Below are 72,089 nucleotides of genomic sequence, written 5' to 3'. Positions count from 1 at the left end.
AAACCACTGACAAGACGAGGCATCTTATCAACAGTAAGTTCAGTGTATGATCCCCTCGGACTTGTATCCCACTAATTCTCGGAGGCAGACATATACTGCACGAACTATGCAAAGACGGTGCCGACTGGGATGATCCGATACCAGAAAAAAACCATGATTAAGTGGGAAAAATGTAGAAGAGACATACTTCTTCTGTCAAGTTTGAAGATACCAAGATGTTTAAAGCCTAAAAACTTCGGTAAATTGAAGAAAGCAGAACTACGCCATTTCTCCGATGCCAGCCATTATGGTTACCGCCGATGTAGTTACCTGCGACTCATCGATGACAAAGACAGAGTTTCAAGTTCTCTCGTCATGGGAAAATCCATAGTGGTTCCAACCAGACCATTGACAATTCCACGATTGGAGCTCACAGCCGTTGTAATCTCAGCCAGAGTTGGCGCCTTTCTGAGAGATATGAAGATGTCAGCCACACGTACTACACTGATAGTAATACGGTATTGGGCTACATCAACAACGAAGCAAAGCGTTTCGAGTTCAACTGATTCGAAAACATTCGTCCCCAGACCGATGGAGACACGTCGATACCAAGACAAATCCAGCAGACTTGGCTTCGAGAGATATGACTGCAGACGAGCTACTTACAATTACTCTACGGTGGAAAGGACCGGCTTTCCTGACTGATAACGATCTGCCGCAGAACCCAAGAAATACCTGAACTCAATACTAATGATCCTGAAGTGAAGAAAGAAGCAACTGTCCTCGCTTCACAAACAAATGAAGACTATGCCGATGTACTGACAAGGTTAGAGTACTTTTCCAGTTGGCATAGAGCCAAGAGAGCGATAGCAGCGTGTATGCAGTTCAGAGAGAAACTACAAAGCGCAGTGTAAAGAAACCAAAGAAATGTGACGATAAAGAGACCCTGAAGAAAATGATTGAAAGCGACTATATACTAGTCGACGTTGAAGCAATGCGCAAGGCAGAGCAATTCATCAGAAATTGCTGCAAAAGAAAGCTTTCTCCAAGAGATCCTGACTCTCCCACCGAAGAGAAAGGAAAGGGACGAAGCAAAGAATCTTTGATCTCCTGTGAAGAAGAGAGCCCCCTCTATCGCCTTGATCCACATCTCGACAAGGATGGGATTGTTCGAGTTGGTGGTAGAATTCGACGAGCAAATCTTCCACGACAAATAGCTCACCCTGTGTTGCTGCCCAAATAAGAACACATCACGAAGTTAGTGATTGCTCATTACCATGAAGAAGATAGGCCATCAAGGATGCGGTATGACAATGGATGAGATACGTTCGTCGGGGTATTGGATAAATGCGTCCACGGCCGCTGTAAGCTCCCACATATGGAAATGTGTAAGATGCAGAAAGCTGCGGAGAACTATCCAATTACAGCGAATGTCAGAGTTACCAAAGGATAGGCTAGAACCAGCCCTACCATTCACATACAGCGCAGTGGACAACTTTGGTCCATTCTACATGAAAGAAAAACGTAGGGAAGAGAAAAGATATGGCGTGTTATTCACCTGCCTGAATTCACGCGCCATCCACATTGAAACGGCCAACACATTGAGCACCGATTCATTTCTCAATGTGTACCGTCGTTTTGTTTGTCGTCGAGGTCCATTCCGACAGTTGCGATCGTACCAAGGAACGAACTTTGTTGGTGCCAAAGGAGAATTAACAGCCGCACTAGCAGAGTTGATAAAGATAAGATCCGACAAGAGTTACTGAAGAATAATTGACGATTGGATAAAGTTTGAGTTGAACATTCCCTACTCTAGTCATATGGGAGGAGTGTCAGAAAGAATGATAAGATCAGTGAGGAACGCCCTGACAAGTCTAATGGTAAAGCACGCTTATCGACTTGACGATGAGTTACTGAGAACCCTCCTCGTAGAAGCAGAAGCAATAGTTAACAGTCCCCCACTGACCTACAAACAAGTGAGTTCAGCCAACTCATTGGAACTCCTATCTCCAAGTCAATTATTGACACTGAGGCCTAAGGTGGTTTTACCTCCCTCAGGCAACTTCGAGAGAGCGAATATGTATTGTCATCGTCATTGGAGACGTGTGCAGTATCTTGCCGACGAATTTTGGAGAAGATGGAAAACAGAATTCCTATCAACCCAGCAACAATGAAAGAAGTGGGTTGCTACCACACCAAATCTCAAGAAGGATGATATTGTCTTGGTGGTTGATGAGAAAACACCCCGATGCCAGTGGCCAATAGCATGTGTTCTGGAAACCTTTCCGGGAGAAGACGGTCTTGTGAGAAAAGTTCGACAATAAAGATACAAGAGACCAATCCACAAACTTGTGCTACTTATGAAGCGAGGCAGCCCCGTCGAGGACCCTTGATTTGATTTGATTTCATTTGAATTTATCTGAATCTATTACTCGATAGTATAGTGAAACTTTGATAGATGTAGTAAAAATAAATTGAAACACCTTGCCTTTTGCTTTTCCTTATTAGTTTGGGACCTTTTTGATAAGTTTAGGTAAATTGCTTCCAATTTAGGGGAGCCATATAACGAATGACAATGAAGAGTGCATTGATATGAACTGAATTGAAGTAGTTTGCATTAGAGCGCCCTCTACATAAACCTTGAAACACAAGATCATTATCATGTTCTCTTGAGACAATAGAATGAGTGCCCGCCTAAACGATAGACAGGCCTCAATATCGATGGTACATTGATGCCAAAATAACCCATGAATTCACCCTCTGACCCAGGAATAGAGGTGCATATTGAAATAGTAATTGATTATAGTATTGACTGATTTATAGTTGAGTATGTAGTTGTAGAACTTTCCGAGTTTTCTTGACTTTATAAGTTGTAGAGAGTTTCTTATATAGATTATGTTAATTTTGTCCTACAGTTTTTACGTTAACAATATGTCGATGAATAAACCTGAATATTTGTAATCTGAAGAACTGTGTTGAGCAAATATATACACGTAACAAATTGTTTTATGGCTGGTGCCACATGTGGGGCAGGATCTGTTTACTCTTTTCGAAACAGCTGACATCACTTCTTGGCCTTTTGGCAAATGGTCCATATTTCTTTCTTTCATTAATTTGACTTTGTTGTGTGTACCGGTGCTTTACTGTCTATTCTGTGCTGTTTTGTGTCTATTATTATAACTAGTGTACGAATTTTGACCCAGTGTTATGGATTACGGACGGGTGTGATTGTGATTTTTAAAAAATACAAACGTATATATTATGTGTTTTTGATGCGTGCAGCGTGCGTTGTATATCGATGGGTTTTGGCAATAGATTTATGTTGTAATGAAAAATGTGATGTTCTAAAAAATGTCTTATTTTCCGTCGCTTTCAGATTCACCGGAGAGTGATCCAGAATATGGATAATGGACTTCAAGCAAATTACATTGAAACATATGGTGACAGGCTAGACATAATTGAACAAACGCATTTATTTAAGAATGTCAATGCCATTTGCAATCAATATTTAACTGTTGTATCCTACATGGAGTTTTTTTTTGCAGGAGAAAAGTGGTTCTGTTGCAGTGGCAGACATTGCTTGACGGACAAAAATGAACCAAAGTAGTGCAGAAACAGGGCAGATCGCAGACACATCAGGCAAAAACGTTGAACTTAATGAAACGTCTGGCCACGAGCAAAAAGTTTTCCATGCACGTAACCCTGACAAACTGATTGTCCTTTTGCTAAGTGATGTTTTTTGGAAGATAGCCACAGCTTTGTTCAGTGGAATATTACTTCTAAGGGCACTTGGCATGGAGCTGGATTCACCTGTGGTGCCTTGTTCCAAAAACGCTGCATCTGGAAATGAGACAGAGAGTCAGCTATAGTGTTTAACTTCCTAGAGATGTGTTTGGCGTGAAACATGAAGTGATGTGTGGCTGCATGGATTTAAAGATGATGGGTGATTTGGAGCGTCCTTTGTTGATGATGTGGACTGTAGCTGATTTGTCGCAGTGGAACAGTATGCGTTTGTGAGCCCAAAGATGGCCCCCTAGGAGCGCAGCAATGACAATCAGATACAGTTCTTGGAAGGCTATAGAGAGTGCGGGGTCAGAGTCCAAACCTAAGTAACTTGCGTTGTTCCAGCATTCTTGAAACCAATGACCGGTGAAGTAGCCGCCGTGACCGATACCGCTTGCGTCTGTATAAAGTTCCGTGTCTGATGCCGCCGTTGTACTTGTGTCTAGGAACATGGAAATGCCATTAAAGCTCATAAGAAAATGATGCCACATTGTGAGATCTATCCTGCTTTCTGATGAAATAGTGATGTGATGGTCGAGTTTATGTGTGGCCTTAGACAATTCAATTAGTCTAGAAATGAAAGATCTTCCTGGAACTACGACACGACATTCAAGGTGAGATGACCGAGTAGACTGAGAAGTTGCCGTCTAGTGCAACATTTTCGTTTTAGAAAAGAAGCGACGAGATCGAGTATTCTGGTAAGTTTCTATTATGGCAGGCGTGCTTGCATCTTTGTGGTGTCTAATTTGATGCCGAGATACTCTAGGCAGGGTGTGGGCCTAACGGATTCGTGCAGTGCAATTGGGATGGCAAGACAATGGAATACCAAGGTCAAGTGGGCTATAGTGCGATCGGCGTAAAATGTTGGAGGGTCAACGCTGAGGAAGTTGTCAAAGGGATGGAATACGGTATTGATGTCATATTTTGTGCTTTCAAAGAGATGGTGGTTGAAAGTAGGTCGATATTATTTGGGCTGGAATGAGAGCCAAATGGGAGACGTACGAAGAAGTAAAAACGGCCTTGCCGCTAGATACCATATAGATGCCATAACGATGGATGGATAGGGATCAATTTGAAGTCATCCACAATGTCAGCTTTGCAGAGCCAGGAACCTTTCCAAGTCTGAGAATATAAACAATGGCGTCATCAAGTTTAACATATGATAGCCTGAATTCCTCCTTGTCAGTAAGTTCATTTATGCTTAAAGTGACCGAGTCATTACAAGGCAAGGACAGATTGACGATGAGATGGTACTTTTCTTTACAGAATGTTTCTTCTCGGCTAGACCCGCCTGTGTTGAAACCGCCTGAAATTAGAGTGTTGATAAAGTTCCGATCTGGTTGAGAGGCCAAATGATCGGTCATGCAGGCGTGCGATGTTACTTGGAGTAGAGGCCTTCAATGGCAGTCAGTTCGCTGTGGGGTTTTTTGCAAGAGCTCTTTCCGTGGGCTTTGCTATGTTATCTGAGAAACATTGATGGCAGTATTGCGCGTATGTACAATTCGCCTTGCGTTGATACGAATCTTACTCTGCACGAAGACTCGGGAATGCTGCACACATGACGTTTTTTGATAGAGAAGGCTAGGATGAATTCCTGGGCTAAGCAAGTGGGCCACTTGTGAATCGTATAGCGGTTTTAACGATAGTGCTTCGTCGCCGATCACAATATGACTTTAGTTGTCGCTTGAACCATAGCTGGGGACGAGTAAACAGGAAAGATTCACATCCTTACCTACCAGGACATCACGACGAATGGTTGTTGACACCCGTTCGATATGTGGTAGACTGTGTGAAGGCATTCCGAGGGTGCGTAGGAAAGTTGTTTGATTATGATGAGGAGGAGGTGACATTGTTAGGACGTAGGACGCCGCCATCTTGGTTTTTGTTGTTTACGTTCTGGAGTGGAACTTCAGGAAGTGACATCAGAGGAATCATAGGTTACTCTGTCGCCGCTGGTTGAAGGTGCTGTTGTAGGATATTGGTTATCATGTTGACAGAGTCTTGCAGCTTGGTAAACCAAAGGGTATCGCAAGCTATATTCGTCTAGAGGTTATGAATATGACCTATAAATTGCCCTCAAATCCCCTTCATTAATTTCTTCTGCCGATCACCATCGTAGGAGCGCATCGCATTGACCAAATAACTCGTTAGCAGCTCATAAGGTAGTAGACAGATCCGTCTACTACCTTATGAGCTGCTAACGAGTTATTTGGTAAGGGCAATGAGTTGGTGATCGACATAATAAAATAATGACGGCGATTAAGCAGCCCAATTAAAAGATATGGACTGTTTTCTATGAAGTACACAGAGATAGCTAGGGTAAAGTAATAGGCACACACTAGTCACAGATAAGGTTTGTATAATGACCGGGATCAAGTGGCAAGCCTTGTGTACGGCTGAACAAAGGGTTTTGAAGCAGACTGAGCGTTCGAATGCTGAGATTTCTTGGCTGTCTTTGGACGTCTTTTGGCTGGCATGGTTGCTCGATTGAAGGAATCGCAAGCAGTGTAAATGGACGTAGGGTAATTGACCGAGCTTGTGTGACATGGACCCAGCAGCTGAATGAATGAATGAATGAATGAATGAATGAATGAATGAATGAATGAATGAATGAAAGCGATGAGACAAAGGCTTAATGAGGCAAGTGCCATGTGCAAAAGTGACGAATTGGCCAGGAAGGCAGATTGATAAAGGTCACAGCTAGGGGAACAAAGGTGAAGATGTAGGGTAGACAGATTGGCTAGGTTTAATCACAAAACACATCTGTGATAAAACACAGATTCCACTTGCTGAACCACTACGTACAGACTACGCAGTGCAAGTTGCAAACTTGGCAAACTCAGCAATGTTGCTGAAGCTGTTTGTGTCTATACAAGTGCAGACGTCCTAAAAACTATTGCAAACATTTTCATGTTTATGGCTATGCCATATCATGCTGCCAGACTGGCCATAGTCTTGTAACAATGTAGATCAAGGCAAAGCTACAATGCAAAGAGGCAATTTCAGTAGACGATTTGAGTAAATAACGAAGATTAAGACACATGATTACGAGAATGGAAAGTCGTATTTACGAGAATCAAAAACTCGTAATTACGAAACGATACGATACGATGAGAAATTTATATAGCACCTAGTATCCATCAAAATGTTCACTGGCGCTTTGCACAGTGTCACACAGGTACGCTCTCTCAAAAAAGTAGGTCTTAAGTCTGGATTTGAAAACTTCAGTGTTTGATGCAGAACAAATATGACCAGGCAACACATTCAACAACGTAGCAGCATATGAAAATGAACGATCACCAGAAGACTTGAGTCGTGTCCATGGAATTTTGAGAGAATTTCCAACCCCTGAATGGAGAGATCTGGAAGGATTACTGCGCTCGATGAGTGCAATCAGGTTTCAGGTGCAGAACCATTCATAGCTATATAGATGAGGAGTAAAATCTATATATGACTGGTAGCCAGTCGAATTTCATCAGAATAGGAGGTATGTGTTCTTGTTTCTTCACGTGCAATTATAACGTGTAACAGGGTTTTGCACTCGCCATAATAATGTGATGTTGGATGCCGGAAATCGACATAGAAATGCATTGGTATGACAAAGCTTTGAGGAAAGAGTTGCATTGACAAATTTTAGACAGGTCTGTTGGGAAAGATATTTACGGATATTCTTACAGAGATGGATGATATGAGGTCGAAACTCATGTTTGCTGTCACACGAAATACCAAGCACATTCAACAGGAAATATGCTACTGTCTCCAACACTAATCGACTTAAAGGGATTTTTGACATGGCTAAATCGAGATCTTATATGGACGATTTCAGTTTTGTCATTATTCAGTTGTAACTTGTTAGAATTCACCCTCTCTTGATGTCTAACACGCAGTCCTCAATCTTTGATACAGCCGTCGATTTTTCTCTTTTAGTGAATGTCAGATAGAGTTGGTTATCATCAGCATATTGATGAACTTTAACTGACGATGTCGTATAAGCTGACCCATGGGTGTTATGTATAGTGTAAAAGTTAGAGGCCAAAGTACACAATCTTGGGGTACACCAAATCGTAATGAGCGTGCAGATGAGTCAGACAGAGAAACATTTCTTTTTGGTATCCAGTCAAGAAGACTTTCAGAAGCTGTGCTCACTGGATGTTCTTGGAATCAAAGACACAGATATAAAGGAAAGTGAGGCAATTCACGAAGAGTTCACGAAACAGTTGAATAGAGCAGAGAGTGGATACAATAAAACAAAACTACCAAGGAAGGAAGATCAAATGTTCCACTTCATACAAATAGGAACTTGTGCACAGCTCGACTATACAGCACAGCAAAGAGACTAGAGAAAATCGAGAGATTAGACGAATATGATGAAATCATGAGAGGACAAATCAATATGGGAGTTATTGAGCCTGGACCAACACATCAAACAGGGGAGATATTACATCATGCCCCACATCAAGCTGTCATCCGAGATAAAGCAGGAACAACAAAGACGAGAATAGTGCCTGACAGTTCAGCGAGAGCCAACGTAAGAAACCCTTCCATATATTTTTGGTGTTACACTGTTGAATCACATTGAGGACTATGAACAGGAATATCCAACAACAGTACATACCTTGTTGGAGGATACGTATGTCGATAATTTTCAAGTAGTTTGGGGCATTGAGTCCAAGAAGATAATTTAGCGGCTTTAAAGGCGGGGTCTACCAAAACACTGTCACAGGGTTGTTTTAGTCTACATAAGTGGCATAGCAACATCAATTCACTAAATGCAGAGAACAACAAGAAGGAAGAGGAGACTTACACAATAAGGTTTGTTGACAACGCATCTGGAAACGCGAAAAAGGATTTTAGGTATTCCATGGACCAAAGGGAAGAACATATTGATAATCAGCTTTGAATTATGTCGGAAGAGCAGTAAACGAAAAGGAAGATATAAGCTGATATCAACAGGATATTGAATGTACTAAGCTGGAGTTCTGCAGTTACAATCGCATCGAAATTGATCTTTAGCGAAGTGTGCCTCCTTCAGCTACGGAAATTCCAGACAAAATTCAACGGAAATGGCAGGTGTGGGTACACAGCTTGCAGCATGCACCGACCATAACTATATCACACTGTGTGTTCACTGGCAACCCAACATATTATGAGAGGCATGGCTTTGCGGATGCAAGCAAGGCTGCTGTTTGTGCTGCAATATACATAATATGCATACCTCAAATCAACACAAGTCAAACTGAATCTACTCACTCCCTCCAAAATGTATGAGCAAATGAAGGCCCTAGCTGGTTGGAGTTGATTGCTGTACATACCCTCGCCAAACTACAGAATAATGTCAGCGAAGTTTAGGCCTATTTCCGTATCTTGCCTCTCTACAGTTGGGTATACAGCACCACTGTTTTATATTTCCTGTCTAACTATGGAGAATGGTCAACATTTGTGCGCAGTCGGGTCGAGAAGATTGGCGAGCTGACAGGGTCCAAGTTGAGATATGTACCGATAGCAGAAAATCCCAGTATCACCAACAACCTTGGAACTAGAGGGTCATCACCGAGTCAACTCAGGACAATATGGTTGAAAGGGCCAAGCTGGCTCTCAAGTGAAAGGAGCAGATCGGTCCAACCGGAGATTTCAGAGTTAGAAGGAGCTAAGTCAGAGAAACAGTCAACGAAGAAAAGATAAGTTATGTTTCTACTGGGATATGCAACTCAGAGTAGTGTGAAAACCTGGTCACAAGAGCTTCCTGAGATGTTGTGACAGAGTTCTAGGTTACAACCCTATCTTCATCCTGGTTGCAACTAAAATGAGTAAGGTTATAGAGAAATACTGGATCCTTTAGCTAACGACCCATTGTCAAATCTATATGACATGAATGCAGCTACTTTGGAAAGAATCGTGCTAAAAACCCTTAAATACGAGATTTTAATTCTTGTAATAACGAGAAGTAAAATCTTTTAATTTTGAAACTGAAAAAAATATTGTAATTACGAGACTTTAAATTTATTTTTCCTACAAAAAAGGCACGAATGCGCTTCCGGATAAATGACTCTAAACATGATTACAAATCAACAAAACTCTCCTGTTTTAATTATTTCGCGAGGTAGAAGTCGTAAATAATACAATAAGTACTTAGCGTACATGGAACACGTCGTCCCTACCATAATCAAGTGATAATAAGGTTCATACGACGACCTATAGAACTCTTTCATTATAATGACGTGACAACATATAACCAATGTCAGCAGCTCGTAAAAAGTAAAAATGAACTGAATAAGTTGTTTCAATCAAACATCAACTATATAAGGTTTACAATCTACTAACATATCTTCAGGTTTTGACGCATGTCCTTTTTGCAGTATGGTCATGAAATATGCCAATATCTGTGTAAATTACCTTTTCATACTATACTTGCCTTCTACGCAATAGTAATTGCTTATGGTTAGTAATATTTTTATCCGCCAGCGACAGAAAACAAGTTTCATGAAATTAAAACGACAATATTCAGCCTACAAAACATTATGATAAATAATACACATTCTCACCTCTCGCTTCGTAAAGCATATACATATCTAAAACAAAACACCATTTGTGAAAATTAATATTTTTGCAAGTATGTTATGGTGCTACACAAATCATAACAATGCATGTAGGCTCTCTAAAGTTAACTCATAGAATGTAGATTATAACACGTTCAAACTACTTTCTAACCAACAGAACGGTACACAGCAACATTCCAACACGCCTACTTGCATATGCATATACGATGTACAGTAATTTATCAAAAACCTCAAACAACATGAACATGAATTCATACAGATTATCAATTGCATTTTTATCAGGTTATATCAGGTAATTATAAACAAGAAATTAAAGGAAAAGGTAAAAAGAATACTGACGGTGTACACGCAAAAGGACATACAAGTATTCGCACATGCATGAATGAACAGATAGATAGATAGATAGTCTAGATAGATAGATAGATAGATAGATAGATAGATAGATAGATAGATAGATAGATAGATAGATAGATAGATAGATAGATAGATAGATAGATAGATAGATAGATAGATAGATAGATAGATAGATAGATAGATAGACAGACAGACAGATAGATAGATAGATAGATAGATAGATAGATAGATAGATAGATAGATAGATAGATAGATAGATAGATAGATAGATAGATAGACAGATAGATAGATAGATAGACAGATGGATGGATGGATAGATGGATGGATGGATGGATTGATGCTCGCATACACACATACATGCATACACCCGCAGGCGAGATGATCGTACACTCATGCATACATGCATTGCAATTTCACGGAACAATTTTATAGTGGGAACAGGAAAGATGCAATGTAATTATTTTTTACGCCTTTTCCCGAAGAGTTAAACTCGTTTAATCAATGCGAGGCAACAAACATATGAGAAGCAACTAAGTTAGCTTTCTTCTAATAATTTCAGGAAATAATTTTTAAAGCTCACATGACGAGCAACCATCGGTCAGAACCCTCCGTGGCGTCATACTAAAATGATTAATAGTCAAGTGAGCTAATGTTCAAAACATGCCAGACTGACAGCACATTTGCGAGAATATCGGTTTATCCTACCAAAATATTTGCTTGAAATATATTCTAATATAAAATATTTCCTAAGTACTTGATCAATTACTTTATAATCTTAAGTTACCATTTCGCTTTTGCATATAGCTTTACAAGCTCTACGATCTATATATTGTTGCAGTGCACGGATTAATTGAAAGACAAGATAACCATGAAGATAAACAAAACACCATGAATTTATGAGTTTGTAAGTATTTTATAGTGCCACACAAATGATAACAATGAATTTAGGCTCTCTAAAACTGACTCATGGAATGTAGATTATAACTCATACCGACGTACACTTATACTGCCCAAAACGTCTTAATAACACACGCACGTTCTCATACTGACGTACATCCGACGATCAATTACATTTACTTCAGCTAATATCAGTTATTAATAAATTTAAAGCTCTGTTTTGTATGGCTCTCATTCAAATGGCAATAACTTTGTATTAAATTTTATATACCTATGGAAATTGACAATTAAACTAGAAAGTAAGAGAAAAGGTCAATAAAACTCTAAAGGTGTACATGCAAAAGGACTTGCATGCATTCTAACATCCATGCTTGTATGGATTCAATTTTATTACAAAACACCAACAATTAACATGTTTGCAAATATGTTACGGTGCTAAAAATGATAACATTGCATGTATGCGCCCTAAAGTTAAATCACATAATGTAGATTATGATACATTCATATTATCTTCTTACCAACAGAATAGTAAACGGCAACGTTATTCTGGTAGGCCTACCGACATATGCATATACCGACGTACAATAATTTCTCACAACAACAACACCAACAACAACGTAAACACGAAAACTTTTTCATACTCACGTATAATATATACCGACGTCCAAGAATTTCTCAAAACAAATTAAAAAACACGGACACGTGTTCATACTTACGTACAACCGACAATCAATAAATTTACATCAGCTTATATCAGTAAATAATAAGTGCATAGCTCTTTGTTGCAATTCATATGGCAAAAATAACAAGTAATGTTTAAATGTCCGCAGAAAAATGGAAATTGAACTAGAAAGTAAAAGGAAAAGTTAATGGTATTACTGAAGGTGTGCACCAAAAAGGTAATACAACAATTCGTACATGGATGACTGGATAGATAGATAGATAGATAGATAGATAGATAGATAGATAGATAGATAGATAGTTAGATAGGTAGGTAGGTAGGTAGGTAGATAGATAGATAGATAGATAGATAGATAGATAGATAGATAGATAGATTGATTGATAAATAGATAGATAGATAGATAGATAGATAGATATCCACAGGCAGGCATTCATGTACACATGCATACATGAAGTGCAATTCCACTAAGCATTACCAGCAACAATATAATTGATAGATAGCCTCCGCGGCCTCATACTAATGTGATTGATAGTCCGAAGAGCTTATATTCCTAATTAGCCAGATTGACAGCATTTTTCGAGAATATAGGTCTATTCTTCCAAAATAAGTGCTTAAAATATATTTCAATATAAAGCATTTCTTAAGCACTTAATCAAGTGACTTTGCTCCTCTGCTCGTTCAACACAAGAAGACCAAAAACAGAATTACAATGCCATTGAAAAATGCTTCAAAAGTTTCAACTTATGCACATAAAGCTACATACGTTAAGCGCTGATTATGTCAGATGTAAGGGACCTTGTGGCATGGTGTCCAATCCGTGCCAAAATTACTACTTGCTACTTTATTTTTCTGAATTTCGTTTCGATCTTACAACTAAACATCTGTTAAGAATTCAACTTTTCAACTCAAAATTATATTCTGAATTCAATTTTACAACTCAACATTATATTCTGAATCCAATACGAAATGTTGAAAATTGCAATTCTTGACGTCATTGAAAATTTTAAACGTGATTGATACGCCACAGTACAGCAGTAAAGTTTTAAAATTAAATATAAATAGTAATACACAGAGTCAAGAGAAATTGTGAATTGTAAAATTGAACAGAATGAATGAAACGCTGGGCAGACAACGGCCGATAGAGGTCACTGTAACAAAAAAATTTCAATGAACATAAAGAATAGTAATTTTCATCATTCTATATAAAAACTCCAATTTTCAATGAACGTGTAGAATTGCAATTTTCAACATTCCGTATTTAATTCAGAATGGAATGTTGATTTGTTAAATTGAATTCAGTATAAGGATATTGAGTTTTAAAGTTGAATTCAGAATAGTTCAATTCTAGATAGATAGATAGATAGATAGATGGACGCCTGCAGGCATGCATGCACACACAAACGTGCATACATGCATTTAATTGGATTTAATTTTATAAAAGATTTCAGTTGTGTGTTTTAAAAACAATTAGACGTGTAGTCATGTCACCATAACTGTTTTGATTATAAACATATGGCGTCCCTTTTGCGCCTTTAGCTTATCATGATTACAAAGTTAGTATCAATGTTCTAGCGAATATGCTATTTCACGAAACAATTTCTTTGGTGGGAACAGGAGAAGCGCAACGGAATAAATTTACTTCATTTTCCCAGACAGACGAACCTCTGCATGTATTTTTTTACTCGTTTACTCGTTGCGAGATCTCTGAACATGCTAAAGAAAGCAAGTGAGCTTTCCTCTAATAACTTTCTTTAAGACGGTACATGGAAGACTTGACATTACTAGCGACTATCGGTCAGAACCCCTTTATTGGGCCATACTTATGACTATGATTGAAAGTCTAGTGAGCTAATTTTCAAAATAAGCCAGATAAACAGCATTTTTACAAAACATTGGCTTAAACTATATTCACATTTAAGCATTTATAAAGTGACTGATTTACCTTCAGGTTTGTATGCAGATACACGTGCTGAGAATCCAATATCTTCTATCGACCTATCGGATGTAAACTGTATCCATGCATTCGGTGACCCAGAGAAGGACCTCGGTAATTCATCACCAGAATGCCTATCGATAACTGTTGTCCCCGTCTCTGGTCCAAGTCCACGTCCGGCCGACATGAATTCTTTGCCTGCTTCAGCTGTGAAACTAATGAAGGCGACTCTAACAATGACGTCATAAGGCGCCGACAAAGTCAAGAAATAATTCAGACTGCTGCAATACTGATTCGGAAAATTTGGAGTGGTCACCATATATGAGTCACCTGGCAGTAAATTTAATCTTTCTTTGTAGTTTAATGCCTGCCTTTGTGTCGTTGTGTTGAAGACCACTGAAGCTTCTGTAGACTCTACCATTAATAGAAGAAAGAAACAATGTTTGTTATGATATTACTCAAATTATCGTAAAATGAAAATAAAACGATTGCAGTTAACTATTTTGGTATTAACGATGATGTCAGATGCGAGTCATACTATATTTGGTCGACTCCTTGTATAAACTGTAATTGCCACGTGCACAAGCCAAGTTCACCTTCTCTTGCCACTAAAACCGAGATTATCTCCTGGCCGTTCCATATTATGAATTCCCCCGTCCATATCATCAGTTTTGTTGTGTCGAAACTGTTTTAGGTCGATTATTAATGTGCCTATCAGCATAAACAAATATTATTTTGGATTGTATGTGTCCCGCGATCGAAACCTGACATTTCTCAAAAATCATTCACATTTACATACACCAGCATACTTTTGAGTCATGTTTTTGTTTTATCATGAATGCGGGGTTGTTGTTACTATAGTATAACGTCACATTTTTTTGTGTGCAACTACTATATATCCTATTTCACATGTGATGATACGGGACCCGGACTACTTTTAATGTATAAAAACTTTACAAAATCGGATTTTTAAATTGATCTATTTTTTTGTACTTGAAACACAAAACTGTGAGCGTATTAGGGAAATATGGAATATGAAGATATATGTGTAAAATACTAAATACGGTCGTTACTAATTTGTTTATAATATGTTTCTGTATGCGGTGAAAAAGTGTAGTCTGCTATCCCTCTTGGCAATAAGGTGAACAAGGGATTGAGAATTTCGACAACGGAGCAGCGTTAGGTAATGTCAGAGAGAAAGTAATTTAGCGGTGCATCACAAATTTGTGCCGAAAAACCAACACAAACGAGAAAAGCCCGTATTGTTTGGCAACTGATTCTGCCAGCAAAACTTTAATGCCTATGTTATCTTTTGAACCTCGAAAACAACATCACAAGAGATGAGTGTGACCTAAGCAATTGTTAGACATTGCTCGTTGCAAGTGACTGACTAATGGAAACCATTGACAGCTTGCCAATAGCAACACATTCTCCATGACAACGTGAGAGCAAATATTATTCCAAAAGAAGTTAAAAAAGTTAAAGTAATCTTCATTTATGTTGGGAAAATAACGAATTATTGAAATTGGCTTGTGCATGTGATAAGTCAGTATATTATTTCCTAATAATTATTCTATCTGACATAGCATCTACAATATGGCGTATGACGAAGAGTGCTTCTGTCATATTTTTTGATCCGCAAGCCATTACTGCCATTACTTCAAGAAACGTTTTAAGTATACGACCAAGATTTAGAACAACTCTTCTAGGTCGGCAGAGATTTCTTTCGCCTTGCGCAATTCAAAATGTATGGCTATTCGGGTGTGGACCTTTCCATTGCCTCTTTAAGATTTTATTGTTTAATTTTAATGGTTTATTACCTGCAGGCCCGCAGATGTAAGGTTTCATCACGCTGCAAGGACTGTCATCCCATCCATGCCCAAAGGCACCCCTACATAAAGAGAATTACAATAATTATTATACCACATTTTTATCTGCTGATAAGGCTCCTTTTTTGTTTTGTTTTGCTTTTTTAGGCGTTCGGTACTATCCATCGACGCCATGTGTAATCATTTCAGGGAGTTGGGATCGGGAAAGATTAGCTTCCTTGCTCCTTCGATGTTGTATATTACAGCAAAACTCAATGTTCAGGATAAGAAATTGCCTAAAATACGATGGACCAATGCTGCTACGATATGTACAAATTCTTGCAATAACAATTGATCAAAACGTTTGAGAGTGAATGTTCTGACAAGGTTAGGATTTTCAATACCACTCCGCTTTTAGATTAGATTTGTGCGAACATCTTAAGGTACCAAAACGGATAAGGATACGGTATATCAGGCATATATTTCTACGTTTTGATCTGATGATCTGTATACTAGCTTACCAAAGTTGGAGACATCCACCAATTCCATTAGGTTCTCCTAGTGCCCAGTGGTTATAGCCAGTCAAATCATCGCCATCGGTTGTTACCCATGTGTTGTCGTTATTCTGATAGCCGTTTATCCAGATGTCTGTATTGCTGTATCCATGACTGCTGAGTAGTGAGATTATTTGCGAATGTACTGATTCGCTACGATCTTTCACCAATGTAAGTCCGTTTTCTCTGCAGGAAGCTTGTGCTTCAGCGAACGTTTTCCTTTCATCAAATAGTACCGTATTCTCAGCTAAACAAATTTCTACCGAAAAAAAAATGTAGTTTTCCATCACTGCCTATACTTTCCACTTTATGCTGGACATGGCTCCAGCAAAACGTTAAATGAAAACAAAAAAGCGAAACTAGGAGTGTTAATGAGAACAGCGTAAAACCTAAAACTAAAACTTATGTGTAATTACGAACAATACCAACAGTTTCGGAATTTATTTCTTCTAAGAAAATTGTAGTCTCTTTAAACTTTTGTCAATACCGTAGACAAGTCTTCTGAAACAAGTCAATGTGATTTTCATGTAAACACTTGCTTTCTATTGTAGGCACATCCCTCGATGCTTACAGAGGGGTAAATTTGCTGGTTCTCTGCTTCAGACTCCACGTATGACTGTTAATATGCATTGCTAAATGCCAGCCAAGCCTTTTGCTAGATTAGATTAACAACACATTATCGAAATTGGAAAGGTTATTTAGCATTCAAAAAAACCGCTGTCTCATAAAATAGTGGGCTATCGTTATGTCAAGCCTTCTTAAAATTAATAGTTTGTACCTCCATTTGTAAACAGTCACAAAGTTTTCAATTTAAGAGTTTAAGTACTTTTGCCTTTCTTGAATTCTATGTATGTATGTATGTATGTATGTATGTATGTATGTATGTATGTATGTATGTATGTATGTATGTATGTATGTATGTATGTATGTATGTATGTATGTATGTATGTATGTATGTATGTATGTATGTATGTATGTATGTATGTATGTATGTACTCTGTGTACGTGTCCTTCTGCATCTCATTTTACCAAAATAAGACCACTTTTAAATGTAAATAAAGTTACATGTCTACCTTTGTATGCAGTTATGGTAGCAGAGAAACCGGACGCTTCTATCGATGGATCAGATGTAAAGTTTATCCACACATTCGGTGACCCAGAGAATGACTTTGGTAATTCACCACCAGAATGCTGTGAGATTACTGTGGTTCCAGTCTCGGGTTTAAGTCCAAGTCCGGCCGACATGACATCGTATACGTATTCGGTTTGAAAGCTGTGGAAGTGTACTCGGATAATGACGTCTTCGGGTACGGAAATAGTCCAGAGACAGCTGAGCAAGCTGTCGTAGTGGTCAGGAAAGTTTGGTGTGGTCAGTGTCAATGTGCTTCCTACAGATAAATGGAACCTGCCATGACAATCTGATGTCTGGATTGTTGCGTTGGTAGCCATAGATGCTTCCGTTGATTCTGTGATAAATGAAGAAAGACATTAGTATGTTTGTGGCCATTAATACAAATATCAGTAACATTTTAACAAATCAAAAACTTCTCTGAATTAAATTTACCATCAATTTTCATGAAAATATATGAGTTGTTTATTCATTGACATATTAATTCATTCACTCTATCATTCATTAATATATACCTTCATTTATCCATTCACTCATTCATTCATCCATCCATTCATTTATTCACACTACTTTTTGAATAGATGATGGAACAGCTGTGGAATATGGCAAACGACTTAAGTTTAGCCGAGAGATTTCTTATTTTTTACACTTTCTGTTTAACGTGTTGCAAACCCATTCCTAAAAACTATTAAGGAAGTGCTTAGTCGGCACTTCTGTACTAGACAACTTCCATTCGCAGTACTATCAATTTCTGACCAGAAAAGACTGAAATTGTATTGATATCTTAGGGGTATTATATACCCCAACCTGAAAAGTTCATAGAGTGTATACTGCGGCTTTATTGGGGACAAAGCCGCACTAGCGAAGTGTCGCTGTGAGTGTATTCATGAAGTGACTGAGGCTATGTATGCGTTATTGCAATGCAAAACTACGATTTCATAAGAAAATTACTGAACTGCAATAATTTCTTCGATAGGATATATAACTGAAGTATTGGAATACTTTCGTCGCGGAGATGTTGGGGTAATAGCCAGTGGGGCTACCCAAGAGCCAGGATCCCGACCAGGTGAAATGCGTCACCACGATGTGGTTGTTCAAGGAACAGTTTCCAATTGTTTGTCCCACAACTTTATCAATAACTCTGAAAAAATTTAATATTTTCGTAAATTAATTGGCAATACAGTTTCAATGCAATTTCAAGCGCGACTTTATAGCAATTGCTTGTATTTATTAAAAGGCTTACTATTATGTCAACGTCATTCCGCGATACTGCGTGCATATCAGAGTACTCTTTATCGGTCAGAGCTTGCTCCCGAATAAACTTTGAAAATAGCCGGTCGAAGCATGTCTAAGTTACAGCCCAAGACATAAAAGACATGAAATAGATTTTAGTAAACCACTGCTTATCGGCAATTATCGCAAACAGTTCATACACAGGTTAGTTGGCTAAAGACCCAAATGACGTCTCCTCGTATAACCACTGGGGCAAGGCTGTCTCAAGTTTCTTGCAAAAACCCCTTTATTGAAATTTGACTTATCTATACAGGAAGTAAGAGAATTAATAGTCGCGGTTAGCGGCTAACTGACTACTCATGCGCCGGTTAATATACTATTCGAAAACAGGAGTGTACCCGACCATATGTGTTCGGCGGCGGCATTTTTTGAGTTTATAAAGAAATAAATACGAAACATGCAAAGTGTTATTTTTAACACGCCATTAATAATTTATGTATCACTGCCATTAGCCAGCAAGTATTATTCCGCTCTTCTCAACTGATACAAGATATCGTTACCATCATGCCTAAAATTATAATAGAGAGAGATTATTGCCGTGCATGTGAATGAGGATACACGCCAGGAATGCATGGATTAGTTTTTAAAATGAACACTGGTTTTCAGCTTGCAATTGGACATAGGGCAGTACAGTTGCAACAACAATGATGGCACAATACGTCCCTTATTACACACAGTGGGTTGCTATCATGGTATAAAATGCAAACTTAGGTCCTATCTTTTGACAGATTAAACAGAAAATCTCTACCTTCACAGGTGTGACAAAGCGTGTGTTTTCTGTTTCATAATAGGGTAAACTGAGTGTGAATTTATTGTTTACGCTATGTGTAATCGTCCTACTAATGTATATATCAAGTAACAATGAATTTTCTCTTTTATTTTTTTTCTTATTACTTACTATATATCTTGGTTGAATACAATAATTGACCATGTAAGCATCGACTTTGCATCTTCAAACCGAAATGAAGTTTCTAATGCTATCTTATGGCGCGACACCAAGGGCTGAGCTCTATATGATGTTACTAAAATGTGAGGTACTTGTTGTGTTTGGATTGTCTCACAGGACAAGAACACTAGCTGGAGAATACTTATGTTGAGCTGTTAATAGACCTTCAAAACAGCACCTAAATTAAGCGTTGAATAAATCAGTTGTATGTGACAGGCAGGCCAAAAGTTACTGAGGTCTCTTGGCATGTTGTTTCTCAATTCCTATTAATGTCGAGAAACGAGTCAATGTTTCTACCGTGACGTTCACCAATTTAAACATTCTAAAATTTAAAGCAGTTTATAAAGAGACAGGTCTACCTTCGTGTGCAGATATGAGTGCTGAAAATCCTACATCTTCTATCGATCCATCAGATGTAAAGCTTATCCATACATTCGGTGACCCAGAGAATGACCTTGGTAATTCATCACCAGAATGCCGTGAGATTTCTCTTCTTCCAGTCTCTGGTCCTAGTCCACTACCGGCCGACACGACGTCATATAAGGTTTCAGTTTGAAAGCTAAGGAAAGCTACCCTGATAATGACGTTATCCGGTGCGGAAATTGTCCAAAGACAGTTGAGATAGCTTTCATAGTTCTTTGGAAAGTTTGGAGTGGTTAGTGACATTGTGTCACCTGCTGATAAATTGATCGGTCTGAAACAGTTAGGGGTTTCTCTTTGTACGGTTGTCTCGATAATCGTTGAAGCTATGAAAAAATGAAGAAAAATGGTTGACTACCGTTATTCAAAATATCAATTATATTTGACAAAATATTTTTTTTAAATTATTCAACGTTTTTGTTGATGCGGCTTGGAAATTTTACGATGATATATATATATATATATATATATATATTATATATATATATATATATATATATATATATTATATATATATATATATATATGAAACTTGATTACCTTCGATGTTCGTTTCCAAGGTACAAGTGAAAGCATTACATGGTATGCATAGCAACAGCCCCTATGGACACGATGTCTCACTTTTTTAAAGGGACATTAGCTGTATCTGTTGACTAATTTTTCACTACTCTGTTTCAATGTATCAACTGCAGAATTTTACTATAATCCGATCAACATGACCAAAGCCCGGTGTCTTGCTTGCCAACACAGCCTGTATATGTGGAATGGCCATTGTTATTGTTAATAAATGTATTCTAGTCCGGACCTGAATACAAACTTAAACAATAACAATGCAGATTATACGCATATAAGGTATATTTATGAGCTAAATATTAGAAATTTCTCCATGGTTCAGGGATTCACACCATAAACTGCAGATGATACACTGAAACAAACAAAATAAAAAATGACCAAAGTTACAGCTAATGGATCTTTAATGAACCATTAATAAGAAAAATGTGATCGTGAAATTTTAGTGCATGTTGCTTTCTGATACTGAATTATCATAGAGAAACAGAAAAGTATCAGGAACTTATCATGCCTTTACAAATGAACTGCACATTTCATAATTATTAGTACACTTTGCAAAACAGACTTTCAACTTGCAGACTTCAAGATATTTCTGACATATGTCTGTGATATATTAAAATACTGCGCTCGAAGGGCGCGCCGAATGATATTAAACATCCAGATATCTCTGATATATATCTCATATATGTAAGTCATGCGGTTGAAGGGTATGCTGAAAAATATGTTTGATACTTTAAAGTAATGCGCCCAAAGGGCGCGCCGAAAACTTTTATATATATGTCTGATATATTAAAGTTTCTCGCTTGGATGGGCTCTGAAAGATATGTCTCATCATTATTAAAATTATGCGCCCAAAGGGCGCGCCAAAATGCAACTGAATGATGAAATTTGTGGCTTGCACGATGCATTTTAGGCAAGTATGAGCCCGTGTCAAAATTCAAAAACACACTGACCACCCACCCCCACCCCCTAATTGGGCATTTCCAAAAAACGGTGACCCCCAATCACCAAAGTCAAAAACAGGGTGACCCCTCCCCCATGAATCCACCGCCCCCCTCCAAGCCGAAGAAACTGACGAGTCCCTAATGCTATCTGGAGAAAAACTTACTTTGACCTCATTGATTTGGGATTAGAGGGGTTTAACCTAAACACATTATCAGACACTACTTGAGATGAAAGCCGTTGCGCTTAGATCCACCTGACCACTCTGATCTTATGTTTCCTTTTCAATTTGAGACAATCTGATATTAAATGGCCGTCTTTCTAACAATTATGACAAGAAGGAGTACAAACTTGTTTGTGAGAAGGAGATTGAGAATTTGGATCTGATGACGTGGGAGTGTTACTTGAATTCTGTGAACTGTTATCATTTGATTTTCTACTCTCCTTTGAGAAATTCTTTGATGGAAAGGAGGAGTTGAATTTCCCTGCACTATTTCGGCCCGGTATGAAAAGGACTGAGATGGTTTCCCGGTTTGCTGACAAATGAAGTTTCATTGGTCAATGAATAATCATCAGTCAAACATACAGCAGCCTCTAAATTACCTGTCTTTTGTTCATCGATAGATGTGTTGACGTCTCTTTGAATGTACCTTTAAAATTCCTCAATGAAAATGATCTGCCGTAACTTTGAATGATCTTGACAAACGCTCTCAGAAGAATACCAACGGTTAAACAGCTGTTCCTTTGTTCGAACAAATTGAACAGAAGGTTGATCTTTCACTTTTTGACAATCCCTAAATCCTGATGATAAGCTTCCGACACAAACTCAAACCCCTTGAGAATTAAATCATAATCTGAAGTCTGTTCTACTGACAACTAAATGTAAATTTCTCTAGCTTTACCCACCAAAGCACTCTGCAAGAGAATAGACATTGGCCTTTCAGGTAATTCCAGACTCTATGCAATTTTCTAAAAATGAAGAAAATATTTGTCGACATTCTTTTCTTGAAAGGGTGCAACTATCCTGAATTGTAAAGTGATGTCAAACTTGTCTGAAGAGGAAATTTTTCCTGGGTTTAGAAGCTCTAAACGTTTTAATTCTATATGTAGTCGTTGCAGTTCTATACTCTTGGAGCTAAATACTTTGTACTGCACCGGAGAATTATTTCCCTATCCAGAGCTTTCGACAACTATCCAGCCGTCTTTATCAATGGTGTTGATTAGCACCACTGCGCATGCGTGATCTTAAAATATTATCCCAGATTCGAGGAAGTTGATACCGTCCGCCATCCTCGAATCCAGGGATAATATTTTAAGATCACGCTTGCGCAGTTGTGCTAATGACTACCATTGATAAGACGGCTGGATGGTTGTCAAGAGCTCTGGATAGGGAAATAATTCTCCTGCGCAGTACAAAGTATTTCGCTACAAGAGTATACTATGTCTGCACAAATGAGTCTGCATCGTTGCAGTTCTTTAATCTTACTTTTTTTCTTGTCGTTCCCCTTTTTCCTTTCCCTCTCTTCCTCTGTCTGTCTTTCTTTAATCTATTTCTAACCTTTCTTTTCTGTCTTTCTAATATTTGTAATTCTTTTTCTCTCTGTCTTTCTTCCATTTGTATTTGTAATCCATTGTCTTTCATTTTCAATTCAAACTTCTCAAGTTCTAATCTGAAGTGATCCCCAAAGTCTAATCTAACTCTTACCGTCCAGTATTTATACTAAAATGATTCCATTCTGAATATATCAGAATAACAGAATTTTTGTTGATATGACGAATACCATTCTAAAAATATCTTCACTTGTAGTAAACATGACCTCTAGAAATTTCAACAAATATGTAATTTAATTCAGGGTCATGGCTGAGAATGAACCTAATCATGACCTTCAGAATGTTCTAGCACTAATTTAACTCAGGTCATGGCAGGTAGATAATGACCTACTTAACAATGTTCATCAACCTATCATCTACTCACCACCACAATCCAATTCGTCGGAATTGTCTTCACAGTCATATTCTCCATCACATTTATAGATTGAAGAAATGCATTCGTCGTTATCGCATTGGTATTCGTCACTGTCACAGCTCTCCCATTGGTCACCTGAAATTTATACCAAGAGTTTGTTCAATTTCTTACCATACTACTGCTACCATGACATTTTTTTCCTGCTACCATGACATTTTTTTCGACGGCAGTGATGTAGCTATTGTATCTGACAATTGTACTAGTTAATCTGTGCGTCATTCCCCTCTACTCAGCAATATCGCAGAAGGCCCGTCGCGCGCTTAATTAATGCGGCTGATTTCAGATGCAAAACTTTATGTTCTTATAGCAAAAGTGTGAGATGAATTTTTGACATCCACTGCCACGTATCACCAAAGTTTGTATTGTATGTCTCGATGTGGATGTCGGCTGGTTTGCTTTACAGATTCTTCGGTAAGGTTGTTACTCTTGCAGTTGAATATCTTATAAAATAGGCGACTGCAAAGATGACAACAATAAATCAAGTAAGGCGAAATAATTATCGGAGAGAAATAAATTCGGTAACGAGACTCTAAAAATGACACGAGTGAAATAAACATCAAAATGTGTTTGTCTACGCTCTATGTGCAGGCTTCATACAAAAGCGTAATGGCCGGACATGTTGGGGTAAGGTTTGCTGCACACAAGAGAAATTAGCTTAGCAAAATTACATTCGATGCTGTTTGCTCAGACATTTTACACTCAGACACGGGCAACTTTTCGTGAGCATTGAAAACAAAGTCGACTGATAATCGATACACGGCGAAGGCCGCTATAAGATTGGAAAGTCACACCAACCTATCTTGTCGGCTATGTATCTTTATGACCTTCGCCTAGTATTGCCCCACAAGAGTTCTGTACTATGGGCCGACTACGGCCGCTCATTTTCCTATTGTCATGTGATCTCCAGAAGCGCGCTTTAGTGAAAATAGACGTTGGGAAAATCACTTTCTCTGGCGCACATGGTGAGTAATTGACTTCCCGAGGCAAAAAAAAAATATCAAGCATGTTGAATATTTTGCCCAACGGCTCGAACGGATAAAAGCTCACGAAAAATCGCCCACATAAGAGAGTAAAATTGCTGAGCTAACAGCCCCGAACAAAATTTTGTTCGGCTAATTTCTCTCGTGTACGGCAGGTTTAACGTCGGCCATCATTCTGTGTCACAAATTTTTTAACGGAGATGAAAAAACTTGTTCAATTTAACTGGTTGTGTGAGAGTATGGAGTGTTAAATGTTAAAATGACGATAAAAGAAGTTAACGTTTTCGTTGGAAATTATGTATTACATTGATTATCACAATATAATACAATGACTCTTCACAACTTTTATATCTTTTAAACGTGAAACCAGCAATAGTTGTCGAAACTCTATGGACATTAGATAGTGGAAATATTTACCATCAAGTACACCCGTCCCTTTAGCAGATGGAGTTATGTTAATTATTCGGATTATATTACAAGTAACATGAACATTGTGCTTCCTCTGATTTATGCAAACGTGGATAAGAAAATGCACACGATGATGTTATATTGTACATAATTTTAGAACCCATTTGGTCGCGACGGATTCCATTTCTTGTGCAACGGCTGATAAGATATACTTACCGGAGGTAGAGTCTTCTAGATATTCTATATCCGCTATCGTGCCCTCAAACCTGCTTGTTGATGCACGATCTTGTGTCTCTGTGGGAGCAGCGTCAACAGGTTCAAACACACAAACAGATAGGAGAACCAAGGCAAGCAACAAGTGATCCATCTTCCGCCGTGACGCAGGATTCTCTGTCGCTTAAGCGTCGATTCCTTAACTTAAAGAAGTATGTTTAAATGATAAGATGTAAAATTTAAATACAGCTTGATTGATAGATACATCTGATCAGGAAAAGTTTAAGGATTTCCGGAGGTACTATCGTATTATGACCAAAACATCTAAAACAATAATAAAATATATATGACCAGTGAAACCAGTTCGGTGTCATATTCAAGAGCTAGCGGGGGTCGACCACGCAGGCTGTTGATGCTACATTTTAACATGCATAGGGATCAAGTTACTTTGAACTTAACATCGGTGCTATATGTTTAGAAATAAATTTACTGCGTTTTGAAAATCGATATTACATATATATATATATATATATATATATATATATATATATATATATATATATATATATATATATATATTACATATACACACACACACACACACACACACACACACATATATATATTATATATATATTATATATATATATATATATATATATATATATATATCTCATCGAAGTACAGATGTCCTCGTGGAATATAACAGTGTTCGATGCTGAGCAAAGCATTATAAATAATAACACAAATTACTTCAAGTATAAAGAAATGAAATCTGTTGCTTAAGTTTCATGCATCCTTCAGACAGAAGGGTAGCCAATCTAGGGTACAATTTTCTACAAAAGCAGACGTCAAAGGAAGTATTGGACTACAAAACAAGCCATATCCTGCAGCTGGTTTCGATTACATTGGCCTAATATGTACACTCTTCTAATTGACTCGAAACGTTTTGAAACAATCGGGTCATGATCCATCCACCCCTCACTCTGGAAACTTTCCAGATGCATTCAAAGAGGCGTAAAATATCGAAATCTGTTAACAGTCTAAAATAATGATTGCCTGATGTAGTAATATCGATCATAATTCAGTCGGACACATCAAAATAGGCTTCGTCACGGCGAAACTTTACGTATACTAAATGGTTTGCCATTCATAAACATGCATGAACAAGGCGATCGGCGATTAATGGAGAACTCAAAGATTGATACATTAACATTATTGATGTTTTTGAATTTCGTGGTTGTTGTTTGTGACATTATATAATTATGTATAATCCCATGTTAAAATTCCATGGGATTATAAATTTATCACATGAACAGTCTTCTTATTTTTCTTTAGACGTAGATGGATCAAAATTACTGTTACAAATTGCATGAATTTCGTCGCTATTTGTGTTTATTTACGCGGGGTACTTTCATTTAACGAATAAAGCGGCCCGTCACCCTGTAGATACTTTCATTCATAAATCCCATTAAGTGAAATTTTGATAAATGGAATGGTATCTTTACCACTCAGATATACGGACTCGGTCACGTGAACGTGTCAATCATTGTCTCGCGCTGTCGATGCCAAGGCAAGTCGGCCATCGGCGGACATAGCTTTCACCTCGCTAGCGACGGATAGCCATAGTGATTTAGAATATTTACGAATAGATTTATGAATTGCAATGCAACGACGTGATCGAAACAGTAATTCTCATTCTTAGGGATGCCGTGGCTTTTGAAAATATCACACAAGTTTTCGACCTTGGCGAGCGCGAAAGATTCAGTTCGATGACACACATATTTGGCCACATTGCATGTTTGTTTGTTGCCACAACGCTGCCGTCACCGGTCTCCGCCGGTGTCAACTCGGATCCAAATCTGTCGTCAATGTTTCCTTCTGACGGACTTTTATGTTTGCAGTGACACACATATCTCACCCGTAGATACATCCTAATTTTGTTACTTGACGGAAACTCTGTTCTGTTGTGAGTGTCGTCTGAGTCAACTTTCGAAATACATCGGATTCCACAGCGCTGCACTGCAGAGTTAAGATCACAGCTTGGCAGCTGTCTTCGCTACGCTACAGACCTACGCCGCAGGTTTGATTCCGAGCGAGAATTTACGGACCTTTTTGTGTGATGAAGGACATTTATCGTTGTTAGTCGAATGACTTTATGCCTTGCCTCCTATGTCGTTTTCCCGAAGATTATACTGTACTCATTTGTTCTGTTGAACTTACGTTGAGGTGTAGGTTTCGGGTTATCGCCATGTACGACGTCCACAGTGAGCCTTGCCTTACGACTCGACTCACCTTTCTGGCAAAAAGCTATAATTGTAAATTGTGTTGTGTGATACCATTAGTTTACGGAAGGAGAATACCGCTATCTAATATTCGGTTTGTTGTAAACATACAAATCAAATCTCCGCAAAGGTTGAAAACTGTCACAAGGGCGTTCTTCGAGTACATTCTATTTTACTAGAGCTTTGCCAATGCAAGTGAATTTTGTGACGTCATACCCCTGATTATTACTGTTAATGCATCAGATTATCACGCCATTGTGGCCTCACAGGGAGCAAAGCAATGCAAGGTTTCTGTCTCTAAACAAATAAAGGAGTAGGCTTTCTGAAAAGAGGGTAATTGTTGGGCAAAAAATGTACATTGTATTACATTCAATGTTGAGTTTAAAACTGAATGGAGAATAGAATGGTAAGTAACTGTTGTAAAGTTGAATTGAGAATCGAAGGGTGAGTTATAATATTGAAAAATAGAGCTCAGAATAGTAAAATAGAAAGTAGTTGGTTTCGCATGGATTGGACACCATTCACGTGGTGTTGTAATACAACAATGCTATAGGGAGACTTTGAGTCATGATCACGCAGTTGACGCGTTTCCCGCAGGACTCCTTTCATGGTTACGAGTGCTTCGGCTTTCCTTTCCCTTTTCAAATTGCACTTAAAACTCCTCTTGACTTCGCAAAGCCTCTTCTGTATGTTGTAGAAAATTTATATCCATTAGCTAACGTGTTTACAAGTGTGAGCAAATGTCGCAGCGATGTCTGTCTGTCTGTCCGTCTGCGCGATATCTCAGGAACGGCTTATTGGATCAGATTCAAATCTGGAATCATAGATTGTGTTTGCAAATTAAAAGAAGTGAATAGTTTTGGTAGGTAAGACTTCCAATTTTGTGCTCATTTGCATAATTAATGACTTTGATAAAAAGAAATACATTGACAACGGCAGCACAGAATTGGATGAGATTCGCTGCAAATGTTGATCGCATCAGAATTACCTGCAATGAAAGACACAAAGGTGTGACATGAAAGTTAATTGCTAATTTAAATATTTGGTGAAAGTCATTGCGCATTTTTATTTCAGCCAATTCCTAATTTGCACATTAATAAACTTTGCTAATTAGGGATTTATATCTGGATCAAGTCAATCAAAATTGATGATGAAACTTGCTTTGTAAGTTGAAGACTACGGCGCACCGATTGTTTCCAAATTATTTTTAAAATTAGTGAGAATCAAGAAAAAAAATCGCTGGGGTTAAAAAATGAAGGGGGTGGGGGTGGTCATCCAAAATAAAAAATAGCTAGGGGTAAATAAAAAACGGAGAGGGTACTGTGATATCGCTAGGAAAAAAAGTGGGGTACTATTGTAGTGGTAGATCAAAATTGAAGAAAATCGTTTGTATCATTAAAAACATGAGGAGGGTTAGGGCTGGTGTAAATAAGAAATGGGTTGGTTAGATATTTGTGAGGATCAGAAAAAAAAGTGAAGGGTGGGAGAATACAATTTTAAAAATGGTTGGGGCAATTAAAATTGGGAAGATCCGGAAAAAACACCGGGGTGAGAAAAAACAGAGTTTATCACCAGTGACTTTGGGAAAAATACGAGCGTATCATGATGCAAAACGTTTCAGTGGCTTTATGAATGTCAGGAAAAAAGAAGAGATATAAAAAGGATACTGAGAAAAAACGAGCAGTGCTTGTTGAAAATGTGGAGTACTTGTTTGGTGGGAAAATCAAGATATAGGTCGTTCGCCCAGTTAAAGCGATGAAATTCGTTTCTTCGCCTCGATAAAGTTTGTGTGTGTGATTGTGAGCATGCGTGTGTGAGTGCTTCACGAACTCTACAACGTGTGGAGCGGTCTCAGTCAGAAAAATGTAACAACTTAGCCGGCTATTGAACCACTCTTTTTTGGGAGTGGAGATTTAGCCGAGTGGTTCTCTCTGTGGCCTCTCCGCTAGGCGACTGATGCCGTATGTTGTGGGTTCGAACCCGATTGAAAACTTGCCGTATTTTCTATCCTGGGTTGGTAACACTGCTGGTTATCGTTCGCCCAGTTAAAGCGATGAAATTCGTTTCTTCGCCTCGATAAAGTTTGTGTGTGCGATGTGTGATTGTGAGCATGCGTGCGTGAGTGCTTCACGAACTCTACAACGTGTGGAGCGGTCTCAGTCAGAAAAATGTAACAACTTAGCCGGCTATTGAACCACTCTTTTTTGGGAGTGGAGATTTAGCCGAGTGGTTCTCTCTGTGGCCTCTCCGCTAGGCGACTGATGCCGTATGTTGTGGGTTCGAACCCGATTGAAAACTTGCCGTATTGCTATTTTCCCAATTTTATTTGCCCAATCCCTTTTTCCGAATCACCACAAATATCTAAAATAATTTTACAACTCTATTCTCTCACCCTTCACTTTTTTCTGGATCGATATAAATATTTAACCAACCCGTTTTTATTTACACCAGCGCTAAACCCCAACCCCCTCGTTTTTTAATTACACAAACAATTTGCTGTAATTTAGATCTATCACAACAATAGTACCCCTTGTTTTTTTACCCTTGCAATTTTTCTCAGGATGTTACCCCACTCCACCCCTTCGTTTTTTCAATACCCCAGATTTTTTCTGGATGTGCTCCCCCTTTTCATTAACCCCGGCGATTTTTTCTCTATCTACCACAGTACCCTCTCCCTTTTCATTTACCCTTGCGATTTTCTTAACTTGCATGACCCCCCCTTCGTTTTTTTAACCCAAGCGATTTTTCTTTCTTAATCGTCACAAATATTTAAATATTTTTGAAACAATTGGCCGTACTTGCGTCCCCTCAGAGGTTCTTCTGGTGCAATTTTCACGATATCTTTGTCCATTAGGATTATCTGCGAGAGTATCGGACGCAGTGTCTTGAAGCGGAAGCGATGACAGGTTTGTTAGTTGTTTTTGTTGGTTCTGATTGTACTATGCGATCATTAGGCATAATGTTGTACCGGAAACTGGTTCCTGTACTTGACGCAGTGTTTGTCGCGGGACCATTATTTTAGGTATAAAATGTACAAATTGTGTTTTAGGTACAATTTTCTCGTTGGAGTGAAATTCATTTGGTCTGTAACTAAGCTATTGAAATAATTCCAGTCATCAGATTAATTTTTTCTGTCTACACTGTACTTTCGACTCGCTGGGACAAAAATTTAAGAAAATTTACCATGGGAAACACTATATTTGTGTTCCGTCAACATTAAGGAGTGTCGCTGCTCACGAAAATGTTATAATTAATTTTCTTGATGATTTGTGCAAATGTTAAGTTCGGGTAGAAGGAAATAATAATAAAATAAAAAGCAGGAGATAGTGCGCCCTCTATATGATCAGTCTAAGCAATTTTGGTGAAATTGGTCAAAATGCTGCGTATTCTATTAACTGTCATCATTCACTGACCTAGACACAGTTTGAGGGGTCGATCTCGTGCTGTTACATCACACAAGGCTGAACAATGTTGCGGAGTAATATTTTCACAATAATTATTTTCCTATGAATAAAACCTAAATGTATTCGTATCGTGAATTTTTGTTTGTATAATTCCAATATTATTGTCTGTGTAGAGCGCAAAATATACTCTTTTGATGGTTATTATTAATGATGATAATAAGGTCACCGCGAACAAAACGCAAAGGATACTCTTGGACATCGGTACCACAAAATGACCCTCCTCCTTTCGTATTTGGGATTACAGCTTTTAGGTCGACAAAATCTAGATGCAATAATGCAATTACGGAGAGGATATAGAACACATTATATTAAAGAGAAAATGCCGATATATCACTTATGTCCTATCCATCCTTTTAACTGCTAGCACTAATGCTTGCTAGGACAAAAAGTTTATTGGCACCGATTACTGTAAAGAAATATGACCAACTCATACAATCTTAATACCAAATAACCTTTCCTATCTTTCAAGCAAATAATATTTATTCATAATTAATTTTGCTGTGCAAAAGTTATCCATATAAGGTGCATTTCATCATGCAAAATTCAAGAATATAAAACGCTAAAAATAAATCCACTACATACTGATACATTGCGTACATAAGGTAAGGCAAAATTTAAAAAAATTCAAAGTTGTGCTATATAAGGGCTCACAGTCGTTCCATTAGAAATACTCGATCAAGCGTATAGTTTACTGCATAACACAAAAAGAATATAATTTCAACAGTATGATTGTGTATATTATAAAATGTAAAGTAAAAAGACGATTGAAAATGAAATTCCATAAATGCAACTGTTTACTTGTACAAAACTACTCTCCCTACATTTGGCACGGTGCACATATTTTACTCTAAGGACTTCTGCGGTATTCAATGCTCATAAGTTATGTCAATATGGATGCGCACGCATATTACATTGTGAACACTAGGAACAATAATTCCAATTTCACTGTCGCTGGTGGAGCAAGTGTTGCCTTGTTTACTAAAACATACAAAAGTATTAATCTGCTCAACCCTAGTATCGCTGTAGATAGGTCTACATTGACCATTCATAGCCATTGCTTCGGGCCAAAGCATTGTCGTGAAAGGTTTGAACTCAAGATATTGGAAGTACATATACTTAGTGTAATGGTTTTTATGATGTAATCACGTTAGTCCTGAACAGATGTTATAGTCAGTTGAAATCCGGGCCTGTTGACCGAAAAGTCAGATTTAAAGGTGATGTGCATGCTGGATGACATGACTGTAAAATCATTAGGTAGGTTTGATCCTGAAATTGGAAGAGTTGGATTCCATCTTCAGGGCTTAGCCCCTCCCACACCGTGAGTGTGTCGTATTTGTCTTCAGTGTCAAACGAGCTGAATGAATTATGTAGCATGTATCCCTCGGCTGTGGATACCGCCCAGGTACGTTCGAGGTTATTGTCATACGGATTTGGTAATTTGGTGACTCGATGACGACGGAGGTTGCAGGAGAGAGCCACTGAACTAAACCTTCAGGTAGTTTTGATGATACACTTGGTAAGTATGATGGGGGCACATGTGTCCCTTCGAAAGAAGCAAACAAAAAATTGAATCACAAAACAATTCGATCTATAATTCAGTCAGCTGGAAGGAACTTTGTGATATATGTTAGTCCCGTCACTTTAAGCATCGCTTAACCTCCTCTACAATCTACAATTACAGTGCATGGGTTATGTGCTTGATAGGTGGTAGCTCAACATTACTTATAATTTATATTGTATCTTCTGCTTTGATATACTGCGAAAAGCAACGACGCATTGAGTATTTGAGGTATATTGACATGTCGTGCCTATCGAAGTAAAGTGACATGTCAGTACATAAGATGACGAACAGGACAAGTGTCTCGATTCTTATTTACGTCTCGACATGTTGTCCGTTTCAACTTTCGTAAATAGAAAAGCAGACATGAAATCAACATCTCATTTCGATCAAACATCAACGGTTAACAATTTAGTTAGCTCTTTAGGTTACGACGCATGACCGTTTTGTTGCGCAATTATCGTTGCTTATGGATCCCTAATTTTTATCGGCCAGCAAAGCAAAAACAATTTTCGTGGAATTAAACGATGGCAACATCCCGCCTACATAACATTCTAATAAGGAATACGTATTCTCACCTGGATAACTGTTAGAGGACAGCCTATTTGGCGGCGAAATGCTTGTGATGCTATCTGAAAAGTAAACAAAACATCGCCTATGCATATTAGCCTGTCTGCAAGTGATTTATGCTGCCACATAAATGATCATGATGCATATAGGCTCACTAAAATTAACTTATTGAATGTAGATTATGACAAATTTACAATTCCTTCTCACCAATAGAACAGTTTATAACAACATACTATCACGCTAACCAACATATGCATAAACCGACACACACTGATCCCCAAAGCAACTTAAACCAGATGTGAACTGAATGTTATCAAAATTACTCAAAGTGTACACATGCACATGCATGGATAGCTAGAAAGCTAGTTAGTTAGATAGATGGATAGATAGACAGATAGATACTATCAGATAGATAGATAAATAGATAGATAGATAGATGGGGGTATAGATAGATAGACAGACAGACAGACAGACAGACAGACAGACAGACAGACAGACAGACAGACAGACAGACAGACAGACAGATAGATAGATAGATAGATAGATAGATAGATAGATAGATAGATAGACAGATAGATAGATAGATAGATAGATAGATAGATAGATAGATAGATAGATAGATAGATAGATAGATAGATAGATAGATATTTTATTTATTTATTTATTTAACTTTATTTACTGTCGATAACATGTTCGGCCAATAAGGCCGATCTTCCACAAGGTCGACATTAAAAAATTTAAAGAATGACAGAGGAAAAAAAATACAAAAACTAATACAAGGAACAAACCAGTAAAAAATCAGGTCAAGAAAAAATAACAGCAATAGGACAATAAGACAACTAACACTACAACAAAAGGCAAGGACATATCACACCCGATCCATGAGAAATTTATACAATTGCAGCTTGAAAGATCTCAGATTTGGGCTGTTTTTCAAAGATGAGGGGAGTTCATTCCAAAGGACAGCACCAGAATTTTTCTCATTATTTCCGTTCTAATTTTTGGCAAGTACAAATTGTTTGTTGAAGTTGAGCGCAGAGACCTGTATGAATGAACGTTAGCAGGCTGGAAAAGATTACTCAAATAATTTGGACACAAGCCATTGACAATTTAGAACATCTGGACCCCTTTTTGATAAATCAAGCGACTACCAAGTGGAAGTAGGCCCAAAGTTTTAAACAATGGACCAGTTGGTTGATCCCATTTAGCCCAACAAACTAAACGAATGGCTTGTTTTTGCAACTGAAAAAGTTTGTTACAGTAGGATTGATCACAATTTCCCCAAACAACCGAACAGTAGTCGAAGGTTGATTCAATATAACATGTATAGAACAATCTCCGTGCCCGTAAGGGCAAGAGATGTCGTATTCGTCGTAACAAAGCCAATTGACTTGATAGTTTACCACGCAAGGAATTTACATGAGCGCTCCATGAAAGATTGCAATTCAAAATTACTCCTAGGAGTTTTTCGTCGCTAACATTTGACAATGGATCATTATTTAAAGATAAATCCAGGTATGATTTCGGTAAGTGTGATTGTTTCTGATGAGAAGTAATCAACATAGTTTTGTTTTTGCTGAGTTAACTAGCATCCTGTTTGAATTACACCAAGATGACAAATGATCAGGGTCGGCTGTTAAAGCAGACTCAAGCTAGATGATTGTTTCCCTTGACGTGTGCAAGGTCGAGTCATCTGCATACATGTCAATATTGTTCTGCAAATATAACGGCAAGTCATTAACACAGATAAGAAGATAGATAGATAGATAGATAGATAGATAGATAGATAGATAGATAGATAGATAGATAGATAGATAGATAGATAGATAGATAGATAGATAGATAGATAGATAGATAGATAGATAGATAGATAGATAGATAGATAGATAGATAGATAGATAGATAGATAGATAGATAGATAGATAGATAGATAGATAGATAGATAGATAGATAGATAGATAGATAGATAGATAGATAGAAGCATGCATACATTCAGGATTGCATGCGTACTTGCATACATGCATCCAATTGGATTTCATTATCAAACGTTTTATCATTTGTGTTTTTAAAAACAATTTGAACTGAAGAAATTTCACCATTATTGCTTTGGATTATAACAATGTCTTACCCTTTGCTTGCTATAATTATAAACAGTGACTATCAATTCCCAATCCAATTCCCAATTTCGGTTTATTGGCTCAAATATATTCACATAGATCTCTGTCTTCGATATGGTGATCCTGTTTTCTATTGTGCTGACATCTTTTTGGGTTCCATAAATTAGACAGACGTTAATTTTGCTACATGGACTTTCCAATGATAACTTTAATTTTACAGGTACTCACCTGCAGGCCCACAGATGTAAGGCTTGGTATAACTGCAGGGAGTGTCGTCCCATGCGTGCTCCAAGGCAGCCCTTAATAACAAAAAATACATTATGACATTAGTTTTCTCTGATATGATTCTTCACTGTTGTACTTGTTACCAGTGAAATTCATGTGCAGACACCGAGATGTTATTGTTGAAAGTTTAAACATGTAACAATCATCCTCAAGAGTTCAAAGAAGAAGATTTTGCTCCTCTCTTTCATCTTAGAACTCGGAATATATTTACTAACCAGAAACTGCAAACATTATGTGGCAATGTAACAAGATGCATTTTGTAAAATGAAAAATGCTAGTAAATTTAATTCCGTTGAAAAGGTTCGCTCGACCAAGAAAAGTTGCTTGCACACTACGCTTTCTGCGATTTATAACTAAATGATACTGGACGATTTAGCAAAACTGTATCACTCTGAAGATCATGCTTCAATTCTTCAATCTGCTAATCTTTATTCTAGCTTACCAAAGTTGGAGACATCGACCACTTTCATTAGGTTCTCCTGGCGCCCAGTGGTTATAGCCAGTCAAATCATCGCCATCGGTTGTTACCCACGTGTTGTCATTATTCTGATAGCCGTTTATCCAGACGTCTGTATTGCTGTATCCATGACTGCTGAGTAGTGAGATTATTTGTGAGTGTATTGATTCTCTCAGATCTTTCACCAATATCATGCCGTTTTCTCTGCAGGAAACTTGTGCAGCAAAGAAGTCTTTCCTCACAGCAAACAGTACGATATCCGAAGCTATGAACATTGTGAAGGAAAAGAACGTAATGAGTAGTTTTCTATCATAGATTTTATATGTTATATTAAGGGCAATTTGGTAAAGGACTACTTTCGACTTGGAAACAGAAGCAATTGCTTGGAAGTGAGTTCTGAATTCCATCAATCGCACTCTAGCTACATAATGTAAGCAATGAGTGAAACAAGTGAAGTTCATTTAAATACGTTCAAAAATACAAAAAACGGAAAGGTATATGAGAGAGAGGTGAGGGGGTATACATACATACATACATACATACATACATACACATACATACATACATACACATACATACATACATACACATACATACATACATACATACATACATACATACATACATACATACATACATACATACATACCTACATACATACATACATACATACATACATACATACATACATACATACATACACACATACATACACCACACATACACACACATACATACACACATCATACATACATACATACATACACACACACATACATACATACATACATACATACATACATACATACATACATACATACATACATACATACATACATACATACATACATACATACATACATACATACATACATACATACATACATACATACATACATACATACATACATACATACATACATACATACATACATACATACATACATACCTACATACATACATACATACATACATACATACATACATACATACATACATACATACATACATACATACATACATTTTAAATAAAACAATTCATTTCTGCTTGAAGTGTGCAGTGTTGTATCTGGTTAAAGAAAGATTCAACATTCGATCGCAGCTTATTCTCGTCATAACCTCAATGCATTCTCTCTCTATTCGAGAGCATCTTTTGGCCCAATTTATTGAAATTATTTATTATAGATTGTCGTAATATTGCAGTATAAGTAATTGTTTCGTGTCCCAATATTTTTAGTATTCATAAACTTTAATGATTTTTTGCTTCAAGGGAAATACCTTTATTACTAAAAAAGTACTGCAACATATAATCAAGTGGCTAAATTACCTTGTGATACAGATACTCGGGCTGAGAACCCCCAATCTTCTATCGACCAATCGGACGTAAATTGAATCCATACACTTTGTGACCAAAGAATGACCTTGGTAAATCATCACCAGAATGCCTGTAGATTACCGTTGTTCCGGTCTCTGGCCCTAGTCCAAGACCGCCGACACGACATCGTGGCCTTCTTCGGTTGTAAAGCTACTGAACTCGACGCTGATAATGACGTCATCAGGCGCCGAAAAGGTCCAGAGGCAATCAAGGCTGCTATAATACTGATCCGGAAAATTTGGAGTAGTCAGTATCATTGTGTCAACTGTCGATAAATTGAATCTTCCAGTACAGTCGAATGCCTGCCTTTGTGATGTTGTGTTGGAAACCGCTGAAGCTTCTGTAGGCTCTACCGTTTATAGGAGAATGAAATGTTGTTTGTTATGATCTTATATAAAATACCGCAACAATGGACACAGAACGATTGCAGATATTTAATGTTAATTATTATATAACATGCCAGGCTTCGAAAAAGAATTATACAAAATCTTGACTCTTACACGCTACATAAGTTATATACAAGTTTAATATCATCATTTGTTTCAAAGCCATATTTCTCATCCAGGATGATATGAGCCCCCTAACACAGTATATTACAAAAGTAGCAGAGAAGTTTAGTAAGGTAGCAAGTGTTTACTGGACGGATGAAGGAGGAATATATTGAGAAGAAAACCTAAATTTTGGTATAAATGATAACAAATAATTTAAGTTAAAAGCTGGACACTATTTTATGAATATAATTTAATGTAATGCATGTAGCAAAAACGGCTCTAATTGCATTATCTATTCCCATCCTAAAACGGCTGGGGTTGAAAGATTGACTCAAAAAGTGATTAATATCATGATATAGGCAAAATTAAAATGCCTCTTATTCAAAATTGTTGAAACGCGAAAGTGCGAGCGTAATGAAGGACGGGGATATAACGGGCAATTAAAATATATACGTAAATAAAAAATACGGTTTATAGTATATTTTTACGAATCTGTGTGCGGGCGGGAGAAAATTATAGTCTGCTGTCACTTTTAGTGATCAGGTAGACAACAGAAAATGTCGCTAAGGGAGCAGCGTCATCTTATGTCAGCGAAGAAATTTTTGAGTGATTTATCGTTAATTGACGCGAAAAACATAGTTAATAGACGACCACCATGCAAAGTCAGTGATGGAAATCGCGGTGAGTACAAACCAGGTACTTCAATCAGCTGTCAACGCGGCATCGATCGTTACCTTTCAGAGAAAGGCTATGGATATTCCATCTGTTGGGATTCAAAGACTCAAAATAGTGGCACAGTGCATTAAAGGCTGCGATCCAAAACCTCGGTAAACATTATTATTCCAACATTAGTTTTTAAAAGGTTAATCCTGAGGAATGTACATTTATGTTGCAAATATTCACGAATTCCCTGCATGTGCATGTGATAAGTATAGTATTTCCGAATAGTTTTCTTCGTTCAATTCGTAAAGGACTCGTTGCACAATTACCAATTCACTATGAGTCGCGATTCACTTACAAATCAATTTTATCAGCGTTATGTTTTAATGCACTTAGAGCTCCAAGATCAGTATATTCCATGATAGTTCTTGTGAGAAAGGCTTTGATCATATGTGGTACACTTCATTGCTCTCATCATTAAAACCATATAGCGTATGACGAAGAACACCTCTGTCACATCTTTTTCGTTTCTATTTGGTCTTTGTATGCATTCTATTTAATTACAAAAAATACACGTAAATAGTCAATCACTACATTTGGTTCATAGTTCATTACCATGAGAAACTTTTATAGGAACAAGATTTAGCATAGCTCCTATGGGTAGACAGAGGTTTTTTTGCTTTGTGCAATTCAAAATTTGAGCCTTTCAAGCTGTGGAACTTTAAATTGCCTTGCTAAGTCTATTTAAAAAACCTGACAGGATATTACCTGCAGACTGACAGATGTAAGCTTTCATCATACTGCAAGGAGTGTCATCCAATCGATGCCCTAAAGCGGCCCTACATAAAGAGAAATACATCATCACAACACATCGCCATCTGCTGATAAGGTTCCAATTTTTGAATTTTGGTTTTGTTTTTTTTTTCTGATAGAGTAATCTACATGCAAATACCATTGCACTTGTCTAATAAGGGTATGTGTAATCATTAAAAGGAATCAGAATCAGGAAAGATCATCTATTTTGCTTCTTTAATGTTTGATATGACAGGAAAACTTCATGTTCAGGATACGACATTGCTGAAAATGTTAAGGAGAAGCACTACGAAATGTACACTTTATGGCAATACAAATTGATAAACACGTTTGAGTCTTACAAATTTTGACAGAGTGACAAATAGCTTGTATATTACGTTTTGGTGAACATCTAAAGGAAGTAAAGATACTTTGTATGTATCTCAGTGATATGCCTTCACTTTTTTGATCTACTGATCTCCATTAATACTAGCTTACCAAAGTTGGAGACATCGACCGCTTCCATTAGGTTCTCCTGGCGCCCAGAGGTTATAGCCAGTCAAATCATCGCCATCGGTTGTTACCCACGTATTTTCACTTCTCTGATAGCCGTTTATCCAGACATCTGTATTGCTGTATCCAAGACTGTTGAGTAGCGAGACCAATTCCGTGTGTATTGATTCGCTAGGAACTTTGAACAACACCATTCCGTTTTCTAGACAGGAAGTTTGTGCTTCAGCAAATGTTTTCCTTTCAGCAAATAGTGCAATATCTGCAGCTATAGAAATATGTAAAGAGAAAAACTATACGTATGTAGTTTTCCACCACTGCTTGTACAATTCTCCTAGTGGTGGATATGGATCCTGAACTACTTTCGATAACAACAAGATGTGTAAGATATGCTTTACTTCGATTTCACGTCCAGGAATCAAATATAAAATTAACCTGTTGTTAATCACGCGAGCACATTCACTACAAATAAGTTAATGAAAAATAGCGTAAATCATTGTAGTAAAGCGCATATGTAGTTAAGAACGACAACGACGTTTTAAAAGTTAATTTCTTTACAAGGAAAATTTAACTCTCTTTAAAGTTGTGTCCATTCGATAGACAAGGTTAATAAAACCAGATGTGAACTGAATGTGCTCGCGCGGTTAACAACAGATTCATTACATAGTAGTACGGTTCACAGAACAATCAGATATCCGTCAGATCAATAACTGTTGAAGGTTTCATCAACTTTCGCACAGTAGTTTCGGAGTTACATCACTAACTACAAAACTACGGTTAATATGCAAATGACCGGTTTATTAACTTGACACGGCTGAATGCTTCATTGGACAATTAGATACCTATAAGATCAACATCTCTAGCACGTTTCATCAAATTTAATGCTCTAATTATGGAGACACATCAGTGATTACAAAGTTCATTAAATATGCAAATGAACCCTTAATTAACTTGACACTACTCAGTGGTTCATGCAGTACTTGGATATGTATCATATTAATATCTCTAGCAGGTTTCATCAAATTTGGTGCAAGCATTTCAAAGTTATATCACTAATCACATAGTTCATGAAATATGCAATAAAGCTGTTCATTAATTTAACACTTCTCAATGCTTCTCAGTACAATTAGATGTCTAGCTGATCAATAGTTGTACCACAGGGCCGCACAAGTGCCTATTTAAGTCAATATTACAGCGTTTTTCTTTCTTTTTCAATGTTACAAATAATCCAACTGAAAAGCACAACACTTGTGTAGCTGTCTTTTGTGTAGCGTGTATTGGCATGTATAGTTTAGTCCTCGTAAATGTGACCTTTAGTTCCGTGACCTCTAGGCCCGGCTCTAGCCATGCCTACTTCCTGCCCTGCCCTCACTATGCTTACTGTACTAATTTCCCAAGGGAAGCAGCTCTTCGCCAAGCCAAGACCATCAGCGCCGCTAAGTACCTGGTTACTTAAAATGCATCATAAATATTCATATATTTATGTGGGCGAGTCTGCATTAATGAGCGTCAAAAGCACCAGGGCTACCGGCGACCTCAAGCATGGAGCAACATGTTACAGCTCTGGCGACTGTGTTTTACGCAAAAACGCAGAGTAAAGAAGAAAGTAAAGTATTCACTGCGTTGTACGCGCGATCGAGCAAACATCGTAGAAGCCGTCGACGGCTCACGGGAAAATGGTCGAAAATACGTGACTGTTCTTATCTTCAAGAAAGTTAGCAGGCGTACAGAATGAGTCTCAATCGATCAATTCGACCATAGACCTTTAAGGTCTATGATTCGACCAGAAAAAATAATAACGATTTCAAAATCGTCGATTTATTAGGAAATTAAAACTGCCGAAATAATTTAGTGGTCGAATCAATTGGAACGACGAGGATGAAATTTACGCGAGACATGTTTGCCATGTTGAGACTGCTTCAAAGCATGGACTGTGAAATTTTGTGAGGTCGACAAATTAGGTAACAAAAAACCTCAAACGCACCTGGGTGTCACATCACGCGGCCGCGATTACAGACGGAGCGATCTGTGACACTGCCACCGGCCGCTCGACGGACGACGCGTAAGTTGACATCGTGTGCCAGCCCTTGGAAATATATTGTAACTCCCTGACAGGCAGATGAGATAGTCTAATGGCGTTTGATGCATTGAAAGTTTGTAAAAATAATAAAAAATGACATCACCGATCATAAGAAACGTGGTGTTGAAGATAATATTTTTTAAGAGAAGACTATGGCGACCATATTTCTGTAAGTATTGTCTAACTTTGGAAAACCAATATCTGAAGATTTACTTCAACCACCACTTTTATATTTATTCTACTCTTATTATAAGATTAGTCAAATTTCTGGAAAGTAGGTGTACATTTTCGATGTCTGTGTATCGTCTATACCGAAGTCATATCCGAAACAGTATATTCAGATCGCGACAGCGTAGACCTCTCTCTCCCTCTCTCTCTCCGGCATTTCGATATTTTATACTGTCGACATTTATATATAAGTCTGAAGTTTCAGGTCACTGCTCAATGCAAGTGGTTGGTGTCAATTTTCCGTATCCGGCATGGTCTCTATCGTCACTCTTTTTTTCCTGTTATATTCGATATCAGACTCAAAACACAACGTGAACAATGCTGATAATATATTGCATATTTCGTATCGAAAACCGGTAAAGTTCGTAACTGGTGATATGTCGCGGCCTGGAGAAAGTTCATCACCATCGATCGAATGTCCGTGACGCTTTTTCTGCCAATAGACATATTGACATAAGACATATTGCACAGGGAACTTCGCGGTATGGCAATTATATGAATTTTACCGTGAAGAAAATCTGTGAATTTAAACTGGCCGTAAAACCAACAGTAAACATGGCGGAGCAATAATACCGACTTCAGAGACTTCGATTTTTTTTCATTGCGATCGCTGGTGAGAGCGAGTCGTCCGGTCGAATTTTTTCCCGCTGGCTATTTGGCTTTGAATTTTCAATTGCCCTCATGTGCTAAAAACAAGATGGGCGTTCTCTGTGAATCAATAAGTCTTTTGAATATGAAAAAATCGGACATCTGAACCTCAACTCGCAGCTTGAAAGTTGTTCTCCGAATCGGGACAGGGACATCGGTGAGGCCGGATTTCACGTAATAGCTATGGAAACCGACGGCTCGTTCGGTGTAAGAAAGCATGCGATGTACGTCTACGTTATTTTTACTGGTTTTGAGAACTTCTAAAATAACTTGTAATCTGTATATCTTCGCACATCGAACCGATATTGTATACCTATCACCGTCGAAGTTTATGTCTATCACTGTAGAGTTCTTTTTATCCAAAACACATATCCAGAAGAGTCCCACAGAGCAGTCAAATGAAATTGCTTCAAACGAATGAAATTGTACGAAAGAATGAAAATCAACAGCACATCCTGGACGTGATTTAAAACGATAGCGCTTGTGAATAGGACTATTCTATTTGAGTAACGGGGACGGAAAGCACAGAACTGTGAAAGTACTGGAAAAACGTGCTGTTTTTCTCGCAATTTTAGCAACTGTAACGACCCTTTATTCTTTACTAATACCTTTCCATAATTGAATTAAACTAGGTTTAGGGCTTATACACACAGTGTACACTGATGTACAGAACTTTAAAAAAATACTCTGCTGGGAACGAGCAGGGGTTTGCACCAGAATGGGCGCAGTAAAACAATGGGCACGTCCATAGGTTCAAGGACTTTCACGGGGAGACACGGTGCGGTGGCAAAGAGTGTAGTGTCGTAAAATTGCATATCTGGTCATAGGTGTACTGCTACCTGTGAATCGAAACGACAAGTGTAGGCCTATAGCTTCGAAATTTTATGGGAGAGACACACCACAACTGAGACCGACAGTAGCACAACAAACTATTCCGAATTATGCGTCCGTGTTTAATACAGACATCTCTGTAGGTAATTCTGGTTTCTCATCGAAATGAATCAAAAGTCCGACATTGACAACATTGACATGAAATATGTCCGAAAACTTTTGTTTTATTCAACCAACTGATTCATCTACTTTGATATCCCTAAGTTACATGTAAACAGTCCGGAAAGACTGACATCGATGTCTCCCGGGCCCCATGCATACAGTATGGCCGTACGAGTTCAAATAGTTCAGTTCATTTCAGTTTTATACATTTTCTTGTCCTTCTCTTTCTTTTTGAGCCAGTGTCATTATTGTGAATACGGCTAATAAATAAATAATATTTCTTCACCGTTTTGCAAAATATCTCGTCAACCGGGCGCATGGGCAACGTCTTTGCACGTTGGTCAAAACTAATGACACTGTAGGTCAGGATATAACATCGGTCAAAGTAAGATTGAATATAAAGGAAGACGAAAATGCTTTCATCGATTGACAAAAATGAGAAGGAACGTCAGTCAGTAAATATCAATCCATAAAGGGGAGATCGAGACTGCCATCCCCCATGATTAATCAACTGGGAACAAAATATATTTCGATTGACAGACTTACACAACCAGAGACAGCATTTTATTCAGCTTTAAAATAAGTCACTGCCTTTCCTATAATAACACCCCGTTTGCGTTTCGATCTACTCTGCTCTTCCCCAATCGGTATGGTGTTAGGTGATAACGCAATCTCGACTGGCTTTTTAACCTCCCAGCGATAAAATGGGAACAAAATAGGCATAACAAACTTTAATACCTGTTGCTGTACCACTTAGGTGATCTGCCGGCTGTGTCGCGTACGGGCCATGTGCAACACATCGTGTTTGTAAATATGTTAATTTCCTGTTTATTTCTTGCATAAGGCACGCCTCACCACTCTTGAACGAGCCGTCACTCACCAGATTACGTCCTCATTATAAAGTATAATCAAGTTGCCCACACATGTACTTTACGGCGCACATGGGTCGCTTCGGACATGGTGCTGACAGCGTCCAATTTTCTTCACATTCTACATTCACGAAGGTTCATTTTTAGACTTTAATGACAATGTCAGATCGGTGTGCCAAAACAACGGCCGTGTCCGTAAAAAAAAATTACCAAGATTTCATGTTTTCGGAGATTCACCATAACACTGATACTGCGGATATGGCCGGATCTGCCTCCCTTGGGAAATATAGTACAGTAAACACGGCGACGTCTGTACACGTGTCCAGAAGGCATGGCCAGAGGAATTGGCTAGAGGTCACGGAACTAAAGGTCGTATTTACATATGATCACATTCCCCATTGAGGGCGCACTATACATGCCAATACAAGCTACACAAAAGACAGCTACACAAATGTTGTGCTCTTCAGCTTTATTTGTAACATTGAAAAAGAAAGAAAAACGCTGTAATATTGACTTAAATAGCCACTTGTGCGGCCCTGTGGTTGTACCAGGTATCATCAAATTTGGTGTGAGGATTCGGAGTTATATCACTAATTACAAAAAATGTGTTAAATATGCAAATGAGCAGATAATTGACATGACAAGCACAGTATCATCATAATGTTCTCCATAGATAACCATTATATGAAAAAAAATGATTTATCATAAGTTCGCTAATTTGCAAGCCCAACTAACCTTAATCCTATAAGTTTTGCCATTAGCATATGGTACCTGTCTACCAAATCGTACATGAATCCGTTCAAGCGATCTTGAGTTACCGTGTAAAGACAGACACATACACACATACACTGAGTGAGACAGGCAGACAGACAGATATCGCTACTACATTAGCTCACGTGTGTGAACAGGAGAGCTTAAAACAAACGAGACACTGTGATTTGTCATGCGAACTCATTCTTTTAGGCACATCGAAAATGCTCTCTCTACTTTAGACTGTATGTATGACTGTTCATGACATTGCTAAATGCAAGCTCAGCACTAAACTACGAATGCCTTAGCTTAATAATAATTTTTGAAACTGAAACTAGCTGATTTAGCATAGTGCGAAAGTATGTCTCCTAAAACACTGGACTGTCCTTATATGAAGCCTTCTGAAAGTTAATTGTTTATAAATTAATTTATTAACAATCAAAAAGTTTTCAGAATTAGAGTTTAAAACATTTGAACATTTTCTAATTTACGCTTAAAGAGGATTAAACGAAACCAAAGCACCTCATAAAGATGTATAAATACCTGAATTTGTTGATACAACTGAAGCTTCGGAAGGTTCTATGAAAAAACAGAAAAAGTCTGTGAGTATTCATGAAATCAAGCTAGTCTTTTACACGTATGTATGTATGTATGTATGTATGTATGTATGTATGTATGTATGTATGTATGTATGTATGTATGTATGTATGTATGTATGTATGTATGTATGTATGTATGTATGTATGTATGTATGTATGTATGTATGTATGTATGTATGTATGTATGTATGTATGTATGTATGTATGTATGTATGTGTATGTATGTATTTATGTATACATGTATGTATGTATGTATGTATTTATGTATACATGTATGTATGTCGTGTAAGCATATATACATCAACCCATGATTTTAGCTAGGAGCGGACTATTTTTGAATGTAAAGAAGCAAATAAGGTGACAGGTTTACCTTGGTATGCGGTTATATTAGCGGTGAATCCATACGCTTCTACTGATCCATCTGATGCAAAACTTATCCATACATTTCGTGAACCAGAGAAGGACATTGGTAATTCACCGCCGGAATGCCGTGAGATCACAGTGCTTCCGGTCTCTGGTCCAAGCCCGTGTCCGGCCGACATGACATCGTATCTTGCTTCGGTTTCAAAGCTAAGAAAATCTACATTGATAATGACGTTTATCGGGTGCGGATATTGTCCACAGGCAGCTGAGCAATCTGTCGTAATGGTTTGGAAAGTTGGGAGTGGTCAGTGACATTGTGTCACCTGCTGATATACTGAAACGTGCAGTACAACTTGGGGTCTGTCTTTGCATCGTTGTCTCGATAACCGTTGAAGCTTGCGTAGACGCTGTATTAAAAGAAAGAAGAAAAAACAGTTTGTTACAGCTATTTAAAGTGTCTAAAATGTTTGACAAAATTAATGTCTTTCGAATTTACTCAGCGTTGTTGTGGTACTTTGAGAATATTTGTATCCACCTATTCCTGCATTGATTCTTTCATCAATAATCCCACTTTAGCTTATTTGTCCTGTCCTTCAAACACACCAACCAATCACAAAATTATTAGTAATTAACATTATATCGTAAATGTTACACTGGACTTAATGCAACGGTTAATCAAATATATGGATATATGAATCAAATAGATATCTAAGCTATAAAGATGTACATGATACGCCGTAACACATGTATATAAAAAAAACCGTCATACTTGGACTAGATGGCTTCCTCTTTTTATGGATCATCGAATGCAAGTAATAATTAAATGCAGAGTGCCAACCGAATCCGATTCTTTGAGAACTTGTCAATAACTGTTTTGATTGAATTTTCTTGTTTGTATAAGGTGCAATTACCGCAGGGTGACAAAAGTTTACTTACACATTTGGCATACATTTCCTTAAATTCGTATGAAAAAAAATATCAAAAAAATACACCTACAAAGTTTGAAAGTCTTAAGTTTCCTTTTTTCAAAGAGGAAAATTCTCAAATCAAAGGTAGTAAATGAAGTAACAGGTGTACCTTGATAAGCAGATATGTTTGCTGAAAATCCTAAACCTTCGATCGATCCATCAGATGTAAAACGTATCCATATACTCGGTGACCCAGAGAATGAACTTGGTAGTTCATCACCAGAATGCCGTGAGATTACTGTGCTTCCAGTCTCTGGTCCTAGTCCAAGTCCGGCCGACAATACGTCGTATGTTGCTTCGGTTTCAAAGCTACGGAAGTCTACATTGATAATGACGTCATCAGGAACGGAAATTGTCCAGAGACAGTTAAGCAAGCTGTCGTAGTAGTTAGGAAAGTTTGGTGTGGTCAGTGTCAAGGTTCTGCCTGCTGATAAATCGAACCTTCTATTACAGTCTGAGTTCTGCCCTGTTGCCTCGGTAACCGGTGATGCTGCTGTTGATTCTACGACAAAGAAAAACAGAAAATATTTCAGCTTGCGCCCATAAATACAACAGAATATTATTCACACAAAAAATAACTCCTCTCTATTTCATGAACGTCAATTTTGATGAAAATAATCAGTTTTATTCATGCTTTCATTCACACTATGTTTTGTTTGACAGGTGAAAGAGCTTTGCATTTTAATCTGCCATATGTCTTAAGTCCAGTCCCTTCCATGATATATGGGTTTTCGGCTTTGTAAATCGTGCTTTTTAGAGGTTCTTAAAATTCCACATCAAAGTACAATTGATAAGGTTATCAATTAACAGACAAGAGATTATCTTCTTTTAGTTTCTGTTTAAGGGCGTAACAAACTCATTCCTAGAGCGAATAACAAGTTGCTTGGCTGACCCTTTCTGTAAATTTAAAAAAAAAAGTCACTGTGGGTATTCATAAACTCAGCAAGGCCAGGCATGCGCCATTTAAAATAAAGACACTGCTTTTGCAATATAATTGCTGAAGTGCAATTGTATCTTCGATAAGAAATGTGACTGAAAGTTCTAGATACGTTTGCCGCCGGTTGTCGTAGAGGGTAATCAGTAGGACAGCCATATAGCAGGGATTTCGACTGGGTGAATATATTACCGTGGCGGCGTTGGTTTTATAAAAAGTATAAATCAATATTTCCTACAACTTTATCAACAAGTATGAGAAAAAATATATTTTTGTAGGTTAATAGACAACCAAGTTTCAATGGTAAATCCAAGCGCAACTATATATAAATTACGTCACGTATTTTATGGTTTACCCTTATGCAAACGTTATTCCGCTATAACGCGTGAACGTCAAAAAGTCTATATCGATACAATATTTCTTTTAAGACAAAGGTCCGTTCATTACAACACACATGTGCCAACCGAATCCGATTCTTTAAGAATTTGTCAATTACTGTTTTGATTGAATTTTCTTGTTTGTATAAGGTGCAATTACCGCAGGGTGACAGAAGTTTACTTACACATTTGGAATACATTTCCTTCAATTCGTATGTAAAAAAATATCAAAAAATACACCTACAAAGTTTGAAAGTCTCAAGTTTCCTTTTTCAAAGAGGAACATTCTCAAATCAAAGGTAGTAAATGAAGTAACAGGTCTACCTTGATAAGCAGATATGTTTGCTGAAAATCCTAAACCTTCGATCGATCCATCAGATGTAAAACGTATCCATATACTCGGTGACCCAGAGAATGAACTTGGTAGTTCATCACCAGAATGCCGTGAGATTACTGTGCTTCCAGTCTCTGGTTCTAGTCCAAGTCCGGCCGACAATACGTCGTATGTTGCTTCGGTTTCAAAGCTACGGAAGTCTACATTGATAATGACGTCATCAGGAACGGAAATTGTCCAGAGACAGTTAAGCAAGCTGTCGTAGTAGTTAGGAAAGTTTGGTGTGGTCAGTGTCAAGGTTCTGCCTGCTGATAAATCGAACCTTCTATTACAGTATGAGTTCTGCCCTGTTGCCTCTGTTGATTCTACGACAAAGAAAACCAAAACATATTAGAGTTTGCGCCCATTTATACAAATAATTATTTTTCACAAACAGAATAACTCCTCTCTATTAAATGAACGTCAATTTTGATGAAAATAATCAGTTTTTAAACTATTCATGCTTTCATTCACATTATGTTTTGTTTGACGGGTGAAGGAGCTGTGCATCTCTAAATGTCCGATATGTAATCACATACAGGGACTGTGATGTAATCCGCCATATGTCTTAAGTCCAGTCCCTTCCATGATATATGGGTTTTCGGCGTTTTAAATCGTGCTTTTTAAAGGTTCTTAAAATTCCAGATCAAAGTACAATTGATAAGGTTATCAATTAACAGACAAGAGATTATCTTCTTTTAGTTTCTGTTTAAGGCTATTGTCTGGGCTATTTAAAACACTAACCGTGTAGTACCTTGTTTTCAGATTTTGTCATCTTTTTGTTGCAGTAGATGGTAAAATGCAGTGCAGGGGGAAAACGGGATATACGGTTGGCATGGCGACAATTTCAGGGTTAAAAATATGAGAAAATTTGTGGCAAAGATATCTATTGAACGAAAAGTCATACAACAACCGAATTTTTTCTGTAGCATTCAGATGTATATGTATTACAATATGAACCTAAATCTATGACTGTATAAGATGTAAATATAAATTAAATCATAGTCATCTCGGTAAGATTGAAAAATTAATAAATTTCACAACTTTCCGTCAAGTTTCTACTATGACATGATTGGATGACCTTGTTTTTTGAGGTTTATTTTGTAAAGTATTTAATTTCACATATGTTGGCTGATTTTCATTGCATTCCAACCATTCTTTCAAGAGTTATTACTGCCACAAGAAACGAATGCAGTACAAAACACAATTGTTAGGAGTATTGGATTGAAATGTTTACAACATAAAGGTGATACTCATACTTCATGCAAAGTTTACGACCTCAAAATAGGGTATTCGACAAGTTTAAATTGTCAGTTAGAATTCTATTTACAAAAGCCTGGTTGTAATTGCTTTCTAAGTGAAAAATGAACTGTTAATTATCAAAAAACATTGATTTTATAATCAGCATGATAATGAAATTCATGTGAGATTCTTTACTTGTTATGTATATGGACACCATAACGTCTAATATGGTTTGTTTTCTGGTTTAATTGCTATACCTGAATGAAAATCTTCATATGCCTTACAGTAATATCCACACAAAATATAAAACAAAATCATTTGTTGCAAATTTCTTCCCGATTACTCATTGATCTGGCTTTTTTAGACTGCAATTAGTCTCAAACTCACAATTTCCACAACGCCATATTTTTACCTCTGAAAAAGCTGCTTCAATAAGCAAGCAAATGGTCACTACTTCATACATGATGCCAAAACTCAACAAAGTTTTTAGGCAACCAAAAATAGCGATTTACCTGTTTTGAATATATAATTAGACTAAATAAAATTTGACCAGGAATCAGTGGAAAAAAACGCGATTTTTTCACGATTTTAGTTAATATTTTTTGAAGAATCATATAGCTTATTTGAAAGTATGCATGTCGAGGGTGACAATGAAGGAAAAAATAAAATTTGATTTTTTGAGCATTTTGACCGACATTAGCCCAGACGATGGCCTTAAGGGCGTAACAAACTCATTCCTAGAGCGAATAACAAGTTGCTTGGCTGACCCTTTCTGTAAAATTTAAAAAAAAAAGTCACTGTGGGTATTCATAAACTCAGCAAGGCCAGGCATGCGCCATTTAAAATAAAGACACTGCTTTTGCAATATAATTGCTGAAGTGCAATTGTATCTTCGATAAGAAATGTGACTGAAAGTTCTAGATACGTTTGCCGCCGCATGTCGTAGAGTAATCAGTTGGACAGCCCAGTAGCAGGGATTTCGACTGGGTGAATTATATTACCGTGGCGCGTTGGTTTTATAAAAAGTATAAATTGATATTTCCTACAACTTTATCAACAAGTATGAGAAAAATTACTATTTTTGTAGGTTAATAGACAACTAAGTTTCCATGGTAAATCCAAGCGCGACTATATAGAAATTACGTCCACGTATTTTATGGTTTACCCTTATGCCAACGTTATTCCGCTATAACGCGTGAACGTCACTTAAGTCTATATCGATACAATATTTCTTTTAAGACAAAGGTCCGTTCATTACAACACACAATTCACCGTTCGATAATTGAGTTTGTAAACGTGATTTAAGAGCTGATTTGAAGGTTTATCACTTGTAATGCACGAAAAGGAGTTTACGTGTGAACATAATGGTGGTCCAAATGATCGATGTGATCTGTCGTTTGGGGTTCGGCTAGGTCTGCATGGAAAAACTTATGACAGTTATGGAACCAATAATGTATCGTATTTTGACCAGAACTTATTCGTAAGTGTATGCCAATCCACATAAGCATGTCTAAGTCACCGCTCGAGACGTGAAATCGATTACAATAAATAGCCCTATTCACCGACTGCAAACAATACTAACACGGGCTATTTTGCTAAACAGCCAAATAATGTCTCCTCGTACACTTGCGCATAGCTATCCCTAAGCTTCTTGAGAAACATCGATGGTAGAATTTTTCTTGGTCGGTGCCGGAAGTTAGAGAATGGATATCTAAATAAAAGTTTATCTTGTGTACGGATTATCTAAGAGGCGTTGACTAGATCAATCTTATGTGACAGGTATGTCCTCAGCTACTGGGCCTGTTGGCATGTTGTTTCTCAATTCCTATCAGCTCCGTTTTTAGTTGTGAAACTTTTAAAATTACTTTACTTCCGCCCAAAGAAGGACACACTAAAATCTAAAGCAGTTAATAAAGCGACAAGCCTACCTATGTACGCAGATATACGTGCTGAGAATCCGACATCTTCTACCGATCCGTCAGATGTGAAACTGATCCATACATTCGATGGCCAAGAGAATGACATTGGTAATTCATCACCAGAATGACGTGAGATTAGTGTGCTTCCATTCCCTGGTTCTAGTCCACTACCGGCCGACATGACATCGTACAAAGTTTCAGTTTGAAAGCTAAGGAAAGCTACCCTGATAATGACGTTATCTGGTGCGGAAATTGTCCAAAGACAGCGAAGCAGACTATCATAGTTGTTGGGAAAGTTAGGAGTGGTTAGTGACATTGTGTCACCTGCTGTTATATTGAATCGTCTAGTACAGTTTGAGGTCTGTCTTCGCATTGTTGTCTCGATAACCGTTGAAGCTTGCGTAGATACTATGAAAAACGAAAGAGGAAAAAAGGATTGACTGCCGATATTCAAACTTTTATATCTATAATGTTTGACAAAATATATATTTTTCCAAATATATTTATATTGTGTTACTTTTGATGCCGCTCGGGAACTTTGATGTATTGCATTCATTTGTCTTTTAATTATTCCATTTATTTGTCGCATCGTCCTTCAAATACATCTGCCAATTACAAAAATATCAGGGCAAATTTAGTAATGATCACTATATCGCACATGTTACACTAGACACGCAGCAGTAAATCAAATATAAGTGACTTGATTACCTTGGACGTTTGCCTCAAAGCTACAAAGATGTTCATGGTACGCATAACAATAGGATGATGTATTTAAGTAAAAAGCAGTCCACCTTAGACAAGGTGGCTCCTTCTTTTTATGAACAATCGAATGAATGTAATCCTTGAATACAGAGTGCCCACTTAATCAAACTCTTTAAGGATTTCTTGGTACCTGTATTGATCGAAGGTTCTTGTATGTATTGGTGCAATTACCGTATAGAGCGACACAACTTTTTTATCAATTTATCAATACCCTGAATTCCTCTGCAACGCATTTATCGAAAATCCAACATATAAAGTTGCAAACGCTTATAAGTATTTTGAAGTTTTTCCGGAAGGGTCATTTAATTTTTGGGCAGTTAATGAAGTCACAGGCCTACCTTGGTACGCAGAAATACTTGCTGAGAATCCGACATCTTCTATCGATCCGTCAGATGTAAAACTTATCCATACATTTGGTGATCCAGAAAATGACCTTGGTAATTCACCGCCGGAGTGCCGTGAGATTTCTGTGCTTCCAGTCTCTGGTCCGAGCCCGTGTCCGGCCGACATGACGTCGTATCTTGTTTCGGTTTGAAAGCTACGGAACTCGACGCTTATAATGACGTCATCAGGCACAGAAACTTCCCAGAGACAGCTAAGCAAGCTGTCATAGTGATTCGGATAGTTTGGGGTAGTTAGTATCATTTCATCGCCTGCTGATAAATTGAACCTTGTAGTACAGTTTGACGTCTGCCTTTGCCCTGTAGTCTCATTAACCACAGGCGCTTCCGTAGATTCTGTGGTAAACGAATGTCAGTTTTAGAAATAGCTATAGTAGTATGACTAAAATATCTTTTCTGAATTTATTTAGCATTTGCCATTGTGCATCATGCATGTCTTCTTTTATTCACAAACTCTATCCATCCGATTTATTTGCAGCAAATTTAGTTTCTGCAAATTTAGCCACTAATTGCATAATTTGCCTAGTGTCATCTTTTAAGCACAGACACCTATGTTAGGCTGTGACGTCGACGCTGGTATCAGATTAATGTAGAACACGGCTGGAACTAATTTGGGATATTTCGATGGTGAAGTAGAGCCGTTTTAATCTGCAATTGCAAGCTCATCTGCTGTTCTTTTTAAATTATACACTTGTTTTTATGAGTAATTTGTTATATTGCAATATTCAGCTATATGGCACCCAACACTTTTGAGAAATTTGAAAAACATGAAGATCCAATTATTCCAAATTAGTTCCAATCGTTTTGTAGTTATTATTACAAGATCTTTAGTTATAAACTACGTTTGTCGGCATGATATTTTGTGTCCAATGAACGTGTCAACGTTGTCGCGCCGACAAAATTTGAAGATGAAAATTGAACGGATGTAGCTCAATTCATTTTCAGAAATACTGAATTGTATTAATAGATTTTATGTCGTAGTCTCCATGCGATTAAATGCCTTTTTGCCGTTTTTTATCGCTGTATTGACTTTTGTGAGTTATTGATTGCATTTGGTGCAGTCACTGAAAAACAAACTGGCATATTATATCAGAGTACCGGTACAGTATGTTTGTATAATATCAAATGCATTCGGTATACATAAGTCACACTATAGCATAAAAATCGGAACATGTTAATCCAACAAGGTCTACAATACATGGAACGGAGAGAAAAATAGCTAACTTGCGTCTACATATGATCACATCCGAGTAAACCCAATGATATGCATACATACAAAAAGGTAATATCCAAAAAATGAAACAAATTTCACAGTTGCCAATATACTGATTGTATTATAGGAATAACGGGCGACGCACTGACCATTAATGTTCACTTATGGGCAAGGGCAAGAGGAATTCGAAAGCCAAAAATTAACGGGCGAGACTTGCAGAGTCCGTTAATTTTGGCTTTCCTCTTGCCCGCGCCCATAAACTTTAATGGTCAGCGCGGGGTCTGTTATTTCCATTATATTATCAACGAACCTCGAAAATAGTCAAAATTTACGAAAATTTTCCACGCGAACGACAACGGGGCCCAAGAACGTGTCAGTGAGTAGTGTGCGCGCTGTAAAAATTTTGAAAATCCGGCATTTTTTCAAAAAAAGTCAAAACTCGGCCCACAAGTGCTCCATTTATTTTGTGATTGACTATGATCTTTGTACAAATTACAATTTACGAGTCAGCTGAAAAGTTACCATGTTTACGATATTATTCATATTCACGGGCACAAAAACAAACCATTATTGCGTATTTATTTGTGGTCGGTCATATGGCTCAGCTCGACCAATTAAAATGCGACGGACAGGGCATGGTAATATGATATGAAATAAATGGATATGTATGAACAAAACCCGGGGCTTTGTAAAAGAGTTTCAAACTTTAAATAAGTGGGTCGTATGACTGAATAATGTATTTTCCATTACTTCAGAAAGCTATACCAAACTTTCTTCACGTAAGACCGACACATCGACGAACAAGTACCCTGAACCCTATTTAAAATGACTAAATGTACACTTACGAAACGTGAAGTCTTCTGTAACTTCCGTTGTTTGCAGAAGATTGTTCATAGTTGAAGATTCGCCAATTGTTGCCGTAACTGGATCTGCAGATTAAGATCACATGCAAACGATATATACATGTACATAGGTAAATACATTCGTCTATTAACGGATACAAAGAGATAGATAGATAGATAGATAGATAGATAGATAGATAGATAGATAGATAGATAGATAGATAGATAGATAGATAGATAGATAGATAGATAGATAGATAGATAGATAGATAGATAGATAGATAGATAGATAGATAGATAGATAGATTGATAGATAGATAGATAGATAGATAGATAGATAGATAGATAGATAGAGAGAGAGATATATAGATAGATAGATATATAGATAGATAGATAGATAGATAGATAGATAGATAGATAGATAGATAGATAGATAGATAGATAGATAGATAGATAGATAGATAGATAGATAGATAGATAGATAGATAGATAGATAAGTAGATAAGTAGATAGATATATAGATAGATAGATCGAAGATAAATAGATCCACCCATTAACATATACACATACATACATACATACATACATACATACATACATACATACATACATACATACATACATACATACATACATACATACATACATACATACATACATACATACATACATACATACATACATACATACATACATACATACATACATACATACATACATACATACATACATACATACATACATACATACATACATACATACATACATACATACATACATACATACATACATACATACATATATCGACTTACATATGTATGACATAGGGAGTAATATTTGTACTGAGTGTGAATTAAATCGCTTCAGGAATCTCTGAGAAATCTGCGTTAACGGACGGATGGACGCACAGACGAACGCACTCATGGACGCGTGGACGAGACTTATACCTGTAAGGGATCGTTCAGTTTTTATGGCCGGTGGGCCGGCAAAATCCAGGGGGGGGGTCATCGTATTTTTGGAATCCGCGTAGGGTGGGTCATCGCTTTTCCACTGGTAGGAAAGGATGGGGTCACCACAGTTTCAAAAACATAATACCTACAATAAAGTTCACTTTATGCCATGGCCATGATCGACCCTCTTTCCCAGCGGGGCGCCTGCGGCGGCCCACTTCAATAAATTGACTATATGTAATACCCCATGGCCATCTTAACGGCCGGACGCCTTCAGCGGCCCTGTCCAGTAAAGTTTACTTTATGCAATTGCCATGATCGACCCTCTTTACAGGCGGACCACCTTTGGTGGCCCTCTAGAATATAGTTGACTTTACGTAATGGCCCATGACCCACTTAACCGGAGGGCTGCCTTTGGCGAACCACTCCAATAAAGTTACAATGTCCATGGATATAAGTTGTCTATGGAAATGAAGTTAAAAATTGCCTTACAGTCGTCCTAATTAACAGACGTTTGCATGGATGTGGCTGAGAAGTTTGTGCACTGGCACCTCTGCTACACGAATAAAGTGTGCCGCGTACCAATGTTCAAATACAAACCGTGCGGGTAAATTTGACATATGGGTTTTGGCTATTTTTCAGCGGGGAGCATGGGTATCAATTTTTTTCGTCTGACAAAGGGGGGGGGGTCATCTTTTTTCACGAAAAATGCAGGGGGTCTATATTTTTTTGAACACCGGCGATAAGATGTTGCCGCCCCCCCCCGGGCGTAAAACAACTGAACGGTCCCTAAGTCCCCGCGGACATCGTCTCAATGGAATGGAAGTGACAAACTGAACCTCATTTACGTACATACGTACATATGTACATACATACATACATACATACATACATACATACATACATACATACATACATACATACATACATACATACATACATACATACATACATACATACATACATACATACATACATACATACATACATACATACATACATACATACATACATACATACATACATACATACATACATACATACATACATACATACATACATACATACAGACACATACATACATACATACATACATACATACATACATACATACATACATACATACATACATACATACATACATACATACGAGATCGCTAGAGGGCGTCGTTGAAGGCACATAAATGTCACATCGTGTCCCGCATATTTGTTAGTTTTTTCAACCACATAGACTTTTTGCAACAGCAAACCGTCTTATTCATCAGTTAAAGTGGTAGTGCCATCCTCGGAGGTGAGGTGTAATTTTGGAGATTGGAGTCCCTATAGACGTCTGGAGAGCCAGAATTGGTACGTTCAGCCTTCCATCCAGCGGGACAGGCGTTCGCCATGATTGTGACGTCAGCGGTGGTGGCGTACGCTTAGCCATAGAGAAAGATAGATAGAGTCGCAACGGGTATTGTTTAAGGCGTGAAGCGTTTACGTAACCCATCCATGTTCGCCTCGCCTCAGGTTGCTCTCGCCTCTTTTTTCCGAAGAGTGCCGACCATGAATCCTTCGGTAATTTCCGGATTTTCGCCAATTGTTAAGCGAAAGTATGTTCGGCAAAGATTGTGTTGTTGTTTTCGTGTGGTGCTGAGCAGCATTGACGTGCTGGCGAAAACGGGAGTGTTTTGAGCTTCAGGAAAGTGAGTTTTACCGTTTTAAAATTTCCTCTCATATTTTTATGAATATATAATGAGTGTGTTTGAACCAAATTTGAAAGTCTTTTATCGATACTGTCTGGTTTTACTCAATGGTTTACGGTCAGTCATACCGTTTTTCACACATGCGTCAAGGAAGGACATGTTTATGAAACTGCTGGCGTGTTATGTTTTGATTGGCGTGAAGCAGTGTTTCTGGCCTGAGAGCTCACAAAGTAACTATGGTTGCTACGCGACTGGCAGTACGATGCCATCTCGTCGTATATTTCGCATAATCTCGTGTAATTATCAACCACAAACAAATCATCCAAAAAGTTTAACACCTTTGAAGTAATATGAAAAGCCAATAGTCTACCAAGACGACCATGGAACAAAAGGCATGCAGGCGTTACCACTCTGGCTATGTTACTCTGTGGCTTAGCCCTACGGCTACTAATTTTGCTGCGTTGCTATGATCTGTCGATGTGGAAACCAACCCTGGTCCAAACCAAAGCAGTCAACAGTCCTCTGGTAAAAGGCAGACTAGGCAGACTACGTTATTTGGCTCCAAGCCTTCTACAAACAGCGAAAATCCTGAACTCGGAGATGTCTTACGTGAGCTACGTAATATGAAATGTGACTTGAGCAAGAAAATGGACAAGATTGCAGCAGACCAGATCAGAAAAATAGACAGCCTTGTTGACGATATTCACGAAATAAAACAAGAACTTACAGAAGCACGAGAAGAAACCGCTCGGTTAGCTGACGAGAACAAGGTATTGACCGAACAAGTTAATGATCTGAACAACGAACTTGATTCCATGAGGGGCCAGATGAAACAGGACAATTTGATTTTCAAAGGTATCGATCAAGATGAAGACGAATCATGGGACCAATCCGAAGAACATGTTAGATCTGTTATCTCTGAGAAACTTGGTATTAACGGCCAAAATATTGAGTTTGATCGCGTCCATCGGCTTACAAGTGCTTGCTCTCGCCCACAACCGATTATCGCGATATTCAACCGTTACCAGCAACGAAAACAGGTTTATGAAGCAGCCAAGGTTTTGAAAGATACCGAGTTCAAGGTGACTGAATATTTTACTAAAAGAGTGAGAGACATACGACGAAAACTCGGACACCATCTGGCAGTGGCGAGAGCAGAGGGAAAGCGGGAATTCCTATCGTACGACAAAATCAAAATCGACGGCACTACGTAGATTTACGATAACGCACGTGATAATATCCGTCCTTTGTCTGCAGGTCGACCCGCAACAGATAGGATGAAGGCCAAGGCCGAGTTTGAAAACAGCACTAGTAACAAAATTCCGAACACTTCTTATTCAGACAAACATTCTGATTTGGCACAGGAAACCAATTCTGTACGTATTCATTGTATTTCCTGGAATATACATGGTTTGACATCTAAAATGTATGATGTAGATTTCATTTCTCATGTACAAAACTTCGATTTGATTTTGCTAACAGAAACTTGGATGGGCATAGATTGCAATTATGACCTACAGGGATTCAGATCATTTCACAAAGCTCGGTTAAAAGAATGTAAATATGGGAGACGTTCTGGAGGAATTTCTATTTTTTACCAAGAGTCACTTTCTTTATTTGGTGGTTAACTATCCCGAGTATTTCTGATAATATTTGGATGTCTTTATATAATGCGATTTCTGTAAATATACCTACGATAATGCTAGCCGTTGTGAATATTTCTCCAGATAATACAAGAAATTACAGATTGCAATGTACTTTTGAGATTTTAGAGCACGAGTTGGCTAGATTTGCCAGTGAATTTCCTCATGCTCAGTTATATGTTGTAAGCGATTTTAATGCCCGTGCAGCCAACGAACCCGACACTCCCAAATGATTGTGTAATAAAACTTGTATGTCCTAAAAATGCAATATTGACTGATTGTGATGCAAATATTCCTGTTCGTATTTACAGAGATAATACTTGTAATTCTGCTGGAAAAAGATTTCTCGAATTCAGTAAAACTGCAAATTTACGTATTGTTAATGGTAGGTTGTTTAAAGAACTGGGTAGTGGTGATTTCACATTTATAACTGATAGAGGATCAAGTGTCATTGATTTTCTCCTTGCTCAGCCATGTCATTTTTGTAATATCGTCAAATTTTATGTAGATATCAAAATAAAATCAGACCATCAACCTCTTGTTTTCGATTCTAATGTGAATATGCCTCAGCAATATCAGTCAGATTGCAGCAATGTTGCTTTGAACACTATTGATGACTACAAAAATACAAATGTTAGAACGCCCATTGTGAAGTATGTATGGCAAATTGACAAATATGCAAAAAAGTTAAGCAGATATATTTTCTATGCCACACAACTCAGGGAGAATACCCTGCTTAATCAGGGAAACAATCTGTAACTTTTCCAGTGTTTGTAATGTTGTATATAACGTTATTTACTAGCGATCCTTACAATATATCGCTAATGTTTGTACCTTATGGCCGGAGGCCAAGAGTACTGAAATAAAGAATATAATAGAAAAACATACATACATACATACATACATACATACATACATACATACATACATACATACATACATACATACATACATACATACATACATACATACATACATACATACATACATACATACATACATACATACATACATACATACATACATACATACATACATACATACATACATACATACATACATACATACATACATACATACATATGTTATTAAGACCATTTTAAACTTGGGATTTTTTTTGTCTTGTACCGAGTGTTTTCATTTAATACCTGATTTTAAATTGTCGTCGTATTATTTTTTGTATTTCTCTTCTCTTGAAGGCTTTATAATAAAATAATAATAATAATAATAATAATAATAATAATTAATGTAAGTATTATATAGAAATAATAACGCGAATAATAATAGGTTCAATTTCCGCGAACATTTCACCATAAGGGTATTTTGGGTCGAAAAGGCCAAATATGATATCGATTTCACTGCCCCATGTTTCCATGGTAACCATTTTAGGGGTTAAATTTTCAGTGTTTCTAATATCCAATGAAAAGTTACTTTGATTGATATGAAAATTATCTAGCGGGGGGAGTTGGGGTCAGAGAACACAAAAACCAGGCTTATTTTAATGTTTTGAGTTGCCATGGTAACTATTATGGATTGAAACGTTACTTTTTCCGTAATTAAAGAACTATTGATTGATGTAAAAATTGATAATAGGGGTTTTTTCTGGTTATAACACAAAATAATTACACTCATTTTAATGTGAGATGTTTCCATGGCAACCATTCAGGAGTTAAAATTACCAGTTTTCAAAGATTCCACCTAAAATCCAGGAATCAACAGAATGTGTTATATCAAAGGGATATTTTGGGTTAGAAAGACCAAATATCCAGTGTAAAAATCCAGTAATCAACAGAATATTATACCAAAGGGTTGTTTCGGGTTAGAAAAACAAAATATGATATCCATTTTTACTGCCCTGTTTTTCCATAGTACCCTATTTGCGTTTTAAAATTTCAATTTTTGTCCAAAGTCCATTAAAAGTAATCCCAGTTACTATGCAAATGCTCTCCTAAGTGTATTTATAACAGTATGACACCATGTTCATTTTTGTTTAATGTTACCATAGTAACCATTTCTGTAACCACAGCTTTTTATTTAAAACCATGCATATTTTAGATCAGGGGTATCTTTTTTCGTTAACCAGACAAGAAAAGGCTACTTCTGTTTCAGAACGCATGTTTTTAAGATTTTAGTTCTTATTTTTAAATCCATTCATAGGCTTGGACCAATTTATCTTTCTGATATGACCACATTGTATGTTCCAAATCGCAACTTGAGGTCAGCTGATCAGTTTTAAACTCTGTCCTGTTCGATCACGTACTAAGAGCTATGGTGATCATGCTTTTAGTGTTGCAGCTCCTATTCTCTGGAATAATCTCCCGTTTAGCATCCGCCAGTCACCTAACCTATCTGTTTTTAAATCAAATGTGAAAACTTTACTTTTTAAAACTGCTTTTTAACTATTTTTAACAACTTTTGTGATGTAACTTTGCTTTTTAACTATTTTTTGTAATGTATTTTTTTTTATTTTTCAGCGTCCTTGATCACAATTTTTGTGGATACTGACGCTTTATAAATAATTATTATTATTATTATTATTATTATTATTATTATTACTTTACGAGATTCTGCCATGAAGTGAATTTTCTAGTCTTTTGATGTGTATACTTGCACACACCTTTAATACCCAAGGAAACAGGTATAATGGACGACAGTGGGACTCAAAAGTTCTGTGACCTATAACCCGCTTCACTCTCAGAGTTGTATGTAAATTTTAAAAGTCGCCGTGACAATCTGACACATTATGGCCTTTTCAGAACTGAGACATACTGTAGCAGGGCTAAAAATTGGCCATGGCCCTTCTGCCGGGAGGAGGCATAATTTCTGTGTCATTGTGATTGATACATTATCAAAATGCAACGAGAATGCGTTTTTATTGGCCATTGTTTCCTGTGCCAGTCATTCAAGTACGTCAGTAGAGATATTGAAACTTTGTTGCAAAGTTCCACCGCACGTCGTCTTCGTAATTTCCAGAACAAAGTCACATTATTTGCCCAGCTGGGTTTGACTGCATTTATCTAGCTCGTCCCAAAGTGACGGACGGATCTTTCAACCTTTTAGCTTGGTGAAAAACGCATTTATTGATTCGCCAAAGGCCTGTGGATTCGCTTATTTTTGCACAAGTGCTACATGACATAGAAAAAGTTCGACTCACCCTTGCCCTCTCGATTGTTGAATACAACCACTGTCCATCATGATGAGAGTTCTCGAATCAAAAACTGTAGCCGTGCTCGAATACAAATGTCTTCTCATTAAATTACGTCATTCTTGATATACAATTGTTAGCATTCCAAATCTGTCACCCTGTTTTTTTCAAAGTTTGGAGAAGGGCAGCATTTCTATCTGAATGATTGAACGACGTGAAACGCAAAATTCCATCGCATATTATCCGGCAATATGTAGTATACGCTCCAGGTATGTATAACTATAAGCTTATACTCCACAAAATGGCCACAGGCGGCGTGAACTTTCTGAAAAGATTTCCTAAACGTCCTACTTGTTATCTTAGAGACTCACATGTGATGTCCTGAAAAGTATTCTCTGCAGCCTGTAATTCCAGTTTCTGTCAACATGCAAAGCTGAATGACACGAGACGTAGTGTGCAGACTACACATTCGCACGAGCACGTTCACTCAACTGCGCACGCTCATATTGGCAGATTACACTGGCAAAGAGTGCGCATGCGTAAAGTTATATTTGTAGCACAGATCTCATGGAAGCTCATGCCTTTGCTCTATTTCCATCCAAAACTTCCTTGATTGCTTACAGTTAATGCACATGAAAAAAATAAAACCAACAACGTCAGCATACGGAGAGGGTTTATGGTTTTCGCCACAACTACAAATGCCACGCTGAAGGTACGTTTACAAGGCCAATTACACTGGCATAGACTCTCCACAGTCGCTGTGCCTTGTTTTCTACATGCCCACGACTGCCACGATGGGCCTGCATTGGAAGCCTACGCCGTGCAGCTCAGCAGCTGTGAGCAGGCGCTGCCAGACACAGCGACTGTCAGTTTTTGCAAGTATATGAATATTCATAAGGGTAGTGATGTCAAAAGGAACACCTAACTGGGCGGAGAGAATATATGTACGACAATTAGAAGTCACCCCTATTGACAAAATTAAAATAAACAACACCTCTTTTTCAGAATTCCCACAGCTTCAATGAACTGTTATTAGATTTCTATATAATACTTATAGCCCCTAAACTTGTAATAATAATAATAATAATAATAATAATAATAATAATAATAATAATAATAATAATAATAATAACAAGGCAGTATTGCTTAAGGCAATGAGTACTTGGGCCGTGATAGAGTAATTTTGAGGACAATATATACAACTATTCAAATATGGTCTTGAATTTCCTCCTGTCAATTAGGCATTTGATTAACTGGTTATTAAACGAAGCAATGGCATGACAACGGCAAAATATGTCTAGCAACTTTTGTGGAGTTTGAGGCAGGGGTTCTTTATTTATAGTGGAAATTGCTTAACTCCTTAAATATTCAAATTACAGCAAATTTCTTTTGTTCTCGATGTTAGATGTCTAATATTTAGATGGGCATATTTAGATTTTTACCCTATAGTTATCCCTATATACCAAAATCGGACATCCAGCTCTATTGGCTTGCTCAGAATTAGATATGCGCATAATTGATGAAATACAATATGTGGTGTCATAAGGGTGTCCCATCATACCAAATATGAAGGGTGTAGCACTTGTGGTTACTGAGTTGTAGACAAATATATAATTTGAGGTCAAAGGTCATTGAAGTCACGTGACATTTTGTCAAAATGATTGTATTGCTAAGTTATTCCTATATACCAAAAATCAGACCTCTAGCTCTATTGGCTCGCTCAAAATTAGATATGCGCATAATTAATGAGGTACAATATGTGGTGTCATAAGGTGTCTTATCATACCAAATATGAAGAATGTAGCACTTGTGGTTACTGAGTTGGGGACAAATATATATATTTGAGGTCAAAGGTCATTGAGGTCACGTCACATTTTGTCATAATAATTGTATTGCTAAGTTATTCCTATATACCAAAAATCAGACCTCTAGCTCTATTTTGTCGATCAAATTTCAGTAAATTTACCTTACCTAGATGAAATTTTGTCTATAGGCTGAAATTTCGCTGAAGTTTGACAAAATTGCATCGATTTTTCAGGTTCATATCCGACATTTTTTAGTTTTGAGTGCAGACAGAAATAAGTTTTGAGGCAACATGGCTGCGACCCCATGTTGACCCCTAGCCCTGCGTACGATGCTATGTGCTACAGCTAACACACAGCATCGTACGCAGGGCTAGCGAGAGAGTTGCCGACATCAATACGGTTATTTACGAGAAGTGAATAAAAGACTGTCATTTTGGAAGCGATCGAGTAGCTGAGGTAGGCTTGGATACGACTTGGGCCCAAGAACGCTGAATTTCGGCAGTATTTGGCTTTTTACGTCAAGTCCCAAATGGATTTGAAGTCACCGACCCTACGTACGGGTCTTTGCAGGGCTGTGGTGAGCGGGGCGATTAGCTGTAGCGGAACACACAGCATCGTACGCAGGGCTAGTTGACCCCAAGTGAAAATGTGTTCGCGATCAAATTTCCTATATTTTTTTCAGAATTTTAGACAAAATCATTGCTTCTTAAATCTTTTGTAAAATATAAAATACTAAAATAAAAATGCGATGTGCCCTGTCTCCAGATTTCTAAAATATCGTTCGTTGACCGTTCGACGGAATACTCATTTCGCAAACTTGTGACGCAGTTGAAATTCAATACTGACCGCCAAATAATCTTAATGAGACGAGATCATTCTAGACATCCTCCAAATTATCCAACCATTCGCGGTAGAGTTCAGCTCGCTTAGAGTATCATAACATTCTTCGGCCTTCGTTTAGATCGACCCTAATCTCTCCCATTTAGGAAATAAATACACAAGCTACCTTGACAAAACTTCGTGCACCATCGATCCAGGACCAACGCACTACAAATCTGTCACGGTCTTGACGTCATCATCTCCTTACATGGTAATCGGCATACCGTATTTTTTAGCAAAGGAGACACAGAATACGTCGGAGTATTCAGTTTCAAAACGTATTACATTGTGTGATGTTGTCAAAAAAAGGTAATGTTACTGCAGTGGTATAAATTACAAAACACAAAAGTTCAAATCAGTTTATTTTGGACTGCTTTACCCAACATTTCATATTGTTTCTTATGCCAGATTTGACCACGTGCTTACTGGCGACCCCTTTACATGCAAATTTTGTGTCAAATGGTGTGCTCTCCTGGAAAAACAAACGTACGATTTCTATATGAAGGAGGCGAAATTTGTCCTCAAAACTCGAAACCACCCCTTTATGGGGTGTACCTAGCTATTTTGAACGAGCTTCTCGAATCTGCAGCTCTATTTCGAAATGATGGTCTGGTTTTCTCAGCTCAAGGATAAGTGTTCCCATCGCTGTGGGCATTACTATTCTCAACTGGGGGTGCAGTTTCCAGCCGTAATGTTTTTCATTGTATCCGGGATATAAAACCTTTCCTTTTCACAATTTTAGTTTGATTAAAACTAGTCCACATCTTGTCAGTGATTAAACATGTTTCAAGTTTAAATGTTAAATTCTGGTCTCGAGCCCTCTTGTTCGACCAAACTGAAATTACCCCTCCCACTTTGGCTCGTCCAGTGGGTGTAGCAAGGGTCGTGCCATCGCATAGGAAACGGAGGGTGCATTAATTGTTGCATTTCGATGCACATTTTGATTATATTTAGAAGATTTTGTGGCAAAAACTCAGATAGAGAAGCATTAATATTCACATCTCACTTATTCAAGACTGGCTGAGAGCAGCACTTCCATTCAGTTAACATCATAATGATTACGCCATTTATTATGCCAAGAAAGATGAAGCCAAGACATTTTGCCCTCCCTGGTCTCAGCCAGAAATGGTTATACCTTACAGAGTTTTTTCCCACGGAATGAAAACAAATGTACTTGGGCTGAGGCCCAAGTACAATAATAATAATAATAATAATAATAATAATAATAATAATAATAATAATAATAATAGAAAAACATACATACATACATACATACATACATACATACATACATACATACATACATACATACATACATACATACATACATACATACATACATACATACATACATACATACATACATACATACAGACACACACACACAACATACATACATACATACATACATACATACATACATACATACATACATACATACATACACGTACAAACAGACAGACAGAGAGACGTACATAAATATTACATACACGGATACATATATGTGTATTCCTACCTATTATCTACTCACCACAATGCAATTCATCAGAAGTGTCTTCACAGTCATTTACTCCATCACATTTATAGCTTGAAGGAATGCATTCGTCGTTGTCGCATTGATATTCATCACTGGCACAGTTCTCCCATTGGTCACCTGAAATTCATTTTAAGAGTTAAGGTATTATGTGCGTCGAAAGTAAAATCTTAAACTTTTCCTCAAAGTTTCTTCAAAGAATATTTCAACCATCCTCTTTCAAGATCGAAGATAAAAATCGGGGATGATCGTGCGCATTTTGGTACTAGCGAAACAAATTACCCAAGATGTAGCGATATGTGATATTTAAAATTGTTGCCACCCCTGTGTTAACTCTATGGAGACAAATACAAGTTTCAATTATCAAATAACTAAGCCGTTGAAAAGTTTTCTTAGACCCAGAGTTAAAAATGAGCTCCTTCAAGTGTTAGATCAGAAAATAATTGTAAAGGTTTGAGAGTCCGAATATCTGCGTATTCTAAGTTAATAAAATGTATTGCTTTTTTTCTGTTACCGCGACACATTTGCGACAGTAACTTAGCTGCTTTTTCCCAAACTATGTTAAACGGGTAACCTTTCCCCTCCGCACAACTACATCGTCTGAATGTACGTCACAGGCTTCATGGCTCACAACATGTGCAAACAAATTATTTTTTCTTAGCAAAGTGTGTGATAAACTATTTTGACTTTCGCTGTCAGGTATCACCGAAATTTCAATGTGCATGTCTCGATGTAGAGCGTGATAGGTTATTTTCACCTCCACTGTGACTGTACGGATGACGACAGTAAAATCCTCTCAAGCGAGGGGTAATAATTAAATCGAAGAGAAGTAAATTCTGTCACTTAGAGGCGTAATGGCTGGATACATGGCCGGGTAACGTCGACCATGGTTTCTTCAAACGAACTTTTCATCGAAGATGAATGAAACACAGCGAATTCAAAACTTAATCAACTTTGCTGGTTGTATCAGGGTTGGGCTTGTGAAATGCTCAAGAAATTTAATCTTTTTTATTGGGAATTCTCTACCGAATGATCATAACATGAGAAGTATAAAAAAACTATTGTCATGCTTTTAAACTGAAACGACGATTATTCATGTTACACAAGTTTTGAACCACTTTGATTGCGAAGGCACCCATTTATTGTTCAATGTTACAGCTGATTTGATACACTTACCAGAGTAAAAGTCTTCTAGATATTCTATATCCGCTATCGTTCCCTCAAAACTGCTTGTTGACGCACGATCGTCTGTCTCTGTGGGAGCAGCGTCAACAGATTCAAACACACAAACAGATAGGAGAACCAAGGCAAGCAACAAGTGATCCATCTTCCGCCGTGACGCGGAACTCTCTGTGGGTTAAGCGTCGATTCTTTAACTTATACGAAGTATGTTTACATATGATGACATGTTAACATTTAAATATAATTTGATTGATTTATCCGGTGACGGAAATTGTTCGTGTCTCCGTTGGTGATTTCTCCCACCGTACCATGACCGAAACATTGAAAGCAACAATAAAATTTAATGACCATTGAAAACCAGTTTAGAGTTATATCCAAGGCTTAGCGGGGTCAACTGTGAAGGTTGGTGATACATTTTAAGCTGCATAAGAATAAAGTTACTGCTTGGCTGTTAAGGTCACGTAGAATAAACTTCTGGGACAAATGTTTTCACTCTCAAACTTCTAATATTCTTCTTTGATCCACCACTTGTGAGGGCTCATTTTAAAACTCTCTTTGCAAGAAACGTTTTCACTTTCTTAGTTTTTCGAAAATCGAAAAAAAAAACAAATATTTTTCTCAATAGAGTTAGACAGGGATGGTGGCCATTTTGAATTTTACATATCAGTAAATCTTTGTTAATTTGTTTCAACTGTACCAGCATTTGCACAGTGACCCTCGATTTTTAGTCTTGATTGTGAAAGAGAGGTGTTTGAAAGATACTTTGAGGAAAATAATACCGATTAAAAGTTTTAAAAGTTTAAGTCCTACACTTTCGAGGCGCATACTACCTTAAAGACGAGTTCGTGTGTGCAAAAAAACCTGTTGCAAGGTATGTCACATATTGAAAATCGACACTTTACCCATTTCTATCATAAATATCTTACCAGTAGCTCCGAAGAAAGGTAGCTCTGTGGTAAAAATTGGTAAGACGATTTGTAAAATCCATCAATTGCAAGAATGAAGAGTAAACTGGTCAAATTTACAAAAAAACAAGGTCAAGTTCATACAGGAAGCTATGAAAGATCCCCTATGTAATTCGTATTCCCTTTACTTCATAAAATTAATTTGCACAGTGTCCTCCACTTGCTCAAACAAATTAGACGATTTTTGTCTTTTTGACGCCAAAACGGTTAAAATCTACATGAAGTCATCTATCAATGCACGTCCACTCTTCGTCTGACATACATCAACACACACACATACACACACACTCTCTCTCTCTCTCTCTCTCTCTCTCTCTCTCTCTCTCTCTCTCTCTCTCTCTCTCTCTCTCTCTCTCTCTCTCTCTCTCTCTCTCATACATTCATATCACTCTGAAATTCTTATTTATTTTACACAGTAATCAGCCGTATCGGTATTCTTGAGTATTTCCTCCTTATGTTGTACTGTATTTCCCTTGAAATAAGAATATATCTGACGAACTTTCTGATTAGCAATTTAAAACACGGGAGTCATGTGATTTTCAAGGGTGCGGGTTCAGATGTAGGGTAGCCGATCAGGAGTACAACTTTCGACAAAAGCAGACGTCAAAGCAAATACTTGTATGGAAAATGACCATATCCGGCAGCTGGTTTCAATATTGGTCTGATATCGACACTTGTATAATTGACTGAACATAATCGAAACAATCAGTTCATGACCCATCAAACCCATTAAATGTGCCACCACTTACTCGGGAAATTTAATACATGAAAGCATGCGCACATTCTGGCCAAACACGATTAACAAACCCAGCTTCGGCTATTCGTTGTGTGAAATGAGAGAATAAACGCAACCTTAGGCGTTTTTATATCAGTGTTACTTGATCATGACCCTTCAAAAACTGAAAATGTAGGTAAAATCACATGTCATGTTTAAAAAGCGATAATACAGGGTCAGAGGATTTAAGAGAGCGTGCCTGGTCAATCCGTCGGAAATAACGCACTCACTTTAAGCGAAACGAACTTTCATCGTTAACGTTCGTGCTGGATGGGAGATTTTCAAAATCGGTCACGTTAGAATGTAGATATATAAGGAAAGGGTATAAAATTGTTTTCAAAAAGATATAAGGATCCCTTCCAGTTTGTTTTTCCCGGATGCAATGTTCATTTTGGCGGTCATTTATTACAAGCCTTTGCTCGCTATTAAATAAAAAAGACCTGAAATTTGTCACGTTAGACCTGTCGACTTTTTCAACTTACCGAAGATCGACCGAAGGTCGACCAATATCAATGTGAATGTATATAAGTGTTTCCCATTTTCAATCATAGTGACAATGGGACAGGCCCCCTTTTTGTATAACACCGTAAAGTTGTTTAGAAGAACCACTCCGTTTTGTTTACGATTCGCTATCCCTTCAAGTATGAATACCGTTCACCCTGTCTCCCCTTCGCCTTCCGCCAGCTGTGTCTTACCCTGACGTAGACCTCGCTGTACGGTATTTCGATGAAACACGATCTTGAATACCTCCAATGCTTTCTAATATATAAGGTGGAGGAAAGATCCTTCACGATATCGTGATCTGATTCATCACCTGTGACCGAAAAAATACGTTCATCTCTTTGTGCCATTTTGTGTTTTATAGGCTTACTCTGCATTCGATTTACCTTAGAAGTTCGACAAAGTGTGGCAAAGTTTCTGTAATCTTGCGGAAGACAGCATGTGATCACACAAACACATGGCATACGCTGGCATCTTTTAGCATGTAGGAAAGCGAATTCTCGTAATATTCACACTCCAAGCTTTGAAAGTAGCTGCAAGTTGATGACAGGGGTACATCCTCCTGAAAGTCTACAAGTCTACTCTAGTATCAATATTAAAGTCAGAAAATCGCCGATGTATGTCGATGATTGCCCAGAGTCAACGTGTGTCTGGCATGAAATGCACAAATATGTGGGAAGTCTTCGATACTGGACAGAATTTCGGTGCTTGACATTGAAAATCGAACTCTTTTTAATGCAAAGTCGCGCATTCAAGGGAGATAGTGAGGGCCCGCGAATCGTCGTCTATATCGTAAATACATCAAAGAAGCAGCCGCCTAGTTTTGAAATCGGACACGATTTACATCATCGTCGATTTTGTTTGAAAAAGTTTGACAAGACACGATCGCCGGGGTATTGAAAATCTTTGCCGATCAAAAGGTTGTATAAGCCACAGGCGTATATCATGGACGGTCGAAATGAGACGACCAAACAATCTTGGGCCCCTTTCCGATTGATTTGCGTACTATCGGCAGTCTACAATAGTTACGCCATAGCCATGACAAAACAATGGAGTGTAACATAAACTATTTGTATGAAAATAATGCTTACTGTATTGTTTTATGCTATGTAAAATTGCTACATTCTTTTACGTCAATCCAGTGCAATGATCATATTTCTGCAACTTTATGAGAATCATAACCTTGAAATTATTACGCGAAGCAACATTTTTGGACTACTTGAGTGCGGCATGCGCACAGAATACAAAACCCATGACGTATTTTACTTTTTTGTGTTTCGATATTATTCCTGTCATAAGAACTGAACCATAATTGATGTCGTGGTATGCGAAATTCAGGTAAAAGGAAGAGGTGAAATACAGATTAAAGATTTATACTTATAAATCATAACAGCGTATCTTTATTGTAATACTTACATTACGGTCG

The 72,089-nt window shown here is 37.6% G+C and overlaps 3 protein-coding genes across 5 annotated transcripts; 1 reads left to right on the top strand and 2 right to left on the bottom strand.

The window, feature by feature from the left end:
• The first annotated feature begins 153 nt into the window (after positions 1-153).
• On the top strand, positions 154-684 carry LOC139125697 (uncharacterized). Its single transcript, XM_070691797.1, has one exon. It carries the CDS (start codon positions 154-156, stop codon positions 682-684), a length of 531 nt encoding a protein of 176 aa, XP_070547898.1.
• Positions 685-14,174: 13,490 nt separating this feature from the next.
• LOC139125695 (tolloid-like protein 1) lies at positions 14,175-25,677 on the bottom strand. Its single transcript, XM_070691796.1, has 7 exons — positions 25,478-25,677; positions 23,823-23,948; positions 20,275-20,661; positions 17,621-18,013; positions 16,515-16,806; positions 16,006-16,076; positions 14,175-14,599 (listed from the first exon to the last, which is right to left on the bottom strand). The coding sequence occupies exons 1-7, from the start codon at positions 25,626-25,628 to the stop codon at positions 14,175-14,177; spliced, it is 1,845 nt and encodes a 614-aa protein (XP_070547897.1). The 5' UTR covers positions 25,629-25,677.
• A 5,999-nt stretch (positions 25,678-31,676) lies between these two features.
• Positions 31,677-68,597, bottom strand: LOC139126084 (tolloid-like protein 2). 3 transcript variants are annotated; one of them, XR_011550460.1, is made up of 16 exons: positions 68,417-68,597; positions 67,238-67,360; positions 55,603-55,686; positions 53,482-53,880; positions 52,391-52,789; positions 49,172-49,546; positions 47,646-48,038; positions 46,576-46,975; positions 46,150-46,185; positions 40,027-40,306; positions 39,505-39,575; positions 37,538-37,934; positions 36,196-36,475; positions 35,697-35,767; positions 33,360-33,413; positions 31,677-32,766 (listed from the first exon to the last, which is right to left on the bottom strand). XR_011550460.1 is itself a non-coding variant. In XM_070692140.1 (12 exons), exons 1-12 carry the CDS (start codon positions 68,565-68,567, stop codon positions 32,525-32,527), a joined length of 2,316 nt encoding a protein of 771 aa, XP_070548241.1. In that variant the 5' UTR covers positions 68,568-68,597; the 3' UTR covers positions 31,677-32,524. The 3 variants fall into 3 exon arrangements, 2 of the variants coding, with proteins under 2 accessions (XP_070548241.1, XP_070548242.1); XM_070692140.1 differs by lacking the exons at positions 35,697-35,767; positions 36,196-36,475; positions 37,538-37,934; positions 49,172-49,546 and having other exon boundaries at positions 46,892-46,975; XM_070692141.1 differs by lacking the exons at positions 35,697-35,767; positions 36,196-36,475; positions 37,538-37,934; positions 46,576-46,975; positions 49,172-49,546.
• Positions 68,598-72,089: the final 3,492 nt, after the last annotated feature.

Source organism: Ptychodera flava, assembly GCF_041260155.1.
Source record: "Ptychodera flava strain L36383 chromosome 3 unlocalized genomic scaffold, AS_Pfla_20210202 Scaffold_26__1_contigs__length_13983176_pilon, whole genome shotgun sequence".
In the NCBI taxonomy this organism is placed as follows: domain Eukaryota; kingdom Metazoa; phylum Hemichordata; class Enteropneusta; family Ptychoderidae; genus Ptychodera; species Ptychodera flava.
The sequence above is the reverse complement of the archived record's forward strand: the minus strand, read 5'-3'. Positions and strand labels throughout refer to the sequence as shown.

Excerpts from the sequence above, each read along its gene's own strand:
- LOC139125697 (XM_070691797.1), top strand. The coding sequence starts at position 154 with ATGATTAAGTGGGAAAAATGTAGAAGAGACATACTTCTTCTGTCAAGT.
- LOC139125695 (XM_070691796.1), bottom strand. The coding sequence starts at position 25,628 with ATGGATCACTTGTTGCTTGCCTTGGTTCTCCTATCTGTTTGTGTGTTT. Across the intron at positions 23,949-25,477 it reads TCTAGAAGACTCTACCTCCG|GTGACCAATGGGAGAGCTGT; the intron begins GTAAGTATATCT and ends TATAAATTTCAG. Across the intron at positions 16,807-17,620 it reads TACCATAACTGCATACAAAG|AAATTTGTTTAGCTGAGAAT; the intron begins GTAGACATGTAA and ends TTTTTTCGGTAG.
- LOC139126084 (XM_070692140.1), bottom strand. The coding sequence starts at position 68,567 with ATGGATCACTTGTTGCTTGCCTTGGTTCTCCTATCTGTTTGTGTGTTT. Across the intron at positions 46,186-46,891 it reads ACGTTTCAGTATATCAGCAG|AACCTTCCGAAGCTTCAGTT; the intron begins GTGACACAATGT and ends GTTTTTTCATAG. Across the intron at positions 32,767-33,359 it reads GTCCTCTAACAGTTATCCAG|GGACACATGTGCCCCCATCA; the intron begins GTGAGAATACGT and ends CTTCTTTCGAAG.